Source organism: Phoxinus phoxinus (genome assembly GCF_949152265.1).
Source record: "Phoxinus phoxinus genome assembly, chromosome: 7".
NCBI lineage: Eukaryota > Metazoa > Chordata > Actinopteri > Cypriniformes > Leuciscidae > Phoxinus > Phoxinus phoxinus.
Window position 1 is genome coordinate 17,736,553 of NC_136882.1, and position 70,533 is coordinate 17,807,085.

General features: G+C 38.2%; 6 protein-coding genes across 10 annotated transcripts in view; 5 read left to right on the forward strand and 1 right to left on the reverse strand.

Moving 5' to 3' along the window:
* zc3h15 (zinc finger CCCH-type containing 15) overlaps positions 1-3,296 on the forward strand; it is an 8,365-nt gene extending 5,069 nt beyond the window's left edge. The window contains exons 7-10 of the mRNA XM_079617627.1: positions 99-245; positions 509-628; positions 825-957; positions 2,024-3,296. Coding sequence (XP_079473753.1) covers positions 99-245; positions 509-628; positions 825-957; positions 2,024-2,217 — 594 coding nt within the window. The 3' untranslated portion in view covers positions 2,218-3,296. The remainder of the gene's footprint in view (positions 1-98; positions 246-508; positions 629-824; positions 958-2,023) is intronic.
* Positions 3,297-10,336: 7,040 nt separating this feature from the next.
* itgav (integrin, alpha V) lies at positions 10,337-45,844 on the forward strand. Its single transcript, XM_079617491.1, has 30 exons — positions 10,337-10,856; positions 11,312-11,448; positions 14,544-14,635; positions 15,990-16,104; positions 16,434-16,495; positions 16,871-16,916; positions 18,126-18,248; positions 18,477-18,521; positions 18,852-18,895; positions 18,995-19,051; positions 19,474-19,526; positions 23,508-23,713; positions 23,993-24,184; positions 24,337-24,382; positions 25,220-25,327; positions 25,719-25,774; positions 29,105-29,259; positions 29,791-29,928; positions 31,024-31,091; positions 31,203-31,350; positions 32,387-32,479; positions 32,626-32,705; positions 33,188-33,268; positions 33,516-33,621; positions 39,171-39,329; positions 39,542-39,667; positions 41,968-42,081; positions 42,217-42,324; positions 42,404-42,523; positions 44,246-45,844. The coding sequence occupies exons 1-30, from the start codon at positions 10,690-10,692 to the stop codon at positions 44,342-44,344; spliced, it is 3,144 nt and encodes a 1,047-aa protein (XP_079473617.1). The 5' UTR covers positions 10,337-10,689; the 3' UTR covers positions 44,345-45,844.
* A 271-nt stretch (positions 45,845-46,115) lies between these two features.
* LOC307001251 (alpha-aspartyl dipeptidase) lies at positions 46,116-48,997 on the reverse strand. 2 transcript variants are annotated; one of them, XM_079617493.1, is made up of 9 exons: positions 48,713-48,997; positions 48,483-48,598; positions 48,070-48,158; positions 47,886-47,960; positions 47,442-47,521; positions 47,191-47,364; positions 46,926-46,985; positions 46,339-46,421; positions 46,116-46,236 (listed from the first exon to the last, which is right to left on the reverse strand). In XM_079617493.1, exons 2-9 carry the CDS (start codon positions 48,575-48,577, stop codon positions 46,170-46,172), a joined length of 723 nt encoding a protein of 240 aa, XP_079473619.1. In that variant the 5' UTR covers positions 48,578-48,598; positions 48,713-48,997; the 3' UTR covers positions 46,116-46,169. The 2 variants fall into 2 exon arrangements, with proteins under 2 accessions (XP_079473619.1, XP_079473620.1); XM_079617494.1 differs by having other exon boundaries at positions 48,483-48,580; positions 48,713-48,845.
* Positions 48,998-51,094: 2,097 nt separating this feature from the next.
* umps (uridine monophosphate synthetase) lies at positions 51,095-56,395 on the forward strand. The gene is made up of 6 exons (XM_079617492.1): positions 51,095-51,378; positions 51,557-51,710; positions 52,542-53,213; positions 54,260-54,435; positions 55,373-55,487; positions 55,670-56,395. Exons 1-6 carry the CDS (start codon positions 51,211-51,213, stop codon positions 55,843-55,845), a joined length of 1,461 nt encoding a protein of 486 aa, XP_079473618.1. The 5' UTR covers positions 51,095-51,210; the 3' UTR covers positions 55,846-56,395.
* Positions 56,396-60,396: 4,001 nt separating this feature from the next.
* Positions 60,397-64,254, forward strand: cryba2b (crystallin, beta A2b). Of its 3 annotated transcripts, none has more exons than XM_079617496.1 (6): positions 60,397-60,431; positions 61,023-61,424; positions 61,663-61,847; positions 63,049-63,190; positions 63,334-63,476; positions 64,037-64,254. In XM_079617496.1, the coding sequence occupies exons 3-6, from the start codon at positions 61,687-61,689 to the stop codon at positions 64,182-64,184; spliced, it is 594 nt and encodes a 197-aa protein (XP_079473622.1). In that variant the 5' UTR covers positions 60,397-60,431; positions 61,023-61,424; positions 61,663-61,686; the 3' UTR covers positions 64,185-64,254. The 3 variants fall into 3 exon arrangements, with proteins under 3 accessions (XP_079473622.1, XP_079473621.1, XP_079473623.1); XM_079617495.1 differs by having other exon boundaries at positions 60,402-60,431; positions 61,034-61,424; XM_079617497.1 differs by lacking the exon at positions 60,397-60,431 and having other exon boundaries at positions 61,288-61,420.
* A 2,365-nt stretch (positions 64,255-66,619) lies between these two features.
* On the forward strand, positions 66,620-70,239 carry fev (FEV transcription factor, ETS family member). Of its 2 annotated transcripts, none has more exons than XM_079618870.1 (3): positions 66,620-67,622; positions 68,317-68,388; positions 68,999-70,239. In XM_079618870.1, the coding sequence occupies exons 1-3, from the start codon at positions 67,490-67,492 to the stop codon at positions 69,544-69,546; spliced, it is 753 nt and encodes a 250-aa protein (XP_079474996.1). In that variant the 5' UTR covers positions 66,620-67,489; the 3' UTR covers positions 69,547-70,239. The 2 variants fall into 2 exon arrangements, with proteins under 2 accessions (XP_079474996.1, XP_079474997.1); XM_079618871.1 differs by lacking the exon at positions 66,620-67,622 and adding an exon at positions 67,651-67,871.
* The last annotated feature ends 294 nt before the right edge of the window (positions 70,240-70,533 follow it).

The following is a 70,533-nucleotide window of genomic DNA, read 5'->3' on the forward strand; positions in this document are numbered from 1 at the left end:
GCATCACAGAACATGATTGTGAAGTAACAGTGTCCTTGGATCAGTTAGTGATTTATCAAAAATGTTCATGTTGTAATGATCCGCTTTTATGATTGTAGCGATGTGCCTTGGGAGCAAACGTCACTCGAATTACTCTTGAAACATTCTTAGCCTGGAAGAAAAGGAAAAGGCAAGATAAAATGGCTAAAGCCGAGCAGGACATGGAGAAAAAGAAAGCCGACTTCAAAGCTGGCAGAGCGTTTGGAGTGAGTACAAATCTTGTCACTGATTTTCCTCCTCAGTTTGCCTGATCAGTTAAAACACTGACCTCAACATAGTCAACTGAAAAAAGGGACTTATTCGCATTAAAAGCTGTTTTGGCTCTGAATAAAATTGATGCTATGGTTTGACCAGAGGGTGGCAGTAAAGCTCTCAGATCTTGTTTGCTGCTGTTTTACTGTGTCCTGGTTCTTCAAGACTTGTGTTGTTGTGTGGAATGACACTCATCTTATGGTTTCATGTCCTGCAGGTCAGTGGAAGGGAAGTGTTTGAGTTCAGGCCTGAGCTTGTTGACGATGACGATGAGGAGGCGGATGATACAAAATACGATAAAGAAGATGATGATGATTACTCTGAAGTTTCTTACGAGGTGATGCAACACCACCCCTTTAGCTCATAGACTTTAGCTATATAGACATTTTACATACAAATAATGTACTTAATCATAAATCAGTCATATGATGTTAAATGTTGTCTGTTGCACATGCATGTAATACTCTGATTTATTTAGATTCACACTCTCCTTCTTTAGTTTTTCAGCATTATTAACATGATTGTTTGTCCAGATGGAGGACCCAGACGAAGTTCAGGACCTTGACGTTTCTAGATTTATCCTTAAAGAGGTGGATCACGCGGGTATAACGATGGCATCAGCGGACAGGTTTTCTGCCAAAGCTCTTCCTACAAATGATACAGATGGTGAGATGCTTCTGAATATCATCTTTTCTAGTAAATTCACCTTTATTTCTATAGCTGTAGGAATAAAACAGGAAAATAACGACCAATGATGCAAACTTCACCCTCGTCTTTGTCCTCTTTATTGCCTGCGCACAAATTCACAAGCTTCCATGGCACATCAGCTTATAAATGAAAGCGTTAAATGCTGATTTCACTGTCCTCCATGTTTACATCTGTATGAGCCCGTTTTGCACGCTGTCTTATCGTTCTTTTGCACATTCAGCTCAATTCAGGACTCCTTTTACATTAGAATCTGATATTTGCCACATTTAAAAAAACAAATTTGTGAAAAGCCAAACAAAAAAGTCAGATCTAATGCTTGCAGTGTGAACATAGCCTTAGAGTATCTGACCACCTCATCCTAAATGAGTCTACTGTATTTTCCGGACTATAAGTCGCTCCGTAGTATAAGTCGCATCAGTCAAAAAATGTGTCATGAATAGGGAAAAAAACATATATAAGTCGCATTTATTTAGAAATGTATTTCACAAAATCCAAGAACTGACATTTAATCTGGAAAGGCAAGTCATTCAACTACACAATAGCACACAGATCAACAGGCTGAATTGGTGTCCGGCATGTTAACGTAACACATTAACAGTTATTCAGCTACACAATAGCATAAAGAACATATACCTGGGAGGCTGAATAGGCTAAATTAACATTTGCCAGTGAGTCCAACAAGTTACCGGTAAGCGAGTTCACCAAGCTCCCGCGATCTCATTCCACAACACTGAATCCATTGAATTCTTCCTCTGTGTCGCTTCTGAACAACTCCGCTAACTAGAGCGCCCTCTCGCGGCTGTAGACGGTAATGTTTTCTATTGGTTCATCTCAGTCCGTATGAATTAATTTTGATATATAAGTCGCACCTGACAATTAAAAGTCACAGGACCAGCAAAACTATGAACATACGGTAATAACTCGCACTCAGATCTGGTTATTATCCATAAATGTCATTCTGATTCGGTTCTTCATGTCCACATGCTTCTTTCTGATGTCACTGATCTCTGTTTTGTCTCTAAAGACAATAAATTGAGCGAAGCCTCGGGTGGAGCCATGGAGAACGGAGAACACAGCCAGGACCAGTCGCTGGAGGACGGCGAAACCAATGAGGAGGAGGAGGAGGCAGAGGCTGTGCCAGTAGATGAAAACCTCTTCACTGGAGAGGACCTAGACGAACTGGAGGAGGAGCTCAACACACTGGACCTGGATGAATGAAGACTGGGACTGTTGCATTATTCATGAACTACACATGGCTTGAAGTGAATGACAATATTTTCACTAATAACTACCACCAGTATTGCCATGTCAGAAACCGCTCTGCCTGCAATATGCACCCTCATCACTTGAGATGTCCCGGGACGCTACAGGGGAGATTGGAGTAGGTGTCCTTGTTCTCTCTAAGATTTAACTTTTTGCCCCCTTTTTTTTTTATTTTATTTTTTTTAATGCAGTCTACCCCAAAAGCACAGTCAGGTGAGGGTCTAGTTCTACAGTGGGAACATACTCCAAATATTTATGAGGCTGTTGATTTGATATTTCTGCCTTCTCTTTTGAAAGATTTGATTAAATGATCATCTTTGTAAGGTCATGCGTATGAAATTATCCAGCATAAATCCTCTTAAGACATTCAAGCACTATTGGAATCTGGTTTCCTCTTCTGCTGATTAAATGTTGCTTTAATGAAGACAAAGGATTAGTTGATCGGTATCATTACAGTTTTTAACATGTAACCAACTTGCATGCCTGTATCAGGATCAGAATGTAAATGCTGAATGAGTGTGCTGACGTTCAAGTGTTCAATAATCAGTTGATCAGATTGAGATGTTGAATGTGAAATCTCGGATGCAAATCTGGCATCTGGCCTTACAGAAGGAGATGTGGACAACGACATCATTACTAGTCAAATTTGATGTTTAAAGTGTTTTCAGGAAGTGGGAAAGTAACCGAGATGAGCTTGTGAGATGAACTAGTAATGTGTCTGTCCTTTTGTATTCATTTGTTTTAAACTGCCCTACCACCAACACAACACAAGAAATTGTAAATAAAAGGATATCAGATACAGATTTTGAGTTAAGATGCCTTATTGTAGCTCTTAATTAAACGGATCGTTCCCCCAAAAATAAAAATTCTGTCATTACTCGCCCTCATGGTGTTCCAGAATCCGTAAGACTGTCGTTCATCTTCATAACACAAATGAAGATATTTTTGATGAAATCTGAGAACTTTCTGTCCCTCCATTGAGTTACAAATGACACTTTGACTCATCCAAAAGTAAATAAAGAGATTGTATACCTAATCCATATGAATTGAGCGGTTTAGTCTGATTTTGAGGTTGATTCTGAGGTTGAATTTAGGTTTTTATTCACATATAAACATTCATCAGAAATCATAATCAGATAAAGGTAAACAGAAGCTCAATAATGTTCGCTTTACATGCGAGAACCAATGAGGTTCATTCTGAGCTTCTGCAGGAACCAATGAGGTTTATTCTCGTGTTGCGCAGCATTTTTGAGCTTCTGCAGGAACCAATGAGGTTTGTTCTCGTGCGTCCAGCACAATTAGTTGAGCTTTATTCGCTGATCTAGGTGAATAATAGCTTAAAATAAATCTGATCATCATTATAAAGCAATCGAGTCTCTTCTGAAAAATGTAGATTAAACCGCTCAATTCATATGGATTAGTTTTACAATCTTTTTGAAAGCAACTTTGATGAGTCAAAGTGTCAGTTTCAATGGAGGGACAGAAAGCTCTCAGATTTCATCAAAAGATCTTAATTTGTGTTTCGAAGATGAACGAAAGACTTAGGCCTACTGGTTTGTAATGACATGAGGGTGAGTAATTAATTAAATTAATTTAATTTTGGGCTGAACTCGGTGGGTTTAAGGCAAAGTGACAGATTCAGTTTGCAGATATTCTGGTCTAGATATGGACTGTGTTGTGCTATACCGGATAATGATTACATTACGTAAAATATTAGGCTACATTTTAAAATGTAGCGTTTTCATGCCCATTTTTTATTTATTAATAATTTTGCAGAACATAAAAGTACATACATGAATATGGAAAACATAAGATACATTTACATTTGAATAATAATATAACAGCGAAATAGAATAAACACGTGACATTGTGCAAATAAACAGAAGAAAAGTATCAAAGTTAAATCACCTAAGATTTTATGAGAGATTTATCATGTTATCACAGTCAGTGTGACAGACATTAAAGGAATAGTTCACCCAAAATACCAATTCTGCCATCATTTACTTACCCTCATGTCGTTCAAACCTGTATGAATTTCTTTCCTCTGCAGAAAACAAAACAAGATATTTTGAAGAATGTTTCAGCTGTTTTTGTCCATACAATGAAAGTCAGTGGTTAAAAACTACATTGGACGCCATTGACTTAATATAATTATAATATAAATATAATTGACTTAATAAATATTATTTTTATATATACATTTTTAAATATAATAAATTATTTTTTATAAAATGTATATATACATTTTATATATAAATATAGCCTATATATTTTTTTCCACTTCAATTAACTATAACAGCGGTCTATACACCCACAACACCGCAGCAGGGTTATTAGGCCTATAGTAATGAGCTTCCGGTGTTATTTTAATACTGTATTTAGTTTTAGTTTTTCAACATTTAGGCTAGTTTTTAGTTTTAGTGAGACTTTGCTTTAAAAATGCTAATAATGATTTACAATAATAATGTACATTTTGATTACAAATAAGCGCATTACAGTGTGCTATTTTATTACGATTCAGTTTATAATATCACGATTAGGCCTACTGTGATTTACCTGTTATAATTTATAATTGTTAACCTATATATAAATAATTTTCACTGCTGTAATCTGCAATATTTATGTGATCATAATGGCCAGGCCTTTCTTACTGTTAGTGTTGTTGTTCTGCGATCTTCTGCCAGAAACATCAGGTCGATCGTCTGCTGTCCAGAATCATGTGGTTTGTCTTCGTCTGGCATCTCAGCTGAGACCTGTCCTATGGGTGACCCTACCAGTAGTTGTGAAGTACCAGTGGCGTAGCTCTCAGCATCACTGATGCACACAAGCCTTCACAGCACGTCAAGCTGCAAACCATGTGAGGGACCCTAACCTTCCCTATTCTACAGTAACTGCTGAAAAGCAACCGCATATCAACCAACCACTCTAAACATCCTGACAACCACATCAATGCACGGAAAACCAATAAGAAGAGTCCGGCAACCGCAAAGCAACACGTTAACAACCGCACAGAAAACCATAGTAAAGTCATGTCAAGCAAAGGAAACCATTCAAAACATCCTGACAGCCACGTGGCAAATCAGAACAACCTAGGAACCGCGTATCAATCATCAAAAACTTCCAAACAACCACACAACATTGTGCACAAAACTTACTCTGTAACTAACGTCATATACAGTATTTACATACGTCTGTCCTGCTGTGTGATACTCATGTGACACTGTGATGACTCAGTGTCTGGGCTTCTTTCTTCGGGGTTCCTCAGGCAGGGGCTCTTCACTGATGTCCACGTGGATTCGAGGAGCGAAGCTTCTGCTGGTTGTGGAGAAGCTCTCAGTGATCAGGACACGTCCATCAGGATGATCCGTCTCCACCAGTGAAGGGCAGTTGAGTGTTTCCCACAGTCGCTGCTTGATCTTCAGTCCTAGTTTAAGACTGTAGGGACGCCGCCGACCACTGCGTGTCTTCATCATGGGCTCTGCCACAGAGCGGTAGATGTGCTGGTAAGCCTGTACGCTGTAGCCGTGGATGGAGACAGGCTCATCCTGCTGACACACGTCCACTGAAGAGACTGAGACTGCTGGACAGATGTCGGGAAGGACAGCAGCATTCTTCAAGTAGCGCTCCTCCAAACCTGTGGGTCTTTGAGCTCTGACAGAGATGCAGCTGTAAGTGTGATCTAACCTGACTAACATTGCAGCTTCCAGCTGTGAACACTCACAGGGATCCGGACTGGAAGAGACGTCCTCCACCAAGAATCCCCTCAGGTGTGTGGGAAGAGCCCTGGTTCTTCTTGACCGACGCTGCTCCATGATAATGAATCAAGAAGAACTTCAGAGACTGCACAAATCACTAAGACTTATCAAATTGTAGAGTTGTGAAGAGCTTGTAGCAAGTGTGTTCAGGCTTCAAGGCTTCAGAAACAGTTGTGTTGATTTCAAATATCAACTCAATCTGCTGGACTGACATAGAATGTTGAGGATCATTTAAATGTAAACAACACTTGATATCAGCAGAAGTCAATTAGAGCAGCATGATCTCTATATAGTACATGTACTGTTATGTACTATTACTGTTGAACTATTACTACACTAATAGTAGTATTACTATTACTAATAGTACTATTATACTATTACTGTTGAGATCCTCAACATCTCTTTCTTTAAACTGCTTTGGTGGCTTTTCTTGCTTCCAGACACTGACTATAGGGTAATGTCGTGTTAACTCAACCAGTGGTTCCCGGCTAAAAATGTAGATTTTTATAATTAAAAACAAATCTTGTGAATGACAATTTTCACCTTGGATTTAGAGACAAATTACAGGGGGTAAAAAATGATGTTAGAAAGATTGAAGCATTATTATTATTATTTTACAGAGATTAGTATGCCTATTAGTTAAATCTGTTGACTTTAGCTATTTTTTTTGCATTATATGCCAACAGAAAAAGTTTGCATGACTGTAATGTAAGAAGTATTATCTTGATATCTTAATATCCTTTTAGATTCTGGTTCTTAACAATCTTTTTTTATCTTCATTTTAAAGGCCCTATTTGCTTCGATCCCAAAGATATCGAGATCTTAATGGCTCCATGAGAAAATTGGTAAATTGTGCACATTTACAATGGTCAAAAGCCAAATGTGGGTAACTTTGCATACAGCTGATAATTTTTTATTTTAAAGAGGAATATCTGAACAAAAAATAATGTTGAAACTATAAATGTGTCTCGTTTTCTTCTATCAGCACAATTGCATAGAACACCAGTCCTGTCTGAGTGCCATAAATATTCCTTTTCCAAATTTTCCATGCCTGTAACTCTCAAAGTAAAAACTATCTTAATATAGATTCTCATTCTTAATACATTATTCTTTTGTAATCTTCATTTTTAAGGCTGTATATGTTTCAATCGCATATACAGTATATGGGGATCCCAATGCGACTCCATGTTCAAATTGATGTATTTTACACATTTTCAATGGTCAAAGACCAAATGTGGGTGCAAAAAGCTGATACTTATTGTGTTTGGAGAAGAATGTCTGAAGAACAAATAATACTGAAACTAGAAAGGCATCTTGTTTCCCTCTATGACAATTCCATATAGAAAATAACCATTTTGGGTAAAATAACCATTTTGGGTAAAATTCACTAGTTTCAACATTATTTGTTGTTCAGATATTCCACTTAAAAAGTAAACAGAATCAGCTGTATGCAATGTGACAAAAAAAAAAAAATTGGCCACTGAAAATGTGTACAATTTACATATCTCCACATCTCTGGGATCGAACCATATAGGTTATTTTTTAACCAAAATAAAAGTTTGTTAAAAACCAAAATCTAAAAGGATATTAACATATAGCCTACTTCTTGAGTTACAGTCATGCAAAAAAAAAAAAAAAAAACATCTCAAGAAGTGCTTTTTCTCTATTTTTGCACTTTGATGACTGTTATATAATGCAACAAGGATTGCTAAAGTCAACAGGTTTAACTTTCAGACCTACCAATCTCTTGTGTAAAAATAAAATAATTATGCTGCCATCTGTCTAAAGTAATTTTTACCTCCCTGTAATTTGGCTCTAAATCTCAGGTGAAAAAGACATCAACATTGTCTCTTGAAATAAAGGGACTTGTTCTTAAAAGTAAGCCTATGTGCATTAAAAAGGCAGTTTAGCTCTGAATTAAATTTGTATTTTGACGGTGATGCTGTAGTTTGACCAGAGGGAGGCAGTAAAGCTCTCAGATCTTGTGTTTGCTGCTGTTTTACTGGGTCATGGTTCTTCAAGACTCTTTCATGCCTCTTAGCCTATATACTGTCTATGTTTCATGCTGTTACTGAAGCTGTCGTCTGTTGTGTGGAATGACACTCGTCTCATGGTTTCATGTCCGGCAGGTCAGTGGAAGGGAAGTGTTTGAGTTCAGGCCTGAGCTTGTTAGTGAAGACGATGAGGATGCGGATGATACTTTAATACACTAAATAAGGAGATGTGATGTCAGCGGACAGGTTCACTGCAAGTGCTCCACCCACAAATGACAGATGGTGAGAAACGTGGACACTCTAGTCTCTTTTTTCAAAATTGTGAAGTGTGAACAAATGGTAAGTAAACCCAACACACTGTAAGAAATTGAAAATTGCCTAATTGTGTGAAATTCTCAAGAAATCTAATTTAAATAAAACTGAGACTCAAAAAAACATGTGTAAACATGTCCCTTTCTTAATTCAGTGGTGAGCTTGTCACCTTAAATAAATCGTCTGTTTAATCTGAAATCATATATTTATATAATGTACCAAGCATCAAATGAATGTGTCCATATGTTTAGCAACAGATCATAAACATTCTTAACGTTGCACTACTCCACTAATCGCTTGGCTTGGGCTGTTGAGAGATGGACAACATGGTCAGAGGACTGGCATTTCCTATGATCTGCCTGAGAAAGCATGATCTCCGCCACCTCGTTCACACAAATAAATAATATATTGCAGTGTATGTATAAATCACTTACAGTGCTATTAGGGTTCAACAAAAGAACCCCCAAAATTGTGCCAGTTGAGAAACCACATACAAAGCCCTGTCCTGAAAGCTATAACAAAAGCATTTCAAATATAGACAGACAGGATTTATTGCAGCGGCTGCAGTGAATGACTCCATGGTTTTTATAAGGACATTGACCTGAGGGTGGGCTATACCTTCCCCATCACCTGTGACCTTGTTTGCAGGGAAGACACAATATAAATGCTTTCCCTTTCTTCTGGAGATCGTATTTCTCTCACATAGTTCCAGCTGCTGAACTGAAAAAATTGAGTCTAAGCTTCCTGTCAATGTGAGCCCCCACATCAACAACTATGAACAAACTACAAACTCCACTGAAACTATCTCCAAGTCAATGGTGACCATAACACTCTTTATTCCTTTATGTACAGGAATACTTGATTCTGATTTGCCAATAGTGCCTTCCATTGTGTATGTTGTAGTGTTTTTTGTTTTCTTTGCGGAAGCTTTAAAATAATACACAGGATCAAATTGTTGGTCTTATAATAACTGACTGCTTCCTGTTCAAAATAATTTGAAGGCTTTTAAAGCTACAAAACATTTGCCATACATGGCATTTTGTTTAACATTTAAACATTTGCTTCTGTCCCTCATTCCTGTTATTTTAAGCACCAACACCCCAGAGTACTTTTGGAATTTGAAAATGACAGAAATCATTCAAAAAGTGAAGAATGTTTTTAAGGTTTAGTGTTTAATGTTTTAAGTTATTCAGTATGTTTGTTGGATGCTCACCAGGCAAACACAATTATTCTGCCACTCTACCATGCATCACATGGTCCCGAAAGCCCCTTTGACCACACGCATGACCCGTCAGCTCTAAAACAAAAGTGACTTTGTTCCCCAGAGAGTGAGAATGTCGTTTGTGTTCCAATTTGCAAATGGTGCCTTTTATTTCCTCAGGAAACACAATCTTTTCAAGCCTTTTTCTATGACACTGCATAAAAGACCAGTTGTTCTATATACGTTTGAGTTTACAGTATGTTAAGGGTTTAAAATAATATAGGCCTACAAGCCAGGCAGACATAAAAATTACCCAACGTTTCCTTTTTATGAGGGATCCCATGCATGGGGGATTTACAGACTGCATTCTTGGAGACCTACTTCACTGCATTTAAAGTCATGAATCACTCCATATACGAATAAAATATCCGCAGGCTCTGAATAGTCATTTGTAATGTGCACAGTTATCTGGACTCGGCTTACTGATAAAATACTGACAACTTTTAATCGCATCTGTTATATTCATTGGTACATTAATAGGTTAATTTTTATTATTACATTAGGCCTACGTAAAATTTCACTCTAAATAAATAAACCTATATGTTTGTTTATTGTTGACTGAATTGAATACAGATGTTATACATTTGTATCGTTCTTAACACATGGTGGCGCTGTTTAACTAGTTCTACATAAAGCAAAAGCCTTAATTAAAACAATGAATTACTCATGGCTGGAATCACAAAGATGTTATGGCATTTTTAAAATGTTTACCAGTTCATGCCCATTTAAGTCATGCAGGCGATGCCCGCTGCGCGGAAGTTTCTCGTGACGTCACCGTGACGTTTCAGTGGGTTGGTTTATTTTCACTTCCTGTTTAGTGGGACATCCCGCGGTTCCATCAGAGCTGGACTACATCAGTGTCCCTGTGTCCTACTTTACACTTTTGCTTCTATTACTGGACAGGCTGGCAACGAATGAGCTTTTATTTTAGCGGCCCGCCTGCAATAATGTAACGGACATTTCCGCCGTGACTTGTTAGTGTGAGTGTTGCGTGTTATTATGGAGTGCGGAATCAGTGGCGATCTGTACTGTTGATCAAGACATCCACCCACATAAGTTACAGCTCGACCTCCATCTACTCTCATACTCTACAGAGACGCAAACCATGGGCAAACATCTCATCTGCTGTTGGCTTTGGGCTCTAGTGGCTCTTTTTTACTGCAAACGAGCACTTTCCTTTAATCTGGACATTAGCAAACCCTCAGTTTTCTCTGGACCTCCAGGAAGTTACTTTGGATTTTCTGTGGCTTTCTTCAATCCTGATAACCAACAGTGAGTAGATGAAGTTGTGTGTAAACCTAGTGAACTGGCGATCTACAGACAAACTTGTTTGGTTATCATAGGTGCCCACTGTATTGTTTGTTACATATTTATTTATTTTTGTGAAGAAGATATCAATCTAAAAAATGCATGGATGTAAAAAAACATGCATTTACACATAACAATGCAATTTTTTTATTCTCTCTCTCTCTCTCTCTCTCTCTCTCTCTCTCTCTCTCTCTCTCTCTCTCTCTCTCTCTCTCTCTCTCTCTCTCTATATATATATATATATATATATGTGTGTGTGTTATAGTAATGTATAATATGTATTATAATAATAATACAAATATATATATATATATATATATATATATATATATATATATATATATACACATTTGTAAACTGTGTTGTAGTGTATTTAACAAAACATAATAATTAAAAACACATTTTTCCTCTGATTCCAGATTTAACATACTGGTTGGTGCACCCAGGGCAAACACATCTGATCAGACCCCATCGGTAGTCACTGAGAGGGGCGCTGTCTTCAGCTGTCCTTGGCAAAAAAGCGGCACATGCACACAGATTGAATTTGACAGCACTGGTAAGACGCAGAACTGGTTTTTCAGCCATCATGTAGTGTAATCTTTTCTCCACCATACAGTTATTTAAAGCTTTTTTTGTGTATTGATTCACATTGCATGCTAGTGGAAGAGGTAGGGTTTGTCAGAGTTATTATAGGACCTTCTGAGCAGCCTGTGGCACTTTAATGATTTATTGGGTCATATATCAGCTTTGCTCTAAATATTTTCAATAGGTGGAGGAAAAATAACAGGAGAGGGAGCCTGGGGTCGTTTCAAGGCTCATCTAGGATTGTGCGATTGTTATTACAAAGTGTTTTCAATTCACATGCTTGGCAGTGTTCTGTAACAGACAATGGAGTTTCTTTACTATTCATGTGCTGGCCTACTAACTAGATTGCAAATGTACACAAACAATCTTCACACTAACAGGACTTTATTCAGCCTTCTATGCATACTTGAATATAGACACCGTTTCCTGTGCCAGATCTCATTGGCATTCAGTGGTGGTTATAGACTAGTCTTGCCTGATTTACCCGGCATTGCTTCAAGAGGAACTACCAGACAAACAAAAAGATCTTCAGTTGGATTATCTCAGTGTGTTTAGAGTTCTCACCAACAACTCAACTACTCCTCTAGGCTATGTGTTCTTTTCACTCTTAAAGAAGTTCTCGGGGAAAGAACCATAGTTTGAAATAATGCTGTGCATCTATGGCAGAGTAAGCAGACACGTCTGGAGTATAGTAATATTTAATGATATAGCCTATATTTTGTAATGTATATTAACAATATATACTTTATATTTATGCATTAATTTATTTGTTTTAAATAGCCTACCAAGCCAAATGGAATTAGATTTTTTTTAATAACAATGTAGATTTAGTAAATTTAATTATACAACTTAAATAACAAACCAAATAGATTTAGGGCATTTTTTTAGTAATAATATTTTACAAATATATATTTAAGCTTTAGTAAATGCCAAAATAAGACATGCAGTTAAATAGACTGTGGTTAAATAGACTATAGAATAACAGTCTTAAAGGGACTTTGTTACTGCCAAGCTGTAAGAATCTGTTATTAGTGTCTGAATACTTTTTGGGGCCACCATATTTTCCATTGACCTCCAAGTTTAGTTTTCTCTTGCTTTCTTTGTGCACTTACTGCACTAGTGTAGTGTTTATATTTGTTACTCAATAACTAGGCTAGAAATGAAAGAAGCTTAAACATTCTTCTGTTAAATATCTGCCAAAGCATAACTGTGTCCTGACATGTTTTTACTGTGAATGATGTGTCTGTACAATAGTGTTCTCTGTGCTGGCTGTTTGAGGAGCAGGCACAGTCTAGATTAGAGAGAAATGTCAGAAGTATGAGATGGAAAACACTGTGTGGATGTATAAACATTAATGCTGAACTGTTACACAACTGTGCTTCCACTGGGCCTTTGTACTGTCAACTCCCCGTTTGTGCTGTTTGGAAATAATTAAGTGCTTAATTCTAGTAAAGCCTGGGTGTTGTTGACCAGCTGTATGACTGTGTTGACCATGAGAAACACTGGGAAATTCCCAGCTCAGTAGCACAGACGGATGAGCAGCTGTGGCTTCCTGAGGCTGAGACTGTGGCTAAGATGAACTGTGTGTGTGTGTGTGTGTGTGTGTGTGTGTGGCCTGCTAATAACCCTACATTATGGGGACAAAAATGTCTCCACAAAGGTGGCAATATCTGAAATCCTTGTCCTTGTGGGGACATTTTTGGTCCCCATGAGGATAACAGCTTATAAATCATACTGAGTGATGTTTTATGAAAATGCAGAACGTTTTCTGTGATGAGTAGGTTTAGGGGGACAGAGTATACATTTTGTACAGTATAAAAATAATTTTGTCATATGGAAACTCCCCATAAAACATGAAAAAAAAAAAACGTGTGTGTGTAGGATCGTCCACCTAGGAAAACTTTAGAGCATTTTTGGAAATGTTTACAAATCACATTTGAAAAGCTTTTCATTCATTTTGATTTCTAGGGTGAAATATTATGGAACTAAAGAATAATTTCATGATTAAAATGACACCAAAATATTTGTATAATTAATCTGGTGGCTTTTTTGGGAGTCACACTTGTTATCTTCAGGGTCAAAATTGACCGGACGCATGAAAATGAAACTTCCTCCTCCCCAGTAAAATCAATGTAATATATATATATATATATTTTTTTTTTTTTTTGAGAGGATTTGATTGTACTTATTTATGCAATAATTATGGTCAATGTTTGCCATTGAAAAAAGTAATAATAATTTTTTTAAATATTGTGTTTGTGTGTGTGTGAGAGTGATTGTGTCTGTTTTGCACACTTGATGTGTTAGAGTTTCACCCCTTCATTGCTGACCACTTTTTCTGCATTGTGGCCGCTTTGTAGATTGTACAATTCTCTGAATTTTTTTGTGCTTTTGTCGATTTCCCATTAATTTCCTATGGCCGGTCACTTTTGACTGAAGACCACAAGATAGACTATTTGTATGACCACTTAGCCTGCTGGAATCATGCCCTACATTTATTTTGTGTGTTCACATTCCAAATGCCATAAACGTCACCAAGTGTTGTACCATTCTGATGAAGCTGTGATTAAAAAAAATTAAAAACGAAAAGATTTTCAGTCAAAAGTGACCGAAGAACACCAGTAAATCACTGACCCTTTCTGCTGAAGCTCTGAAAACACCCTTTTATTCACCATGTTCTACAAATATTCCATGCGTTGTGTGTGTTCATGAAGTTGTTTTGCTAATCTGATTATGTCATGAATAGACTCGGCTGTCCATGTTCATGACCTTGGATAGAACTTCAGATGGTTTGGTAATGAAGAGGATGAAAGAGTGCGGCGTTGCATATCAGCTCAACTTTTTGATCCATGAACTCAGATGCTTCTGTCATATCAGTCCTTTTGAAATTAGCTGGACTTAGAGGAACACGCTAGTGGATGAGATTGTAGTGATTGGAAGAGCAGTGTAGTCTACTACAAAGGACATGATGACAGTCTGATAAATCTAATTGACTGACTAACTCATATTTCCTCCTTCATATCTCTTCCTTCCCCATTCCCCCTTCCTCTGTCGTTCCCATCACAGATAACAGGAATAATTCCAATGGACAGCAAATGGAGTTCAAGTCGAATCAATGGTTTGGGGCCACTGTGCGTTCCTCTGGGGACCATATTCTGGTGAGTCAGGGTGCACGTGTAGAAATTTGTTCTGAAATAAGATTGAAAAAAAATATATATATACTGTATATATTTTATAAAATGTCAAAGCGATTAATCGCATCTAACATAAAAGTGTGTATTTATATTGAATAACATCACTTCAAGAAAACCAATGGAAAAAGCCTGAGAAAATATTTACAGATGACTGTACTATATACCAAGGTTATTATAGCTGGGATTTTTTTTATTAGTTTTTATTTTCAAATGTCCTATACATTTCACTGACACATTTCAGTTTAGTTTTAGCTAGTTTCATTAATGGTTTTGTTAGTTTTATTTTTTATTTTATTTTCTTAATTAGTTTTTATTTGTTTCAGTTTTAGTCAATATAGTTTAGCAGAGTTAACAAAACACTTCCAGTTAAAGACATTTAATTTCAGCAGTTTAATGTTTGCAGTTTACAGTTAACTTTGGTGCAAACCTCTTAATAATAAAAATAAAATAATTGTTTGAGATTGAAAAGTAACAATTATTAATTTATATTAAAAATGAAATCTTGTTAAAAATGTGGTGTATAAGAAAAAGAAAAAAATATGCGTATGATTATTCTTGGTTATTTCTATGATTAATCCTTTTTACGAAAATGTTTTTTGACCAATAGGTTTAGTCTTAGTTTCAGTTTTCCCGAAAGTTCCCAGTTTTTAACGAAAATGACCATTTTAAATCGCTTGAAACAGACGCGATAGCTGATTCGAACGAGTGATGTTCCCATAGACAGTATCCACGGCGGCATCCATCTCTGTAATGTACAAAATCTGCGTCACCGTCGCTGCTCTGTCGTCATCGTGTAAAGCCCGCCCCAACGTTTCTGATTGGTGCCGCGATTTCGACGGATTGGAAATGGGTTTCAATGGGCTCTTTGCCAGACCCACTTGCAGAGCAAATATAAATTTGCCGGAAGTGGTCTGGGTTTTCCCAGGCTACCATTTATGTTAAGTATGGTCTGAAAATTTACAGATTTGGAAAGTTGAGTCTAAAACAATATGTAATTTTGAAATTGAAAATGTGTAGGAAGGAACTCTGTTTACATTGACCCTGGGATGTCTTTATTGTTAGAAACATGATTCTATATTAAAGAAAATCTTAGATTAAAACAAGTCAGGTATCAAATTGAAATTAAATATTCTCTATTGTATTGTTGTTGTTTTTTAAGTACTTTGATCTTGACTTCCAATGCTGATATGGCACTAAAAATAAATGTTTAAAATAAGTCTTGCTCTAATATGTAAGCAGATATTTCTCGCACATGGTTTAGAAGAACATAATTCCTACTCATGTACTGATCTGCACATACATTTTTCTCTCTCTTCAGGCATGTGCTCCTCTCTACCAGTGGAGCACGCATGGATTCTCAGAAAGAGAGCCTGTCGGGACATGTTACCTGAAGAAGGGCAATAGCATTGTGGAATATTCGCCCTGCCGCTCTAGTATGTACTTGAACACAGCTATTTACCTCACCTCAGGCTGCTCAAGCCCTTATTGGGTCATATCTAATATCCTTCCTCAGAAATGTCTTGACTTCGATTTATGGAATATCATACTTGTGTTGTGTATCATCTCCTACATGGTTTTAAGACATGTCTGAGTGACATGTTATTCAAAGTCAGTGTGCCAGTTGTCATATGGTCATGACGGTTCCTCTGACTGAAGTTTGTCTTCCTCTTTCTCACCTTTCCTTCATGTTAATACTTCCTCAAAACTATATCTGCTAGTTGTGAAGACATGAATGACTGAGTATTTTTTTCTTCTTCATCAGAATCAAACTCACCTGAGGGACAAGGATTTTGTCAAGCAGGTTTCAGTGCTGATTTTGTGAAGGTATTTGTTTTTCCCCCCATATAAATTTGCTCCCTTATATATTGGTGCTTTTTTTTACATGATAGATAGATAGATAGATAGATAGATAGATAGATAGATAGATAGATAGATAGATAGATAGATAGATAGATAACACAGTTAATATCAATCCCCACTATATCTGATCGTTTACCATTTTTGACCTAACATATTTATTTTTCTGAAATGTTTTATTCAAAAAGGGTGCTGGTGATTTTCTTGCCACAATTTTTTTTACACTTAAATTTGTACATGCCGCTTTTACCCTGCTGTTTATGTTTTTTGTAATTCCATTATTGCTAAACTTATGCCGAATGTACCAAAACATGTTTTTTTTTTTTTTTTTGTCTCCATCAGAAGAACCGTGTTGTTATTGGAGGACCAGGAAGCTTTTATTGGCAAGGTAAACTGGTTTTATTTTATTATCCTTCTCTGAATTTGACACTGAAAGACACTGAAAGGCACTGAAAGGGGAAACAACAATGTGCTCTGTCAGGACTTTTTGGTGACTCAGAGAATGTCTGCTGTGTCTTGCTTCCAAGGGCAAGTTCAGATATAGCATTGACACAAAACAGACCAGTGAATATTTGCGCAGCCTCGACAATACTTGTTAACATTTACAAATGTGTCTCGGGTCCCCGCCTGTGAGAGAAATGCTGCTCAGAAGAGAGGGAGCTGTTTTGAAAACAATAAATAATGCAGAATCATATGCTGTCTACTGCGTCTGTGGTTTCATTGACATTTTTGTGTTGTGCTGTGTGATGTTGAAGCGCTTGTTTACTGAGTCGCAGATCTGTTATGACCTCATAGGGTGGGGTTATTTTAGGAACCGTGCCCAGAAAAGACATTTAAACACATCTTTCATGCATTTCATGACCTGCGGTGATTGTTTTTAAAAGTTCATTTTAAAGGTGTTTTTTTGTTACTGTTTAGTTTTTCTGCTGAGTGTCTCTTTTGTAATGGTATGATAATTATACTCCCTGCTGAGAGTATAATGCTTTCAGAAATGTGAATGTGATGGTGTGATTGGTAAGAACTTAAGCTAACCTTGGTTAGACTTGAAGTAAGTCCTTAAGTGTTAGAAAAGTGATTGAAACTGTAAGCTGAATTGTTAGTTACTTTGTAAGGTACAAAAAAATTCTACATCATAATAACTTTATTAAAAAATAACTTGTGGGTTGTGCAGAATTAAAAAGTAGTTTTAAGCAGTAACTAAATTGTTTTGCTCAGAAAAAATGTAACTTATGTGGAGGACTTTTGGGAAGTGCTTGCTACAACCGAACTACAAGTGTGGACACACCCGGAAAGTAGCATCATGACATGCATTTAGTTATTCCCTAACACTGGAAGTGTGTAAAGATTAAAGACCATTAAAAAGACCAAAAAAATGCACATATAACCATATTAAAAATAATATTGCATGATTTTACTTTTTGTGAATTTTGTTGAATCTTTTTACTTTTAATGTTTACATGTATATGCATATATTGGCACTGCTTCTTTCTGGTTTGCTTAACATCACATGCAGGTTCAAGACAGCTTGCACACTTAATTTCCTATTGGGATAAAAACAACTTTTGCTTCTTGTGTTCCAACTGTTGTTTTTTTCCAGGTCAGCTGATCTCAGATGACGTCACTGAGGTCATCAGAAGAGACAATAAGGAGTTTTTTACACCTTACGGTAACCAGTTATCAACCAAGTCAGCCGGGGCTCAGTATGATGACAGTTATTTGGGTAAGCCTTTTTGCATCTTTTGTTTTAATGTCTTTTCGAAGTTGTAATTATTTTTTTGTGGTGATTTACATTTGCACTGTTACCTGTAAATCAGGAGCTCAATTTAATGTTGGGTTGCACATGTAATGAATGTTTGTGTGCTTTGAGTTGCTGTGATCAGAATGTATATAAAGCAAACAAGCAGAAATGCAGTGAAGATATGTATGTCATCGTGTGATTCTGTCTTAGGTTACTCTGTGGCTGTTGGTGATTTTAATGAGGATGGTGAAGATGGTAAGACATTTCGATATGTTACATTTTTTGGAATATTTTTTTACTTGAGCCTTAGTGAGCATAAGAGATTTTTCAAAAACATTAAAAAAAAATCTTATTGACGGCAAATATTTGAATGGTAGTGCAATTTTAATCAGCCCACAACCATGAGTTGTCTGTCTTGATTGAGCTGGTCTGACCTGCTCGTAATACATTGCATTGGAAACTGAAGCAGTGCATTACGGGAATGGCTTAATGGCCTTTTTTCTATGTAAATGGATCAAGAAGCTTCATTGCTGAATGAAAGCATTGTTGTGTCCAACTCATTTTTAATTCTTCCTGCCTCTCTAGATTATGTCACAGGAGTTCCTAGAGGGGAGAAGGCTCTCGGTTATGTGAGTTTAATACTATTTTTGGTCAGGAATCTGACAAAAACCCATAAAAGTGATGCAACCCTGCTTGAAGCAGCTCTTTGTCTGGTTTTGTCTTGTTAGGTCAACATTTTCAATGGGAAGAACATGGAGTCTATGTATAATTTCACTGGCACACAGGTGAGTGTTACAAAAATATTTACACCTCTTATACGAGCAGTCTTGCCTGTGAGCAGCCTGCAGGTCACATGACATGCCCAATCTTGTGGTCATGGCACAGTTATGTTCAACATTTGTTTACGAGCGGAGAGTTCATGTCCTAAATCTACTCCCACATCTGGAAGCTATTGACAGCAGTGTCGCCAGCACTCAAGAGTGAGAGAAGAAAAGAGCATGAGGTGTGGCATCGACAGGCCCGTGTTTTTGGCTGATTGTGATTGCTGCAGTTGTGATACATCAACAGTTAATCAAGCAAGAGTCAACACATGGTTTAACAGAGATTTATGAGTCCAAGCTCAAAAAATAAATCTATATACTCTAGGCGGCACCACCAAAACCAGCCGTAATAATAATTATTTCCTTTTTTTTTCTATCCACATTAGATGGCTGCTTACTTCGGTTATTCTGTAGCAGCCGTTGACATCAATAATGACAGGTAAGTGATGCTATAAACGGTTTGAAAACTGCTGTTTAATGTTTTCCTCACTGAAGTGAGGTTGAAGATTTCTACACACATAAACAAGCTTCTTTTAAGCTCTTTGACAATCTATTCCTTCAAGAAAGTCCATTCATGGACTAATGGATACTTTAAATAAGTGTTTCTCAACTGGCATATCTTGGCCATGAAAATGTGTTCAAAACTGACTGCTGAGTTTTAGTTTTGAGTCAAAAGCACTCTTAACCTGATCTTAGAGAAATCAAGCTCACATACATTAAAGGGACAGTTCATTAAATTAAAAATGTCCTCATTTACTCACCCTCATGTTGTTCCAAACCTGTATGACTGACTTACTTTTGTGGAACAAACTGTTTTTGTCCATTCAATTAAAGTCTGTGGGGTCTAAAAGACATTAGACCAAAAACCTCTATCCCATTACTGTCCTTTGTCTTGATGCATTAAGTTATAGTATATATATATATATATATATATATATATATATATATATATATATATATATATATATATATATATATATATATATATATATATATATATATATATATATATATATATCAGACATTAGAAAAGAAACTCAGAAAAATAACAACTTTAATAAAATGTGTATTTTATTTTATTTTCACTCCAACAATGCTCTGGAAAACCCACAATATGGTTATTATAGCTTTGATCTATTTATTTTGTTTAGATAGTGTGAAAACTGTGATCGTTTTAGTTTAAGTTTTCTATAGATTTAGTTTTTCTGTACATTTTAGTTTTTAATTTAGTTTAGTAAGACTTTGTTTGAATTATTTTATTTTTTTCATATTTAGTTTTCTTTTTCTTTAGAAACTACATGCATTTTGACATGAAATTAAAGTCATATTTCAGGAATCTTTGATTAACTGTGAAAAATGCATTTTATTTTAATTATAATTAAATCTTAATTTAGTAAGTAATTTAATCAACTGACAGCACTAAATTTAGTTTAAATTGACTTAAACATGTAAGTTTAGATTTTTTTAAATTGTAAAATACAATAGGCCTATAACATCAAGAATAAAATGTTTGTATTGTTACCTTATTCTGTTCGAGTCATTCTTACTTGGAGGATATTGTTGTATATCGTCTGCTGTCCAGAATCATGTGGTTTGTCTTCGTCTGGTATCTCAGCTGAGACCTGTCCTCTATGGGTGACCCTTCCAGTAGTTGTTAAGTACCAGTGGCGTAGCTCTGCTGCCTCACAGCCCGTCAAGCTGCAAACCATGTGAGGGACCCTAACCTTCCCTATCCTACAGTAACTGCTGAAAAGCAACCGCATATCAACCAACCACTAAACATCCTGACAACCACATCAATGCACGAAAAACCAATAAGAAGCGTATGGCAACCGCAAAGCAACACGCTAACAACCGCGCAATACATCCTTAGCAACTACATGTCATGCAAAGGAAACCATCCAAAACATCCTTACAGCCACGTGGCAAAGAAGCAAAAACAATCAGAACAACTTAGGAACCGCGTATCAATCATCAAAAACATCCAAACAACCACACAACATTGTGCACAAAACTTACTCTGTAACTATATACAGTATTTACATACGTCGGTCCTGCTGTGAGATACTGTGTCTGGGCTTCTTTCTTCGGGGTTCCTCAGGCAGGGGCTCTTCACTGATGTCCACGTGGATTCGAGGAGCGAAGCTTCTGCTGGTTGTGGAGAAGCTCTCAGTGATCAGGACGCGTCCATCAGGATTATCCGTCTCCACCAGAAACATCAGGTCGATCTGCTGCTGTCCAGAATCATGTGGTTTGTCTTCGTCTGGCATCTCAGCTGAGACCTGTCCTCTATGGGTGACCCTACCAATAGTTGTGAAGTACCAGTGGCGTAGCTCTCAGCATCACTGATGCACACAAGCCCTCACAGCACGTCAAGCTGCAAACCGTGTGAGGGACCCTAACCTTCCCTATCCTACAGTAACTGCTTAAAAGCAACCGCATATCAACCAACCACTCTAAACATCCTGACAACCACATCAATGCATGAAAAACCAATAAGAAGAGTCCGGCAACCGCAAAGCAACACGTTAACAACCGCACAGAAAACCATAGTAAAACATCCTGACAGCCACGTGCCAAAGCACCAAAAACCAATCAGAACAACCTAGGAACCGCGTATCAATCATAAAAAACATCCAAACAACCACACAACAATGTGCACAAAACTTACTCCGTAAGTTACTTATACAGTATTTACATACGTCTGTCCTGCTGTGTGATACTCATGTGACACTGCGATGACTCAGTGTCTGGGCTTCTTTCTTCGGGGTTCCTCAGGCAGGGGCTCTTCACTGATGTCCACGTGGATTCGAGGAGCGAAGCTTCTGCTGGTTGTGGAGAAGCTCTCAGTGATCAGGACACGTCCATCAGGATACTCCGTCTTCACCAGTGAAGGGCAGTTGAGTGTTTCCCACAGTCGCTGCTTGATCTTCAGTCCTAGTTTAAGACTGTAGGGACGCCGCCGACCACTGCGTGTCCTCATCATGGTCTCCGCCACAGAGCGGTAGATGTGCTGGTAGGCCTGTACGCTGTAGCCGTGGATGGAGACAGGCTCATCCTGCTGACACACGTCCACTGAAGAGACTGAGACTGCTGGACGGATGTCAGGAAGGACAGCAGTGTTCTTCAAGTAGTGCTCCTCCAAACCTGTGGGTCTTTGAGCTCTGGCAGAGATACAGCTGTAAGTGTGATCTAACCTGACTAACATTACAGCTTCCAGCTGTGAACGCTCACAGGGATCCGGACTGGAAGAGACATCCTCCACCAAGAATCCCCTCAGGTGTGTGGGAAGAGCCCTGGTTCTTCTTGACCGACGCTGCTCCATGATAATGAATCAAGAAGAACTTCAGAGACTGCACAAATCACTAAGACTTATCAAATTGTAGAGTTGTGAAGAGCTTGTAGCAAGTGTGTTCAGGCTTCAAGGCTTCAGAAACAGTTGTTGATTTCAAATATCAACTCAATCTGCTGGACTGACATAGAATGTTGAGGATCATTTAAATGTAAACAACACTTGATATCAGCAGAAGTCAATTAGAGCAGCATGATCTCTATATAGTACATGTACTATAATGCTTCTCTAATTTTCATTATCAACTGAGTGTTGATATATTCCTCATCTGTGTCTGTTAGGCCAGCATCACTATTTGGAACTGCTCTGTTAATGGTTCATGAAAGAAACTGTGCTTTTGAATGAATCATTCAAGTGACGAACGTGTTTTCTAGCCCTCATATAATTTCTTTAAGTGTCTTCCCAATGAAGCACACAACTGCTTTGGTGGCTTTTTTCCCCTGCCTCCAAAGACTGACTTTAGTGTAAGCAAATACTCTTACTATTTCTGCTATATCTTTTTAAATAGTAGAAAGGATTATGTCAGTGTTTTGCTACTGAACAAGATTTGGAGTGGCACTGAATGAACAGAGATTCATGAGTTAATTGATTTTTGAATGTCATTTGTGAATAAGAATGTGACTGACTGAATGACAGCAGGCATGTCATTCACTCAGTTCAGCAAGCAAGTCAATCTTGTTTATCAAGGAGAGCGAAATGGCTCATTTAAAGAGTTTTGTGTGCGTTTGTTTTGGACATTTTTGATGTTTTTTTATTTGTGACTTTTTTTTTTTTTTTTTTTTTTTTTTTTTTTTAGAAACCAGTTTAGTACCACTGCTTAAAATTATATTAGTCTACACACTCACTTTTTATGACCCTGTGCCAAATAAACCTACCCTAAATATATGCACAGCAATGTTTTGAGAGGGTTTGTTCATTCTCTGGCAATATCTTTAAAAAAAAAAAGAACTAAAATCTGAACACACACAAATCTGACATATTCAGCGATACTTTTCAACATGAATTTCCCCGCTGGTTGACTAGATGTGATCTTTTCCAATTGGATAAACCTTTTATTTCCCCCTGCAGGAAGATGGATTTGTTGGTGGGGGCTCCTCTGTTCATGGACCGTGGCTCAGACGGGAAACTGAGGGAGGTTGGTCAGGTCTATGTCTACCTAGGAAAAGGTGGCTTCACCTTCAACAGTGTCATCAAACTCACGGGCTCTGAGATCTATGCTCGATATGGAAGCTCAATCTGCAGTGTGGGAGACCTCAATATGGATGGATATAATGGTACTTTTTTGACTCCTCTCATTTTATTCTTTGTATTTGTGTGCTGTACCCTTAGGAGCCCACACTCGCAACATCAGACAAGACAGAACATACACAGTAATTTGTGGTCATGGTCATAAGATGTTATCACTGTCTTCCTTGCTTCGTCATGCAACAGTAATCATGACTCATGAGCTTTTTGAGCAATGGTTGTACTAGCATATATAAAAACAATACTGCCTATGACAGTTACTCAATAACCAGACCGGTTTTATATTTAATCCTTCTGTATTTTCTCAGATGTGGCTATTGCTGCCCCATATGGTGGGCAGTTCCACCGTGGCCTGGTGTACATCCATAACGGGCGTCCCACAGGGCCGAATCCTGTGGCCTCTCAAGTTCTAGAAGGAACATGGGCGTCTGCTTCCATGCCTTCTAGCTTTGGTTACGCCATGCACGGAGGCACAGATGTCGATCAGAATGGATACCCTGGTTAGATTTCAACACTCATTGCTGTTTTTTTACACATTCACTCATCTTCTGCAGTGTTTCACAACTGATAAGATCCCGTCACCTAAATTCAAAGTTACTTCCTCTCGTTTACTCTTCTCATTCTCTTTCTCCCACTCTCTGTCCTTTTGTAGACCTGATTGTGGGGGTGTTTGGAGCTGACAAAGCTGTTCTGTACAGGTACAGTATGCTTATTCTGCACTTTGAAATCACACGTGCGTTTGATAGAATTTTATGATCAGGACGGATAAGCTATTGCAGGTGGTCTCATTTAATTCATCAGCATTTAATTTGGTTTATGTGCGAGTAGTGAAGGCAATTACGGCCTGAATTAAAAGAAAATAACAGTGGAACATTTCCCATCATCTATATTTGTACATGGAAGACCACCAGGCATTGATTGGCACCGTACTACACATAATAAGACATATACTGTATATACATACAGTATGCATAATAAGCCTGTAAAAGGCATTATGTACAGTCAGCTGGTCACTGTTGCAAAATAAGCTCTGAATAATGATAAACAGCAGTCAAAAGGATAGTGGAGTCATACTCTGATGTTTACAATGATGAAACTCCCTTCCCAGTCCACCCAGGCCATTAATGCACTCTAAGCTCCACAAATGGGTGATTCAGTATCCGTCACAGTATTGATGTCACAAACATAAACAGTTATATTACCAACCACATCTTTATATCAATGCTGCTTTATATCGATGTATTTTAAGTTTGAACCCCCCTCATGAATGGTTCTTTGAATTAGGCAGTAATTTATATGTAGGGTGGATTTCCAATCCTAACAGAGGTCTTTTACATGTATACTTCTTAAAGGTACAGCAACAAAAATTGCCTGTTTAATTCACAGGGAGCCATGTAAAGCTTAACTAAAATGATCCTTTAAAACTAAATTGCAATGTTTTAATGAATTTTTTCTGTGATTGTCTGCCATCTTACACTATAAGGAGCCAGTCTAAAATGGCAGACTGATGATACCTGCTTGTTTTGTGTTGTTAGGGCTCGTCCCGTCATCAGTGTGAACACCACACTGGATATCAGCCCACAGATCCTGAACCCTGAAGACAAAAGCTGCACCCTGCCTGGAACAACCACCACAGTTTCCTGGTGGGTCAAGGTTTTTTCATCAAACAATTTCAACCAAACAGCCATCGTAGCCTTTTAGATGCGGAATATTTCATGAATGATTTAGACATAATGGCCAAATAAAAGTGAATTAAAATCATCTTCAAATCGTATTACATCACCTGCCAAATCATAGTAAAAAATATTTTAAATATCCCTAATATATCACTAATCTCAACCTTTTTTAAACACGCAGTTGATGTTTGAGGGTCTGTATGAAAATGTTTTTGTTTAGATGCAGGTGTTTAAAGAAGTTATTTCTTAAATAGAAATTCATAATTCATCATATTTCCAATTTATATGCCTTGACTATTATGCATTGAGAATATCATGAAAACAATGTGCATTAACACATTCTAATTCTTTCCCTTAGCTTCACTGTGAAATACTGCCTGAAGGCAAATGGAAAAGGAGCAGAGTCTTCCCTTCGTAAGTACTTATTTTTTCATATATGCAAATTATTGAAACATACAATATTTAGGGCAATGGAACATATTATTGCAAGTAGCATAAGCACATGGCAGCTGTAAACAGAGTCCTGCTGTTGCGGTGTGTGTTATGAGCCTCGCTGCAGGGGGGAAACTAGAGCTCGAAGTGTCAGGCATCAGTGTGTTTGGAGCCGGACATACGGTACAGAGCCATTAAAAGCCCAGCGTCCGGTGCTCACAAAGCCTTCACATGGATCTCACAGTCTGGGGTGTAATGGCTACCAGACCTGCAGCCCACTGTTCAGAGACCACAGACCATGATTCCAATTCATTATTTCTCTGTGTGCTTTGAAGTTCTCCTATGCTCTGGTTAAGCTAATGGCTGCCGTTATGCAAGTTTAAGGTGCGGATGTGTACGGTGCAAGGCTTGCTATAAATGGATCTGCTGCTTATAGTTGAAAATCACAAACTGTGTGTCAGTTGTTTTGATTTGAGAGTAGGTAAATACACTACTGTTCAAAAGTTTGAGGTCAAAAGAGACAGTAAAGACATTTATAATGTTCAAAACACTTCTAAATATTTATATTTCAACTAAATTATGTACTTTTAGAACTTTCTATTTATCAAACAATCCTGGAAAAAATATATAACTTTCCACAACAATTGCACCACAACCGATTTCAACATTGATAATTATAAGAAATGGTGTAATGGATGCTGAAAATTCAGCTTTGCCATCACTGGAACTTAATGCATTTTAAAATATATTCAAATATGGTTGTCATTCCTCAATTCAATTTGAGTACTCCATTTAAAAAAATCCTTGTTTGCAGTTTACCCACTTCCAATTAACCGGTAAAATGCCGGAAATGACGTATTCCATGAACAAGAATCCATGAACCGCATTATTAGGGCTTGTTCACACAGAACGTGTTTTTGCTTTGAAAAACGCAAGACGCGGGCAGGGAATTGGGAGGGAATGGTCTCGAGACGCGTTTAAAAAAAAAAAGTTTAGCTTCTTTTAACTTGAACATCATGTTTTGAGAACGCCGTGTCATGCACGAGACACTGAAAAAAACACGCAAGATGCAAGCGCAACGATTATATGCGTCAGTCTAGTGCGTGTTTACATAGAAAAACAATGGAAAAGTGGCACTTTGTAATGGATCCCCGTAGACCATTTTCAAAGGCTGCGCTGCATGATATATTAAATCCATTTAAAAAACATAATATAGCAACGCAACGTGCCTGTGATCAAGTACTTGCGTGGAGCGCATCTCAGCAGCGTCCGGTAGCAAACTCCATCTCTGCATATGCTGTGAATTTGGGTTGCTTATAACGTTCATCTGGGAACGCAATGTGTGCCATTTTACTAGATTTGTAACGCAAATCATTTATAAGCCTATGCCAACACAGGCGAATACATCAATACGTTTCCAAATATGCTAATTGTTGTTCATCGTAGTTTCAAGATAAAGTTTATACCCTCACTCTGAGTTTTGATGTCCACATGTTCTTGTTCAAGGAGTTATATTTTAATGAAATGTTGTTTGGCCAATATTAAACAAGAATTGTATCATGCTGTAAAGTGTAACTACAATCACCAGACCATTGGTGCTCTCTGCAGGCATTTGTTAATACATGACATACATAAGTAGATTTTTTTGATGTTATGTATGTTACATGATGTATTTTAACAGTGTTGTTCAATAAAACCATATGGTTACTTGCTTTAGATTTTTTTTTTTTTTACGTATTATTATTATTGTTATTATACATATGTATTTTAAGTCTAGGTCTATTTTTATTGCCACAAAAAAGGATCTGATTAATCGTCAAAATAATCGACCTATTACTCGTTTACCGAAATAATCATTGGTGCCAGCCCAAAAACTATTATTTTCATTTTTATTACCACAAAAACGTATCCGATTATTCATCAAAATAATTGCCCAATTACTCGATTAACAAAATAACCATTGGGGCCTGCCAGCCCAAAAACTTCTCAGATTACTCGATTATTCGCCAAAATAGTCGACCGATTACTCGAGTACCAAATAATCGTTGGTGCCAGCTCAAAAACGTATCCAATTACTTGATTATTCGTCAAAATAATTGACAGATTACTCGTTTACCAAAATAATCATTAGTGGCAGCCCAAAAACAATTATTTGAAGTTGTAATATTTCATGTCATCAAGGCAAAGTTGCAAAAACCACCTACAGTATGTAAACGCCTGTATTTGAAATGAGTATCTGTGATTTTACATGCTTATACACAGGAATTATACACAATTCTGTCCTATTTTGATGACCTCATGACTAGGCCGAGCAAGTTTCTGAAAACTGAATAAGCGTTGTTGACATGCTAGTGTGGGTGATCTGTCCTTAAAGTGGTATGGTTCACCTAAATGAAAATTGTCATCATTTACTCATCCTCATGATGTTCCAAAACTGTATAACTTTATTTATTTTGTGGAACATAAAAGAAGAGATTCTGTGAAATGTCTCAGGGTTTTTCATACAATGCAATCAGTAGGGTCCAATGTTGTTTGGTTTCTACGGTTCTTTAAAATAAGAAATAAGAACGATTTTTTTTTATTTTTGGATTACTCTCTTCAAAGAAGGATGTTTTGAGTTTTAAAAGTATTTTTTCAAAACCAAATGCTCATATGTTGCTTTTAAGTTCAGACATGTTTATGTAAATGTGCTTGTATCTTAAAAGTTCCTAATTAAACTCATTAAGGGTTGATCCAAAAGCCATAACTCTTGTGTCTTTTGAGCAAGACCGTTAACCCCAGGTTATTTCAGGCAAACTGAACCAGAGTTTAAAACAGCTGTATGCTTTCAGAGATTCAAGGCTATCACAGTGTTTAAAGGTTTCATGGTTGACTGCATGTGTTCTAAACAGTTTAATTTGCAGAAAAAAAATAGTTTACTTGTTACCTTTAAATTGCCTCTTTGTTTTAAAAGAGAAGCTCTGTTATGTGAAGAATGTTAATAAAGCCCTTTTCACACAAAGAACGATAACTATAAGATAACTATAACTGTGAGTACATTAGCGTCAACACCAGCGGGCGATAACATTGTTCATTATGAGCACGCTGCAGTTCTGTTGTCTGGTACCTTATATACTTGAGGTATGTAAAGCTGGATGGATTCTGATTGGCTATCATTGGTTTTATTGTTCATCAGCTGGAAAAAAAATGATTCTGAAAGTAATTACAACGCTATTGTTATCATCCTTGGTGTGATTGAGCCTTAACTCCTGCATTGCTTCTGAATTTATTGCTTTTTGTTTATTAGTATCTGTGTTTCCCTTTCATTCACAGTTTTCCAAGTGGATCTGACCCTAGACCGCCTCAAACACAAGGGAGCCACCAAACGGGTGCTGTTCCTCCACAACAAGATGTCTCATTATTCAAAGAACATGACCGTCTCCAACAACCAGGGCCCGGCCTGTGAGGAACTTAAGGCTTATTTAATAGTGAGTGAATCATTCACATTTATGCATTTGACAGATACTATCCGAAGCATCTTGCAGTGCAGGCGAGGTACAGTATACTGTACAGGAAAATCTAAATTTATAGGAAATCAAACCCATAACTTCATGTTCTACCAGTTGAGATACAGGAACACAGAGATTTCCTGTGTGACTCTTTCCTCACTTTTGCTGGTACTGGGCTGTGAAAAGTTTAGCGTAATTTAGCTTTTTTTGGCCAGCTGAAGAAGTGCTGATGCCTTTATGTCATCAAATATGTGTTTGCGCTGCATTTAAAGCTGTGGTGGCAGATAGCCCAGATGTTTGGCACTGGAACATGCCGTTATTTTGTTTTCAGAAAGGAACAATGTGTTACAGAGCTAAAGAAGGATTTGACCTGGAAAGCCAAAGCTCTCTTTTCTGGACATAAAAGAGCATGTTGTAGAGCTTGTAAGCTGGACTGAAATTCCCCAGCCTTGAGCTCATTGATATAGAGGCCCCATTTCTCTCTCTGTCCACTTTTGGCTCTCTCAACAGGATGACTCAGAATTCAGGGATAAGATCACACCCATCTCTGTTTTTATGGAGTACAGCTTGGATTACAAAACAGCAGCAGATAAGACCGGCCTGTTGCCTATCCTTGACCAATCTACACCTACAAATGTCACCAAGCAGGTACAACAGTTTACCATACTAGACTTCTGGTTACAGGGGCACTGCATATACACTATCTTTCAAAAGTTTAAGGTCAGTAAGATTATTTTTAGGTTTTGCAAACAACTCTCTTATGCTCATTGCTCACCAAGGCTGCATTTATTTGATCAAAAATACTATACAGTAATACTGAGAAATATTATTACAATTTAAAATAACGGATTTTTATTTAAATATGTTATTCCTGTGATGGCAAAGCTGAATTTTCAGCTTCATTACTCCAGTCTTCAGTGCGTCACATGATCATTCAGAAATCATTGTTATTGTGTGCTAATTTGTTGCTCAATAAATATTTCTCATTATTATTATCAATGTTGAAAACCGTTAATATCTTTGTGGAAACTAGAAAACATTTTTTTAGGATTATCTGGTGACTGGAATGTTCAAACAGACTGTGTCTATTTGAAATAGAAATATTTTGTAACATAAATTCTTTTATATCTTTAAACCTATTACTTTTGATCAATGTAATGCATCCTTGCTGAATAAAAGTATGAATTTATTTTTGTCTTTTTTTTTATCTTACTGACTTTTTTGAATGGTGTTTGCTGGATGGTTGGTGTGGTGGGGGAGATGCATGTTTCATATACTCCAGAAAGATCTCAGTGTATGTAGGATGACAGTAGAAAAGATGAATGAGGTTCATATACTGTATATGGCTGCCATAGTTGAGTTAATGATTAATGTCTTTCAGACTTTTAACAGCGTTGTTATATTTCTTTTATACTAGATTTTTTTTAACTAAAATTTATTTTATACTAATTAATTGATAGAAGCAATTTGCAAATTGATCTAAATGACCCAAGTCCAAAGAACCATATTGAATCGATTTACGTTATTTTAGTTTTTCTTTTTCTTTTTATCATCAACGACTAAAAAAAACATGTAAATTCATCGGGTATAAAGTGTGGTAACCATGAACTAGACGATATATTGTGTAGCAGCCACTCAAAAGATTAAATCTGCCTCTAACCAAAGACTTGCTTGCTGACTCCTCAAACAATCACCATTAAATAGCATTGGATAAAAATTGCATAATCCCTTGTGATTTTCCAGGCCCACATACTCCTGGATTGTGGCGAAGACAATATTTGCAAGCCAGACTTAAAACTGTCTGTTGTGAGGTGAGTCATTGGTTCATCTGAGCCTTAAATTCCACTGTGCTGTCTGGCGGCGTAGAGCTGGAGATTAACTCTGTGTGCGTCTGTACGTTTGATTGTTGTTTTGTGCTCCAGTGACCAGAAAGAGATCTACATAGGTGACGATAACCCCCTGACCCTAGACGTCATAGCAGAGAATGGAGGAGAGGGGGCTTATGAGGCCGACCTTATCGTCACACTACCATCTCAGGCAGATTTCATTGGGGTCGTGCGTAACGTTGAGGTGAGCAGATCACTTAACTCTTTCCCCGCCATTGATGGAATTTTTCACTGTTATACGGTAGGGGATGCTATTGCGCATCTTCTTAAAGAGTAGATTATCTGATCAAGACACAGACAAAAAGGAGCAGAAACAAGCGATAAAAGCATTGCTTATGCATGTTGTAGTCATTGAAAAAATATCTATATATATTTTTTTTTACTTTGTTTGTTTGATTGAAACCAGAGGCTCTGTTCTTTCTTTTGATGTATTGCATGTTTAGATATTCATATAACAAAATATTCTGGTGTCCATGACATTTTTGTGAAAATTATCAAAAATGCTGATGGGGAAAGAGTTAAAGGAAGATGAGTGCTTTAACAAAAATACAGAAAGCTTTTCCCCATTAAGACCATTTAGTGTAATTTTAACTTCAGGATTATTGATGAATTATTTGATGTGGCATTCAACAGCATGTTGATGAAGCATACTTTTTTTTAATGTAGAAAAAAGTTTGGGGTCAGTGAGATTAATAATTTTATTCAGTAAGGGTGCATTAAATTGATCAAAAGTAACAGTAAAGACATTTGTAATGTTATAAAAGTTGTTTATTTCAAATTAATGGTATTCTTTAGAATTTTTTTGTATTCATAAAACAATCCTGTAAAAAAAAGTGTATCAGTTTCCACAAAAACATTTCCACAAATGTTTTCAACATTGATCATAATAAAAGTTTCACCAAAATCAGCATATTATAATGATTTCTGAAGGACCATGTGACACTGAAGACTGGAGTGATGATGCTGAAAATACAGCTTTGCATCACAAAAATAAATTACATTTTAAAATATATTAAAACAGTAATTTTAAATGTAATAATATTTCTACAATATTACTGTTTTATTATTGTTTTTGTTTTTTAATCAAATGCACCCAGGGTGAGAGATTTCTTTCAAAAACATTTAAAAAAAATTGCCGCCCCCAAACTTTTGTGTGTGTGTGTGTGTATATATATATATATATATAGTTTGAGGTTTCATCTGTTATTTATGTATCTCAGACATTGTCTAGACTGTCCTGTGCATTCAAGAAAGAGAATCAGACCAGAGTGGTGGTGTGTGATCTTGGGAACCCAATGAAAGGAGGAACTAAGGTGACCAACAGACTTTCCGAGCTAAATTATCTGCATATTTATCCGTACCAAATGTTATTTATTTAATTTATATTGTTGCATACTGTAACGCATAAATTAGCGGTTTTATTTCATTTGAAGTTTTTCTGTAAAATTGTGTGCTTTAGATAACAGCAGGCTTGCGCTTCAGCGTGCACCAGCTCTCCGAACAGGACACAGAAGTCAAGTTTGATTTGCAGATAAAGAGGTATTTTAATTAATGCTTGCTATTACAATAGTACAGTTGATAGAGAATATTTGCTTTGTGCAATACTAATTCAAAATCGTCTGTAACCCATCAAGTGCCATTAGAAACAAATGTAAAGCAAAGTTTTTCCAAACATACAAGTATTTCCACTTCATAAATCAATAAAACTTCAAACAGTTCCCACTTCTAATCCTACAGTTTCCTGCTGACTGCCAGTGACTTGTTTAATTACAGGGAACAGCTGTCTTTGTCTCTCTGTGAGAACATCCTGCTTTACTTCCTGTCTCTCACTCTTTCTTCACACCCTCACATCCATCTGAACCTTAATGATATATGCTGCATTTTTATAACTTAAAAGACTAGTCATGGTATTATTTCATGGATTTTTGTCTCTGAATGAATGAAATGTCTGTCAGTATTTGAAACAACAGCACCACCTTCTGCTCGATTGTGAAAGTAAATAATTCGCCTTTTGTTTTCAGCTCAAATCAGTTCAACAAAACCAGCAATCTGGTCTCTGTTGTCACAAAGCTTGCGGTGTTGGCCAGAGTGGAATTAAGAGGGTATGATGCTTTATATCTTATACCTGTTACATTTATGTGGCTCATATTATGTGAACTGTTTTTTTATTATTATTTTAAAATCAACTCAAAATGCCATTCAACACACATTTTACTTTGCAGTTGCAATAAGTTATAAAAATTAGGTCAAAGATTCAAAAGGCAAACTTATTTAAAATGATGTGGAATATGGAAAAAACTGACTTAATAGACTTTCTCATTGTGTATTTATCGACTCTATCCCGTGTAGGGTGTCTGCCCCAGAGCAGGTGTTTTTACCCATCGCTAACTGGCAGCCGAAAGACAGTCCTGTTCTGGAGGATGACATTGGACCTCTTGTACAGCACATCTATGAGGTAAAAAAATGCTGTGACTATCATTGGTCCAATACATTATACATCTTTGCTTCTGTGGTGCATAGTTCCCTTTCGAAGGGAACTCGACAATACGTCATCGACGCTTTGGGGAACGCCTCAGGCGTGACAGGTGTCTGAAATCACAATCAAATCACGGCAATCACATTGACCGGCGACAGCCCGTGAATCATTACGTGAATGATTAACGTGCGACCTGGAAGTATATAAGGGCGCCTTGCAAACATGACAAATCATCTTTTCGTCTTCAGGGACTGTTTTGTCTGTAACCGCTTTTGAAAATCAGGTATTTATGAAATGCACTGAGAAGGCTGAGTGTTTTCAACTGTGCTTTTTCTGTCTGGAGGAAGAGCGCGCACAGGCAGTTCTTGAGGGAACTGCCTGTACAATTGCGAGCGTTTTTCTTTGAGAACGCTCCGATCTCGTCTGACCCTCTCCTTGAGAGAAGAGGGCTCAGCATCTGGGTGAAAAAAAAAAAAAAAAAGGGATCCCAGATGAAGCCCGCCGATCGCCTTGAGAGGGGTATAATCCTCTCAAGCGATGCGGCGGCTGACGAGATTAAGCAGTGAGTGCTTTTCCGGACAAACAGGAGATGGCTGATGAGGGTGGTGATAATCAATCTTCTCAGCCACCCTGCCCCGTGTATGCTGAACTGGTGGTTTTATGGTAACGTTGGGGGAAAATCGCTCACTATGAGAGCGTTTTTTCCTCAGTCATAAAACCACTAGCTCAGGTGAGCCTTTCATTTCTTCCCGATCTCATACTGAGATCGAGAGGACATGGAAGAACCCATACTCTGCCCGTGTCCACCGACATCAGCGGGCTAGTCTCACTGATGTTGAGGTGATAGGAGAGCATGGGTATGTGTCGATGCCGCCCATTGACGAGACGTTTGCAACTATCTCGTGTCTGGACAGGCGTCTACACTGAGAGCTCAAACCCTGCCAGTTGAATGGCAGAGCATACACGCCAGCGGGTCAGGCCGGTGCTACCCTGCACATCATGGTGGTGTTGCAGGTACACCAGGCCAATCTGCTGGGGGATCTCGTCCAGGGGGTGGGGCCCCTGAGGCGGTTACTGAGCTGCGCCACGGAGTGAACCTGGCCGACATCGGGGAGAAGAGAGAAAGAAGAGAAAAAATCTTTCTCCTCGATTCGCCCTCGCCCTCTGAGCTTTTTGGCACCTCCGTGTAGGCGGTGGCTGGAAAGTTCAGAGAGGCGAGGGCGCGCTCAGCTGTATTAGGACAAATACATACCGCTGAGATCCGTATCCACACCCAGACAGACGGGAGGGCCTGGCCCATCATGGTCCGGGGACCTTAGACAGGGCCAGAGAGCCAGTGTCGCCTCTCGGGCGCCTCCTCCGTGGAGGAGTAGATCGCTGTAGAGGTGCAACTCCCGCAAGAAGAGGGATCTGAGGGAGGTGATCCAGCACGATTGCACACAGCATTGGCATGGATCACCTCCCCCTGAGGGCGTGATTATATCTTAGCCCTCTCCTCTCTTCCCCGACTCCCCAGACACTTTCTACATCAGGCCTGAGGCTGGGCTCATGGTTAGAACAATGTTCTGTTGGCCTGCCTCTGCTTGGTTAGGAGAGTGCCTCTTTCAGGCATGTATAGGTGGTAGACCCCATGTTCATAAAGAACTGTCTGGTAAGTCTTCACTTCGCACGCCGCAGGTGAGCTGAGTGGTCTTCTTTAAGAGTAATTTGTGTGCAACTAACACTAAAATTTATCTCTCTACAGACCTCGTTCCCTGTATAGAGCTATGGGGTCATGTAAGGTACATTTTTGGATTATTAGGGCCCTGAAGTCCCCCTTTAGGTGGCTAGAACGACTATCTTAGCCCTCGGGCTGTTAGCCACCTCAGGGTAGAGTAGTTGGTCTCCCTCCCATAGGATTTTCATCTTGGAGTATAGACTGACGCTAGTGCTTCAGATAGATCTTATGTCCGGTCCATGGGACCGTCTGACTTCCTTCCTGAGTACATCGCCCCCTTGAGCTCTGTTTGGGTTTTCAGTGGGCTGAGCGATTCTGCAGCCAGTTGTATGAAATAATAACTATTTTTCTAGTAAGGCTGTGGCTCCTCCGAGCCCTCAGGTAGATCTATGCTTGCAGGCTGGCCCTCACCAGGGCCGCCTCTGTAGCTGGCCTAGGCTGTGCCAGGGATAGTGGAGGCGCTCTGCTTAAGCATTTCTGCCTCTGAGCCTTCACTGTGTGAATATAGGTTCCTAGCATCCCTGTATGACAGCCTCCTCCAATGGGAGTCGTTAGGCCAAGGCCCGCCCCCTTCTCTGCATTCTGGGGCGACAAGTGTAATGCAGCGTGGTGCAGAGGCATGGTTTATAAAGATCCTGGGTTAGGCCTCAAATAGGCCTCCCCGGTACAATGTGTCTTTATTGAGCAGGGTTAGGCCGCCTTTCGCCTCACGAAGAGGCTGGGTCTGTCTGCCCGACCCTGCCGTGCAGAACTAGCATACGGATATGGGCTGCCAGTATAGGCTTTACTCACCTCGCTGAGCTACTGCTCAAGCGTCGGGTTGTAGGTGGTTGGCTCACAAACAAGCCCCACTCCCCTAGGTTGGGCACAGATACTTTTTCTGTCACCCCTAGAGCCACTGGCGGGCCCGCACCCTGGTAAACCTCAGGGTGAGGTGGAGAGTATTCCCCTGTGATACAGGGCAGGTCTGAGTCCTTCACTTTCAGTTCTGTATTATCCTACCTCGCACCACTATGGCTCGGGTTGAGCGGAAAGTTCTAGCCTTCACTTCTTTTTTGGTCGAAGTACGCTCCCCTGAAGCCAGAGCATTGCCATGAGCTGACGCCCATGCTTACAGATGGTAGGCCCCTGGCTCTGGGGCCTCCATTGAGGCAGAGTGGCGTATGTTGTACTCCCCTTGCTCAAAGGGTGCTAGCGCTTTTGCTGAGTACACTGCCATGGGCAATGTGATTAGGTACCAGAATGCTGTAGGCGCTGTGTAAACAGCTTATCTGCCAACGAAGGCTGCGCCATTAGGTAGTAGGCCTCAGCAGGCCTCCTGTATGGGCAGCCCCCAAGTGGGCGCTGTAGGCCAGCTCACTTCAAAAAAAAGTGTTGCTGGCCTTGGTGGTTCGGGCAGTTGACTCACTGATGGGTAGTAGGCCCTAAACAGGCCTCCTCGGAAGTGAGTCCCAACATTGTGGGACTTACTTGTTGGTGTGGTATGATTCCCAACAGTGTACCTTTGGAGCAGATTGACTTGCTGTCAGCTAGTAGGCCCAACCAGGCCTCCCTGATAGGCGAGTCCCCAGTGGGCTGGCCTTAGCAGGCCGCCTTCGAACCGTCACCCAGATTCAGGGCTCATAGCTACCAGTTGTTTAAGATTACTTTCAGGTAGTAGGCCTCCTCAGGCCTCCCTGAAGGTGAATTCCCACTTACGGTGGCTATCAGGTAGTAGGCCTTACCAGGCCTCCCTGTAGGCAAGCCCAAAGGACAGGCAACTGGACAGCTAGCCTGACCTACTATCAGGTAGTAGGCCTCACCGGGCCTCCCTGAAGGCATGTTCTCATGTAATGTGATTATCAGGTGGTAGGCCGCTAACCGGGCCTCCCTGAATGTGAGCTCCCAAGTATTGTGGCTGTCAGGTAGTAGGCCTCACCAGGCCTCCCTGAAGGTAGTTCCCACATACTGTGGTTATCAGGTTACAGGCCTCACCAGGCCTTCCTGGTCATGAGCTCCCACATGCTGGGGTTATCAGGTAGTAGGCCTCACCAGGCCTCCCTGAAGGTGAGTTCCCTCATACTGTGGTTATCAGGTTACAGGCCTCACCAGGCCTTCCTGGTTATGAGTCTCCACATGTCAGGTTACAGGCCTCACCCGGCCTTCCTGAATGTGGGCTCCCACATATTGTGGTTATTAGGTTACAGGCCTCATCCGGCCTTCCTGGTTTTGAGCTCCCACACACTGTGGTCGCTAGGTTACAGGCCTCACCAGGCCTTCCTGGTCATGAGAGCTCCCACATACTGGGGTTATCAGGTTACAGGCCTCACCAGGCCTTCCTGGTTATGAGCTCCCACATACTGTGGTTATCAGGTTACAGGCCTCACCAGGCCTTCCTGGTCATGAGCTCCCACATGCTGGGGTTATCAGGTTACAGGCCTCACCAGGCCTTCCTGAATATGAGCTCCCACATACTGTGGTTATCAGGTAGTAGGCCTCGCCAGGCCTCCCTGTGAGTGGTTCCCCAACGATGCTGGGTTCTGGAAGCTAGTGGCCGCCTGCTATCAGTTCAGCTGGCCTTATTAGGCCGTTGCTAAAGCGAGCTCGTGCCCTGGCTCAACTAAAGTGTTCGTCCTCTGCTACTGGTTCCCTCCCGGAACTTCTCTGCCTACAGCCTGGTTTCCTACCAGTCAGTCCATTGCTCCCCTCACTGAGGGTCTCTATGAGTGTTTGGACTCCTGAGTCTGGTCAGACGGTCGTAGGCCTCTCGTGAGGTCTCCCAGTTAGATCAGCCCCTAGGCCTTCACAGGCCTCCTCAGTGTTTCAAACACAAACACTGGGTAGATCCGTGGATCGAGTAGAGAAACTCCCCTCTCTAGCAAGGGTTTAAAGCACTATGCTGAGTCATACTCTCCGGGATATCCCGTCTCTGAGATCCGGCCTGAGGTTCACTGCCAGCTTCGCAGTCCCTCGGGTTGGATGCTTTACCTAAGGCAAATGTCCAGAGGCTCTGTCTCCGGACAGACAGGAATTTGGCCAGACTGAAGTGTCCGACGTAGTGACACCAGGTCAGGCCGTCCTGGTGGCATTTCGGGTGGTATATTCCCCCGAATAGTGACTGGCTGGGGTTCCCTCGGGTTCCCTAGCCACATTCCCTAGAAGGGACCCCTTCTAATTTGAAGTTGTGGTCCTAGGCCTTTGAGCAGGCCCAGGTAGGCCTTCGGATTACATATTTGGAGTTCCTCCTGTTAGGCTTATAGCTTGGGCTATGACCGTAGGGAATGCTGTCACTGACAGCCCAGTGTGACCTGAGGGTGAGTGGTTCTTGCATTTCATTTGAATTTGCTGGTTCTGACAGTTGTCACTGCCTCCTGGCATGCACTCCCCTCAGCATGGCGGAGTGGGTATTTCGTTCCCCAAAGCGTCGATGACGTATTGTCGAGTTCCCTTCGAAAGGGAACGTCTCAGGTTACAACTGTAACCTTTGTTCCCTGAGAACAGGGAACGAGACAATACGTCTCCCTGCCATGCCTCGGGGCCTGCCTACCAAACAGTCCCTTCAGACGAAGGATGATTTGTCATGTTTGCAAGGCGCCCTTATATACTTCCAGGTCGCACGTTAATCATTCACGTAATGATTCACGGGCTGTCGCCGGTCAATGTGATTGCCGTGATTTGATTGTGATTTCAGACACCTGTCACGCCTGAGGCGTTCCCCAAAGCGTCGATGACGTATTGTCTCGTTCCCTGTTCTCAGGGAACAAAGGTTACAGTTGTAACCTGAGACGTTTACGATTTTGTTCCTTTCTTCTGTAATCACTGATCGTCCCAGCTGAGGAACAGAGGACCCAGTACATTCAGTAAGGCCATTTTGGATGTGCGGTGGCCCTACAGATTCAACAACGGCTCTCTGCTCTACATCACCAAGTTTGAAGTGGACGGAAACATGAATTGCAGCTCAAACAGGGAACTCAACCCTCTTAATGTTACTGTATGTATCCCACAATCGATTCATGAAAAAGTCATTTTTTTATATATGTAATACTGTGGTTAATTAACAGGATCTAAAATTTAAAAGGGATAGTTTACCCAAAAAATAAAATACTGTGTGCAGAGACAAAACTTTGCTTGTTCACAATTGGATTGTACTTAGGATCTTGTATAATGTTCCAGGGATAAAATTATGCTTTTGCTTTTACCTAGAATCCCAGATTAACTGACAAAAATGAGACCTCTGCCAGTGGAGACAGAGCAGAGGGGGGGAACAGACACAACGTCCACCGCAGAGACCTGGAGGACAAACAAGAGGAAGAAAACCTGGAGATTCTGGTATTGTCACACCGTTAACAGTTTCCACTGTCTGTGATGTGTTTACAGCAGTTGTACACTGCATTACTATATCATACTATTGTTCAAAAGTATGCGGTCAGTCATTTTTTTTCTCAGCAAGGATGCATTTAAATGACAGTAAAGACTTTTATAATGTTACAAAGAATTTCTATTTCAAATAAATACTGTTCTTTCTATTCATCAAAGTTAAGTATCCTTAAAGGATTATCACAATATCCACACAAATATTAAGCAGCAGCACAACTGTTTTCAACATTGATGATTAATAAGAAATGTTTCTTGATCAGCAAATCATCATACATAATGATTTCTGAAGGATCATGTGACTCGGAAGACTGGAGTAATGTTGATGAAATTTAATTATCTTGCCATCACAGGATTGAATTACATTTTAAAATGTATTCAAATAAAATAAAGAGATTTTGAATTGTAATAATATTTCACAATATTACGATTTTACTGTATTTTTTTTTAAATCAGGTTTTTTTTTTTTTCTTCAAAAACATTTAAAAAATCTTACCGACCCCAAACTTTTGAATGTTGGTGTTTATTTAAATGGAATTATGTATTATAAATGATTGTTCAACTATTATCATGGTTGTTATACCATCAAACCAATTTTGTTTATAGGAACCATTTCACCCCACTATCAGGCATGAAAACTCCTCACCTTTCGGCGAAATTCGCCGTTTTAAAACCTAAAAGGGTCACCTACGTGATTTGTGCAGATCCGATGAGAAAATATTTTAGAGAGGAGGGGGGGTGTGTTCGAGGTCGAGGCCAGCATTTATCCCCTATAAAGTTACCATAAACTTTACAAAACTATAAGCTTTAAAAAACAATCATCATTCCGAATGCCGAAACATGACAGCCAATACGAGTCAGAGTAACGTTAGGGCAGAAATTTTTTCAAAGTCTTTTACACCGCGAGTCTGAGAACTGGACACACTGCCGAACAAAGAACCGCACGTCGGAAAGCAAGCCTGAGGTAAGTTAGCTTACAATGTTAACTGTCCTGTCAGATACAGACAGCGATGTTGCCAATGTCATTATTTTTTATTTTGACATAGAAGAAGTGGGCGAGATAATATCGCGAGTGGGCGCGGGCGCCGTGAGCGCTGAGCGAGCAGGAACAAGTATTCATTGCGCGGCTCGCGAGCCTCATGCGGCTCGCCAAGCTTTAATTTGTGGCTCGCAGTTGCATGGCGGTAAATAATACGGTGATATGATAATGCATTCACTATAGATATTTTATAAAAACATAACAAGTAGGGCTTTAACATAACCCGTTAAAAACTCAAAGTGTCAGCTCTATTACAAATTATTTCGATCGGATTGAAAGGGGTGGTTTATCGAGAGAACGTGAAAAAACTTGATCGATTGAAAACCGAAACTGAAAGGACGACGTATGACGCGCTGAACAAGCTGTTCTCCTGATTAATAAAGTCTCATATAAATGAATATCCTTTCATTCTATAATTCTCCTTTCACTCAGCATCTGTGAAGTGAAGCAGGACAACGGCTCACCAGTGCTTGTTTCAGATTATCATACAGACGACTGGTTTGGGGCATTTTTGGGATAAATAGTAGTAGTAAATAGTTTTTTTTCTCTGAGACCCGATGAAATACGTAGATCAGCGGCCCATTGGTTCTTTTCTTGATTGACACTGGGCTAGCCCAATCACATCTTTAATGTGAAGTATAGAAATATACTCTTTCAAGTATAGAAATTAGTACAAAACTAATTATGAAAGTTTCCTTTATTTTTCAGTGCATTTGTTTTACAATAGGCTATATGGCTATTACTATCATGGGATTAATATTATAACTATTATTGTAGTAGTAATGTAGACAGACACTGTAACTAAAAGAGTTTTGAAATTTTCTTTGTTTAATTTGCACCAGATTGATGAATTTCACATTAAAAAGCACAAAATTTTCTTACGGGGGAGCATGCCCCCGAACCCCCCTAGAGTGGCAGAGGACCACTCATCACAGTGATCCAAAAATCCTGTGAGAAACACTGGTAGCCTACTACAATGCCAATGCAGATTACAAGGTGTTTTTTTGTTGTTGTTGTTTGTTTTTTGTTTTTTTTTGGGATGGGGGGGGGGGGGGGGTATATATGTATATGCCGCATCCTTCTCACCTTTTTTACCCCTGACCTGTTTTCATGCCTGCACTATACACGTGTACCACTGGGCACTGTCAGATGTGCCATTGAACTATCCGTCTCATAATTTTCCTGTCATTCAAGTCCAATTGTGTGTACCCAACAGGATTGTGTGAATGCAGAGTGTCAGGAGATTAAGTGTTGGGTTGGCCGTCTGGAGAAAGGCCAGACTGCTATTCTATTTATTTACTCCAGACTCACCGTGAGCACGTTTCTCAAGGTAAAAATGTGTCACTTGACTAAAAAGAAATCCTATTCCTTCCCCCACTGCAAAGTCTTTAAGATCTAGAACATCCTGTTTTCACTGCACAAATGCTAATATATTAAAACACGTGGTGGTTTTCTTTCCTTTCAGGCTGAAAGTCAAAACAAATCATACAATGTTCGATCCTCAGCCTCCTTCAGTGTCATAGAGATGCCATATAAAAATATACATTCTGAGTTACCAACCAGCACAACATCGGTAAGTCCCTATCACATTTGTGCACTGAATGTATGGTGTTTGTTACTGACTGCACTGACCCTGTGTCTCTGTCCTGCAGGCGTCTCTGAAGGTGATCTGGAATTCAGAGAACCCTCAGCCTGTCCCAGGATGGGTGGTGGCTCTAGCTGTCCTGGCTGGACTGCTGCTGCTGGCTCTGCTCATCTTTGTCATGTATAAGGTAAACTTCAGTTAACAGGGCTTAGATTAAAGGGTTAGTTCACCCAAAAATGAAAATAATGTCATTAATGACTCACCCTCATGTCGTTCTAAGCCCGTAAGACCTCCGTTCATCTTCGGAACACAGTTTAAGATATTTTAGATTTAGTCCGAGAGCTTTCTGTCCCTCCATTGAAAATGTATATACGGTATACTGTCCATGCCCAGAAAGGTAATAAAAAACATCATCAAAGTAGTCCATGTGACATCAGTGGGTTAGTTAGAAGTTTTTGAAGCATCGAAAATACTTTTTGGTCCAAAAATAACACAAAATAAGACATTTATTCAGCATTGTATTCTCTCCCGGGTCTGTTGTGAATCTGCGTTCAGGACTCCACAGTGACGCTGCTGACGCAAGACGCTGATGACGTGTTATCTGGTGCGCCCGAGCTTCGTTTACAGTCTGAGGGAGACGCACGCTATATTCAAGCTATTCTACATTGTTTGCGTGGATATCATTTTTTTAATGGTGCGTAAATGTGAATGTCGCGGATGAGACACTTTTACAGCGTACGTTTCCCTCAGTCTATAAATTAAGCTCGGGCGCACCAGATAACACGTCATCAGCGTCTTACGCCATCAGTGTAACTGTGAAGGATTGACAACAGACCCGGGAGTGAATACAATGCTGAATAAAGTCTTATTTTGTGTTATTTTTGGACCAAAAAGTATTTTCGATGCTTCAAAAACTTCTAACTAACCCACTGATGTCACATGGACTACTTTGATGATGTTTTTTATTACCTTTCTGGGCATGGACAGTATACCGTATATACATTTTCAATGGAGGGACAGAAAGCTCTCGGACTAAATCTAAAATATCTTAAACTGTGTTCCGAAGATGAACGGAGGTCTTACGGGCTTAGAACGACATGAGGGTGAGTCATTAATGACATTATTTTCATTTTTGGGTGAACTAACCCTTTAAGTTCAATTTAGGACATTTAAGTAGCTTTTATAAATGTGAAGAAAAAACATTACTGGTGTGCATCTTGAGACAAAACAATGTCACTGATATATTCTTTTTAAGATATGTCAGTGCAAGTTGCTTTCGGTTAAAACAGTCCAAACATGCATTTTAGTCTGGGATTAGGTTTAAAAGGTTAGTTCACCCAAAAATGAAAATTAACCTATGATTTACTCACCCTCAAGACATCCTAGGTGTATATGACTTTCTTCTTTCAGACGAATACAATCGGAGTTCTATTAAAAAATGTCCTGCCTCTTCCAAACTTTATAATGGCAGTGAATGGTCGTTTCTGTTTTGAAGTCCATCAAAGTGCATCCATGCATTATAAAAGTGCTCCACGCGTCTTTGGGGGGTTAATAAAGGCCTTCTGAAGTGAAGCGATGCGATTGTGTAAGAAAAATGTCCATATGTAAAACTTAATCGACTAAAATAACTAGCTTCCGGCAGACGGCCGTACGCATCGAATTACGGTGGAAGAGTAACCCCTGACCTGACGCACAACGCGAATTGCAAGTAGGCTAAGTTAAGCTATGGGCCAAATAACTTATTTCTCAAATAAGTTAATAGGCTATATATTTATTAAACTGTCCATCTATATAAAAAAATGTATAGGTCACAGAATTGCAAGTAACAAGTAGCCTATTAAAAAAAATGATAGATAGATAGATAGATAGTTTGCTTTAGATGTCTCAACTTGATTTCTCTCCCCCTCAGCTGGGCTTCTTTAAACGCGTGCGGCCGCCACAGGACGATAGTACAGAGAAAGAGCAGCTTCAGCCTCAGGAGAACGGAGACAGAAACACAGAAGCCTGAGTCTTCCCCTCACCGGTCTCTCACAGTGCCACATCCACAGGAGTGTGCCTGATTCACAGCAACACATCCTTCACAACTCTCTCGTCTTTATCAGCAGCATCACTGTTCATCCAGACAGCCCAGAGGAGTGAGATGACTGTTGTCATTTGAATGGTACTCAACCATGATGTTCTGGTAATAAGACTAAAGCCCCGTGCCAATCCTTTCCCCCTGTGCTCCTATCCTCCTTCTTTAACTGCACTGAGTCTTAAAACAAGATATGATTTTCAGTTGGGTATAGAGATCAACCATTTAAATCGTAACACATTTCAAATTGTTTACAAGTAACAATAATAAAGGTGATGAACTTTAAATAATACAAAATGTGATCATGATTTTTAAATGTTTTATTTTGAGGAAAGACATGACGTAGTTTGGTACATCATTCGGTTGCTGGTTCTGCTGCTTCTGTTGGAGAAACTTTCATGTTACTTTATTTAGTGGTGCTCAGTTTCTGCAGGACTTTGGACTTCTAGTTCTTATGTGGGGGTTGTTTTCCCCAGCTGTTGGGATTTTTGGACTCTGGTTTCTTATTTGGGTGTAAGGTGTATTATTTTGAGAAAATATTCTTATGATTGTCTACTGTAAACGCATAATTTTAGAGCAGGGGTACGTTTCTGCATTTAGAGCATGTGGTCGAAATTTGTGTTATAAAAAGAGAAAATAATCAAAGTCTTTGCACAATAGAGCAATAACCGGTAGCATTTTTGTATTTTGAAAACTACCACTTATGAACAGAGCACCTTTATAATGTATTAATTTCACCTTTAGTTTTAAGATTCAGAAGTATTTTTATAGATTAAACTCTAATCTGTTTTTTAAAGGTACATGTTGATTAGAATAGAAAAAAAATGCATTTAGTGTGATGCATCCCAAGTAATATTAATTGATCAGAATCAATTTTGAATAGAAATTAAAATCAGTTTGATAGTATGGGGGAGGGAAACGAGGCTGGAATCCTTAGGAACAATATTGGCGTTTTGGGAAAAATATTTATATATTAAAAACAGTTATTTAACTGATGTTATTTTGATTTTGTGATTGCGGTTAATAGTTTTAGGTCTGAAAAACACAACCCATAACTGAAAACACCCCTGGATTTCTAAAGTTGCTGTATTATAGTAATGCTGCTGCCCATATGAATTTACCCATATTGGGTTGCCATAAGTATGTCTAAATGAAAAATTTGTGTACTTCAATCAAAATTATGCATTTTAAAATTATACAGAATATATTCTCTTTTGTTTTGTAAAGTTTGTAAAAAAAATTTTTTTTAATAATAATAGGACATAATCATCATAGCAACAAAAATATGTATTTTTAAGAATCCACCATGTTTAAAAACAGATTACTGACTCTTGACTTTATTTTTGACTTTCCTTTTTCTTTTCCCCCCTTGATTTGGTTCAGCAATATGTTGTTAATGCTTCTGTAATTCAAATAAACTCATATACTGATGTAGATGGGTTTTTTGTTTTTGCCTTATTTATGAATCTACCAGGTGTCCATACTTTGTCCTTGACTCGAATGTAGTACCTATTTTATAGTGTCTAAAGTTCATGTTATCGTAACAGGATTTCTGTAACTGGTAACACTTATCTGGTTGATGAATAACCAATAGCAGACTTTAAATTCAAGAATAATCATCTTTAGATGTTTCAACAGTGCTTATATTGTCCTCAAGCACTCAAAGCAAAATAAACAGCTGTAAATAAGTTGAAAGATGAAGAAACATGTTTTAACAGTATTTATTGTAAAATGTTTGCATTGTGCATGATGTCGCATCTCATTGTACATCTGTCAGTAAGAAGCTGAGATCACTTCCAGGTTCATACTCTGTGGTTTGCTTCCCTCTGAGAAAGAAAAACAATCATTTCACTTGCTGTGCCTATTTGGCATTATTATTATTTTTCTGTTATATGTTCCATTTGCATGAGCAGGAGTCTCTACATTACCTGTGGAATAGTCGTGCATTTGTGTTTCCAAGTAAGGTGGCTTTGTTTCCTTCCACTAAAAGCATTGAGCCTTCCCGAAGACCCTGCCATCAACAGCATATGTGTCTTAGTGCTCAACTGATGCTAGACTAATAACGTTTTTAATGACAATAACAACGGTAAGATTTGATATATATATATGAATGAATGAATTTCGTATTTTTATTGTTTTATTCAATTGATCAAAAGTGAAAGATTTCTATTTTAAAAAAGGGTGTTTTGAACTATTCATTGAAGAATCCTGAAAAAAAAAAAAGTATTACGGGTTCCACAAAAATATCAACCGCAAAACTGTTTTGAACATTGAAAATAATAAATATCTCTTGCAAATCAGCATATTAGAAGGATTTCTGAAGGATCATGTGACACTGAAGACCGGAGTAATAAATGCTGAAAATTCAGCTTTGCATCACAGGAATAAATTACATTTTAAAATATATTGACATAGAAAAGGTTTTTTTTTTTCCACAATTATAATGCAGCCTTATATATCGAACTGATCCCAAACTTTTAAACGGTATTGAGTAATGCATGTTAACTTGACATACCAGCACACATGGTGTGTCCGACTCCTCATGGTACTGGATGATTCTCTGTTCACGTGTTTCCTGTAAAATGTACAATCAAATCTATGCTCATGAAGCCTAAAATATTTACCTTAAAAGTTAGGTTTATTATATTTGATAGATTTAACCTTTTATCTCATGGCATCAATTTCCTCACAAAACAGCAATGCATATTTTTTGGATTTTTATAAGAGAAAAAAAAGATAATTGCTAAGATAAATCAAGTCTCTACAGCACCAGTACGTACACCCATGTGTCTGCTGTTGGGATCAGGATCCAGAAAGTGAGGGTTAATGTTGAAGGGCACTAAAGCAATGGCAGCAAAGGTGGGTGGATAGACGATGGGCATGTCATTGGTGGTGTTGATGCTGATGGTGGAGACGTTGGTGCCTGCACTTGATCCCATGTAAGGTATTCCATCCTATGAGATCAAATCCACACCTGTTAGAAGCAATTGTAGTTTATTTCAGATTTGGGTTAAACAAGACACTAATTCACCTGTAAAACTCTCTTCCTAATCTCAGTGACCACATTGTTGTCATAGAGAGCTTTCAGCAGGCGGAACGTGTTGCCGCCACCTAATGGAGACACAAAAACAGACATCAGATTGAGAGCCTGTCTTTCTGAATACATTAGAAGTAAATAATGGCGAAGCATTCACAGAGATGAGTACAAACAATGTATAGTAGAGACCGCTTTGAAAATCTGCAAATTTAAAGCTTTAGGATTTTTACAAATGTATACAAACAAATGTTGATTTCTGGGTCACTGATTAAATGTAAGCAAATTTGTGACATTGTTCATGTGAAGTCCTTTAAAATATAAATATGGTTACAAACCAAAATACTAAAATTCTAGTAAATCTTATTTAAAAAAAAAATATATATATATATATATATATATATATATTAAGTATATATATAAAAAAAAAATCCTTCATACCAATGAATATTCCTTCAGCTTTCCTAACAGCATCCACAGGGTCTGGTGTCTCATGGACACTGTCCACCTCATAGCCTGGAGACAGACAAAAGAATAGTACAGCCGAGATGAACGGCAATGTGGCAGTAACTGTCTTGTGAGATCAATATGTACCGTATGTGTTCAAATCAATAAAGACACAAACCCAATGTCTTGAACTTGTCTCTGGCAGTCTTGGCATAGGCATCTCGATCATGCAGTGCATACGGGACAAACAGGATCCTCTTTACTCCTCTGTTGAACAAATAAGTTATTCATTTTCATAAATGGGTTCAATGTAGGTCAGATTCATTTGATTCCAAAAACACAAACTGTCATATTTTGCTCAATACAAACACGTTTAAAATGCCACAACTGGTGAGTATGATCAAAGAATGGACTTGTACTTTGCATTTATCCAGTAACAAGCCTGCATACAGATATAAAACCAGGAAACAATATAAGAATATTAATATAAAGGTCTTTATGACTGTATTGCAACAATATTCTTAGGACTGTAGTCTGTAGCATTCCGAAGTTTTTATTCCGACATGCCTGGTTAAACTGCAGGCAACTTACTTTCCAAAAAAGTCTTGGATTTGTTGCTCACAGTGTTGAAGATATCCTCCCCCATGGAGTGTGGAGTTAGATACCAGCAGAAGTCTTCTCTTCATGATCTTCCTCAACTGTGCTGCCTAAGGAATGTAGAAGTTGATCAGATGACAGACAGCTCAGCACATGACCAGCGCCTTTTTCTGCTTACACCACATATTATCAGATCATTGTGTTCCTAATCTTCAATACATTACCTTTGGACAGATAGTATCACTCTGCTTATTCCACAGAAGATACACATTCAAAGGAACAAGCCATGATAAGAAACGTCACTGGAATCATGTGATATTAAAGCAAAACATGACTTTCATGAAACAGCAGAGGCAGATCAGAAACTAAAGAAATTGTACTGCACATTTACGAAACCTTTAAAACACATTAAACCTATGTTTTTGTGTTTCGCCTCTTTATTTGTATTTATTTTTTTTGTAGTTACTTCCAGGGATTGTTTTCAAAATAAAAGCCCTAAAGCTGGCCTCGGACAACTAGAGCGCGCGATGTTTATATTAGAATAAATATTTATTTATTTATTTATTTATTTATTTATTTATTTGTTTGTTTGTTTGTTTGTTTGTTTGTTTGTTTGTTTGTTTGTTTGTTTGTTTATTTAATATATTAATCATCTTGCTAAAATTATGGCATATTCATTAAGACAACGCGTTATTGATTTTTACAGATGAAAACGTAATCATTTATTATTATAATAATTGATTTATGTTACTTCTAAAATACGATTGGTCTGAATAAATTAAAGTAAATAACAGATAAACCCTTTAAGTAATTATTGTGTGAAACCGTGAAAGTGTGTTATATCTTAAAAATAATAAACACACACACACACACACACACACACACGCGCGCGCACACACACACACACACACACACACACACACACACACACACACACACACACAGTCCCATACTTGTGTCATTTCCACCATAACAAACATTCTTAGCATTTAAGGAAGTTTTATCAAATTGTACTTTGTGAACAAAATAGATTTACATAATTTACGGTTGTAAAAATGTTTTTGTAAAAAAGCTTGGTTAAGCTGCAATTTTGTCAAATGGTCCAAAACGTGTGTAAATTTATTTGAGCTATTGTGCGTATGGGATTATGTGTAAAACTCGAGCAGTAAGCATTAGCAATAGTCTAAATAAATAAACTATTTTTAATGTATTAAAAGTTACAGTTTTTTTCGATTGCTAAACGACAGTGAGCACAACTGGAGCTACATGTGCAAAACTCTAACTACAGTCTGCACAGCAGCAGTTCATGTGGACCAAACTCTAGTTCGTTTTTCATTGCTTGAACACAGTTTTCAAAACTCTACACACTTATCCCATGACTTTAACCACAACCTGCACAACACTGTGGATTTACAGCACTTTGTTCAAATGCTAACACACTGGTGTCAAAACTGTGAACCACACATTCAAAACAGAATAGATTTCAGCCTTGTGCCTTTCAAACACTGCTGGTGGCAACTTCAGCTGAAACAGGTGAGATTTACATCCTTACAGTAAATGAGAACATTACAGGAATTTATTTTGTTTTGCAATTATAGAATATTTACACAGATATATATTACAGTAAGTTTGACTGTAAAATATATTTTTACTGTATTACTGTATATACTGTAATATACAACATAACCCAAAGGCTGGCCCCAACAGGAGGAAGAGAAAACATATTTTCAGATGCGCAGGAAAATGCTATTGTCGCAGATTTATGGTTTTGTACCTGCCTGCATATTCACCCTTCCTCAACCCAATAGAGGAGTTTTTCTCTGCCTGGAGGTGTAAAGTGTTTGGTCACCACCACCCACATGACCAAATGTCTCTTTTGGAAGCCATGCGTGCCGGATGTGAGGACACGAGTCCAGAGGACTACCAGGGATGGATAAGGCACTCCAGAAGGTTCTTCCCCAGGTGCATGGCAAGAGAGAACATTTGATGTGATGTTGATGAAAACCTGTGGCCTGATGCTAGAGATAAGCAGGATTAGCCCCTCAATTATTTGTTTGAATTACAGTATGTACTTTTAGTTTCTACCTTTTTTTCCTCATTACACTGTAATTCTGTAAATTACTACAGACTATTGTGAAGCAAACTGCTAATTTTCATTTACCTTAAAGAATTGTTATGTTCTAAAAATTTACTGTAAATAAATCATGTGAAAGAATGTCACTCTTTTCTTTGAAGAAAATATTACTTTGTATGAAGTCACTGAAATTGTTCAAACTGTAAAGATGAAAACTTTGTATTTTCTGTATTGGTGTTTGATGCTTGTGTTTTTATTCTCAGTGTGTTCTGAGTGACAGTGTGTGTTATCTCAGTGAGGGTTGTGCATAGTGTTTGGCTGCACTGAGCCTGTTTTGAGCCATGTGTTAAGAGTTGTGTTGCTTGGAGTGAGTTTTGCAGGTGATGTGAACTGTTTAGCTTAGGTGACTGTTGGTAGTGCAGACTGTAGTTAGAGTTTTGCACATGTAGCTCCAGTTGTGCTCACTGTCGTTTAGCAATCGAAAAAAACTGTAAACAAACATCTTTAAATGCTTTTATTTTGTCGACGAGTAATCTCAGACATGCGCAAATTGGTGTATCACGTGTGTGTGGTTGCGTCACTGAAGCGGCATGAGTCTCGCGCGAAAGAATCCCTACCCGCACTTTACTTTACACTGTTTAGCGGAACATGACTGATCAAACTGCAATGGATGACTCAAGTATAAATAGTTTAATCCTGAAACTACACGACATCCAAGCAGTCAAGTTCGGAACTTTTAAGCTTAAAAGTGGACTCACTTCGCCGATCTATTTTGATCTTAGAGTAATAGTGTCTCATCCAGCGTTGATGAACCAGGTAAACACGTGCTCACTTTGAGTAATGATAATATACTGTTATTCCAAAAGTGTGTAATCGTACATCACATCCTGAGCATTTTCCTACCCAAAATTTGTTTTCGAAAACAAGTCCTTCAGATCCTTGTTTAATTGGATGTCATTCGTTGATCATAAAATGATATTTTGTTTGTGATCAGGTGGCAAGCCTTCTTCACAAGCGTGCCGAGGATGCAGGGGTTCAGTTTGACAGTGTGTGTGGTGTCCCTTACACAGCTCTTCCTCTGGCCACAATCATCTGCTCTACCAAGCAATACCCCATGCTTATTCGACGAAAGGAGGCGAAGGACTATGGTATAATAGTGCAAATTTAACTCCACTCCATCTGTAATCCTTTTACTGTGTTTACATTACCCTAAACCGAAAATATTTGGCACACTTTAAAATTGACACTTTAAAATAAATATGTGCCAAATGTGAAATGAATGCTAAATTGATTTTCTGGTTGACAACGTGGAATGTCATGTGAATTATTTGTGCCTTAAGTTTCCAAATAGTTCTTGAGTTGCTATATTAATCATTTAGATGTCGGCCTACACATAGTTTATTTATATATTTCATGGTGCGATTTGCAGTGTGCATCTGTATTATTATAGTTGACTAAAATCATAAAAATATGAAATATAAAAAAAATTCAGCTTGTTGCAAAGGCAGCATTTCTCATTTTCATTAAGTTTAAATTGAGGTACTAAAATAAATAACTGAAATAAACTAATACGAATGACAAAACAAACTAAATAAATAAATAATATAGTAATATATTTTGGATATGCATTGACACATTAAACTGTTACTGCTCATTATTTAATGTATGATGTTCAGAGTTTACATGAAGACAAAATATGTACGTCCTATGGCACATTTTACACGCACTGCAGTCAACACACTTCCACACGGTCCTTTTTGCTTCTGTATGTTATGGTACTTGTTATCTTGACTTTTGCTCTGTCTCTCTATGTTTGTTGTCGATTTGAATGTTGCACCATGAAATGGCATTTCACCCCCTCTGTGTATACTTGTATAATACCGTTCTGACAATAAAGCTCTCTTGAATAGTGCTTTAATTATTTTAATGCTACTAAAATAACACTAATCTGAATTGATTTGTATTTTGAAATTCCCCAGGAACGAAGCGCATCATCGAAGGAACCATCCACCCTGGTGACAGATGCCTAATAGTAGAGGACGTAGTGACCAGTGGCAGCAGTGTTCTAGAAACCGCTGAGGTACTAGAGAAGGAAGGCCTGAAGATCACAGATGCAGTGGTGTTAATGGACCGAGAGCAGGGAGGCAGTGCCAGGCTAGCTGACCGTGGCATCACTCTACATTCAGTCATTTCTATCTCCAGACTTCTGGATGTGTTACTTAAATCTGGCCGAATAGACACGGCCACTTTTCAGAACGTCGAGAGATTTGTTCAAGAAAATAACACTTACATGTCAGCAAAGAAGAGTGGCTGCTCGGCTCCTAAAAAGGGCTGTGATGATCTCGGCTACGGGGCTCGCGCCGGGTTGCCAGACACTCACCCTCTCGCCGCCCGCCTGCTGAAGATCATGGAGGACAAGAAGAGCAATCTGTGCGTGTCTGCGGATGTGACTCGTTCTGAGGAGCTGCTGGAGATCGCTGTGACGTTGGGGCCACTGATTTGCGTGTTGAAGACTCACGTGGACATCCTGCAGGACTTCACCGCAGACGTCGCCAGCAATCTGAAAGAGTTGGCTGTAAAGCACGACTTCCTGGTTTTTGAGGATCGCAAGTTTGCAGACATTGGGAACACAGTCAAGCATCAGTATGATGGTAGGTGTTTGTTTCACATGGTGGTGGATGTGGAGCTCTTGGAATTGACTAGTCTTTAATTTAGCTTGTATAGTCTGCACTAGATATTCATAGACCAAAGTGTTTGTGATTTACTGGACAAGGTTTAAGAAACAAGGTTTATGGGGGTCTGTAAAAGGCCACAAAAAGGTCTTAAATCAGAGCAGAAAGTCATCTTGTTTTAATCATGAAGTCACTTCATTTTGGTCAGTTTCACAGAAAACAAGACTTCATATTTTGTCATTTTGTATCTCCAGTAAATGCATATTGATTTGAGAATCTTTAGACATTTGCACTGGAAAACAAACTGGATGAGATAATTACTGAGGAAGAACGTCACTTTTTTTTGAATTTCAGAAGTTACAGTAAAAGTTATTTTCATATTCTAGTGGTTGGGAGCAGATTCAATGAATTAAAGTAATGGATATCTGTTGGATATTTCCAAACTTTGAAGTCTTTCTAATGCAACTCATTGTGTTTCTCCGTAGACATTTACATTTAGAGAACATTGACATTCTGTTCCCTTCATTTAAATTAGGCTCATATCTGAGGTGTCCCAAGACTGTGGGAACTGTGATTAAGTTGTTGAGGGGGTGAATTAAAATAATAAATATCTTGTCTTTTTTTTTTTTTTTTTTTTTTTTGCTCTACACTGTGCTTGTTTGTATATTTCTGTATTCTTAAAGGGATAATTCACCCAAAAATCAAAGCTCTGTCATCATTTGCTCTCCTTCATGTCATTCCAAACCTGTATGACTTTCTTCTGTGGAACAATCGTCATGCAGAAGTTCACCATGCAGGGACGTTTTAAAAATAATAATAAAAAATTAAAAGTAGACCTTTATTTTTAGCCATATGTTCAGATTCATTTTAGTGTGTTCTGCAGGAAAAATAGTCATACAGATCTAGAATGACATCAGGGTGAGTAAATGACAGAAATGTCATTTTTGAGTGAACAATTTCTATAAATATTATTTAAATTTCTGCACAAATGTTGTTCACATAAAATGTTGTTGTTGTTTTTAAAGGTGGTCTCTATCGGATCTCCTCCTGGGCGCACATCATTAATGCCCACGCATTGCCGGGTCCGGGTGTGCTGCAGGGTCTCGGTGCCGTCGGCAAGCCTCTGGGTCACGGCTGTTTGCTCATTGCTCAGATGAGTTCCCAGGGTTCCCTTGCAACAGGGGATTACACTCGAGCAGTGGTACGTCTTCTACTCTCTGTGAAGAACTAGATGCGAACGCTTCCTTCCAGTAACCCGTGTTTATTATATCGTATCAATAATATTCATTAATTGCTACAATAGCTTAAATTTGTTTCTCCTTTAAATGTTTCAGTATTGTAGGATCAAGGTGGTGTCCTTTTTATTTAGTTTTGTCCTAGCTTAGTCCGTTAAAGTCGACATGAAATGTATGTTCTTTTCTTCCCTATTGTGACGTATATCGAAATGGCTTCTCGAACAAGAAAATAATGTAGGGCGGGACTTGATTTTGTCCATTGGGAATTGATTGAATCATTGTGGTTTGCTATTGTTGCAATGTCATGTGAGTGACACTTTGTTCTGCCCTCTCGCCAGTAAACACAGAGAAGAGATGTTGCTGCAAGAGGGAGGGAAGTTACGCTACACTGTGTAGGATTTACTCCCATCTAGCAGTGAAATTGTATACGACTACCAACTGAATATAGTTGCCCCTCCCATTCCAAGGGCGTTTTAACTCCTACGGTGGCCGTATTATTTCAAATCTGCTGGCAGTCGCGAGTAATCTCCCCCTCTCATTCGTCACGGTGCCACTAAGTGTAAAAACGCAAAAAGTGAAGCTTGAATTTCCAGTTATGTCCCTCTTTGGCTAATGTATTTTCAAGATGGAGGCGCAATATGGCTTCCGCCGTTCGAGCAGTATGTATTATAGTACCCGTATGTATTATAAATGGCAGATTCTACACTTACAAGAATACTTGATTAGTTGATAGAAGTAATTATACATTAATGAGCACATATAATTTGGAAAGAACAAAGTGGTTTTTGCTAAGAATCAACTTAAAAAAATGACAGTGTAGCTTTAAAGGATTACGAGGGAACATGTATTTTTTTAAATAATAGTCGTCAATTTTTATTTCATGGTGACTTCTGTCTCTTTTAGGTCAAGATGGCTGAAGACCATTCTGATTTTGTGTTTGGATTTATAAGTGGATCGAAGATCAGTGACAAGCCTGGTTTGGTTCACATGACTCCAGGAGTGCAAATGCAGAAAGGAGGTACATTCTACTACTGAATACACATTGTTTTGGCATTAGCTTTCCTGTATCTCCAAGTGTTTGGTTAGAGGAAGGTGTTTTTTTTACAGAAGCTCAGAAATATTGTCTAGTATTCTGTTTATATTTGCCTGTTGTTGGCAATCAGATACCTGTTTTTAATGTAGTTATCTTTGATCCTCCAGGGGATGGACTTGGACAGCAGTATTCAAGTCCAGAAGATGTGATCTGCACTAAAGGCTCTGATATCATCATTGTGGGACGAGGTATTCTTGCCAGCCCAGATCGGCTCCGAGCTGCAGAAGAATACAGGACGGCAGGCTGGGAGGCGTATCTGAAAAGACTCTCACAGGCCAGCTAATGAAACCCCTCAGGAAAGAGGAAGACAAATGTGGGGCCTGTTAAATCATGTCTGGTCTTTATAGCTCAATCATTCCATCCACTTTAATACTAACCTGATTCAGATTACTCCCTCCTTGTTTTTGTTCAATTGGTAATAAAATGTTGTTTAAATACTTAGTAATAAACGTTTTGTTTGCCATGCCAAATCTCATTTTTTTATAATTGTAATATTTTAATTCAACATTGAGCAGGGGAGCTTTGAATTTTTGGTAGCTTTTGAATGTAATTTATTCCTGTGATCCAAAGCTGAATTTTCAGCATCATTACTCCAGTCTTCAGTGGCACATGATATTTCTGAAATTATTCTAAAATGCAGATGTATTGTTTAGGGAACATTTCTTATCCATTTTGAAATTGGTTGTGCTGCTGAATAGTTTTGTAAAAAAAAAAAAAAAAAAAAAAAGGAAGTGATTTTGTTTTTTTCTGGATTCTTGGATGAATGGAAAGCATTTATTTGAGATAGAAATATTTTGTAATTGTAATATTACAAATGTTTTTACTCTCACTGCATCCTAGCTGAATAAATTATTAATTAATTTTAAGTATAAAAAGAAAATGTAAGTATATTAATGTAAGTATTTTATTTAGTATTAATACAATTAATTACTGACCTCAAATTGCAATGGCAATGTACCTAAAAATTTTACTAAAAGAAAAATCATTCCGATGTGTGACAATTTTCCACCATTGTTACCAAAGCTAAAAATGACACATTTTGAAAAGATCTCTAATCTTGGCATGTCGTCAAATCCAGTAGGGGGCAGACGCACACCAGCTGTTTTATGCCAGTCAAGTGTTTTGATAGCCGAAATAAGAAAAATGATTGGACAATAATATAATTGGATGACAAGTCGCCCGTATCATTGAAAATATATGGCCGCATTTGCCCATGGACTGTAAAAAAGGTAGGCTATTGTCCTATTTTCATTGATTGGTTGCGGTTTAATGACATTAACAGTAGTGAGACATTCTACCCCATTTAAAATTTGCAAAAGCTTTTATCTCATTTCTATAATATTAATAGCCTACAATTAAGTAGAATATGGTATGTAGCCTATTTATAAAATGCATTTGTCACAAGACTTTACAGTGAATGAACAGCAAAAAAGGCTATGATTAAAATAATTTATTATTAGTTTATTTAGAAGGCTTGTTTTTTTTGTTTTTTTTCTTGCCGTAAAGAGCGGAAAGATACAAAAAAATAACATGAGCTGAGCAATATTCAATAGCATATTTTGCTCGGAAGAGTATTTTATATAGCCTAGTATTTTTTTTTTATTTTTTTTTTTACCATTTAATGCTCCATTTATATTTATGAAATCATCATTAAGCATTCACCTGCAGACGCAGTAGGCCTACCCCTCTCTTTCTTTCTTTTTTTCTTTTTTTTCTTTAAGTTTAAGAGGACATCTTTGTACGTCCTCGCGCCTTGACCTCACGCGCCCATCCGCTCCAGATGTCTCAACGCGTTGTATCTCGACGAAACGCGAGGTGGGTTTGCACAGAGCGACATGATTGACATAATAGAGAGAAGTAATCTACTGTGGACCTCCCATTTGACTCCCTGTGTCAATATTGGATGAGAGGAAAGTGCCGTGTGACAGGTGTCCAGGACAGAGTTCCGCGCGCTCAAGACAGAGAGCAGATCAATGCATTTCCAAGCGTGCACACTATAAAGCTAAAGGCCTCGGCAGGTCTGTGTGCATTAGCAGTCGCTATTATCACGCTTCTGATGTGCCGAATGGACACGGTAAGTTTTGTCAAGTTTTTTTAATAACACTTTAGTTAATTCACATTGAAGTAGTTTAAAATGTCAATATTCATATTTTCATGTCCAATAGGCTATGCCTAATGTTTATATTGTTAATGAAAGTTATTACCTTAGAAAATCATTGCTCACATGATTAATATTGTTCTTCTTTACTGGTTGTCTTTAAGGAAAGACGACAATTCATCATCAGAAACCGAATGAATTAATGGACGTCAGAATGGATGTTATGTGCTTTCTGTACTTGTATCACGTTGAGCCACACGCACAATACCTGCAGATGAAATGGTTTTGTTCGTTCGGCTCGCGTTACGCAGATGCAGACACGCGTCAGTAAAACACCAGAGCAGCGGATCCGGACATTTTCACTGCTGTCACAGTCTGTTCAACGAAACTTAACCGTGTTAAAACAATGAATAAAACGCGTATGTGCTGAGTAACTTATGAATGAATAGCCTAAATAGCTATGTCGATATAATGTTTTATTTTCATGTTATTTATTTGGTATTTAGACAAAAGGAAAACTCTGCTTGTTAAGTATAGCTATAGGCCAATTTTAGGCTACCCGTATAGCTACCACTTGTAATAGCCTGTTAGGCCATCATTTTGGTCATAACATTTATGAATTAAACCTTTATTTTTCGTCTTATAGGCTATATGACCATGTGATTGTATTTTAAGAGCAATATAAATATAATAATCAGTATATTGATAATAAAACATTTCCGTTAAGCTGAATTAAAGAACTATTTTCTAGTCAGATCATTGAGAGAAGCCTCATTGTTGAAGAACCAACGTGAAAATAAATAAGTAAAAAAATTAATATAGGCTATAATTGTCTTTTTTTTCTAAATGGGGGCAGTAATATCATATTGAATCTATTTAAGGTTACCCAATGTACGTTATTCTGAAATGTTACATTATTTTAATAAAACAGAAACAAAATGTAAAACACTTTTGTGAAAGTGCTTTCTCAATTTGTATTTTTATTTTTATTTGATACATTTACCGCTCTACTTATGTTGCAACAGACAATAGAATTGTTTCTGAATTAAGCATATAGGCTATTGCATTATTCCATAAAGTACTTGGCAAACAGATAGCCTACCTGCTGGACAGGAGTTGCCTGTTGGCTATGTGGCAGTTAAAAGGGTTACTGTTGAAAATGCAAATTATGTTTTTTTTCTTGCCCTTGGCTGTAGATTAGATGGAAATGTCTGTCTCTGCCTACCATGGCCATGTTCTGTAGAAGCACCCGTCCTTGTGTGCTCAAACACATAAAGGACATTATCAGAACAGATGTCACCTGCACTAGCTGTCTGGACCTGTCCACATTTGCCCTTAGAAGGATTAGTTTCCATGGCACCCTAAAGAAAACATCATCCAGCACTAACTATTCAAATAGCACCGACCAGTTTCACTGCACCTTCACCTGTATGTAAACTGGCAAAGTAAATGAATGACAATCAGGAAAAACAATATGGTTTGATGGTGCTGTGCACAACACACAACAATAATAAACATTTTAAAAATGTATTTCGTGAAGTTTACCTTCGCATCGAAATAAAATGTGGCCGTATTACAGTTCAATTCGTGCTCAAATGAAATGTAATATGATATGAGCAATGGCACCGTACTCCTGCAGTGACACGGAAGCATCACACTTTCTGATTTGCAACAAATTGATTTGCATGTCAAATCACTCTGACAGTTACACTGGGTTTTGCATGTGGGATGTTTACCTTGACCACACACACACACACACACACACACACACACACACACACACACACACACACACACACACACACACACACACACACTTACAGTGCATCATCATCTGATGATGTCATCAGTTCCTCGTCTCTTATGCTCATTAAAGCTGCATTTAGCCTATTTAAAAAAAATACAGAATCAAAAGTACAGTAAAAACAGTAATATTATAAAATATGACTAAAATATGTGTATTCTGTTTTAATAGGGTTGTCATTTATTCCTGTGATAAAGCTGTATTTTCAGAATCATTACTCCAGTCTTCAGTGTCACATGATTCACTTCAGAAATCATTCTAATGCTGATTTGGTGCTCAATAAATATTTCTTATTATCATCAATGTCGAAGACAGCTGTGCTGCTTAATGTTTTTGTGGAAACAATGATATATGTTTTTTTGCAGCACTTTTTTGATGAATAACACGTTTGATGACGAACAGCAAAATAAATACATTTGAAAAATAAATATTTTGTAATAAATGCCTTCATCATTATCTCTCTCTCTCTCTCTCTCTCTCTCTCTCTCTCTCTCTCTCTCTCATATATATATATATATATATATATATATATATATATATATGTGTGTGTGTGTGTGTGTGTGTGTGTGTGTGTGTGTGTGTGTGTGTGTGTGTGTATATATAAAGAGAGAGGGGGGGGATGCATTAAAGAATGCATTAAATTGATCAAAAGGGTATGCTCAAAAATTATATATAAACACACATATACACTAGTAGCACAGATAAATTCTGACATAAATTTAGATTGTGTGTGTGTGTGTATACAGTCTGTTGCCATAAATGTTGCCTGAATTAATGTCATAATTACAGTATGGATGCAACTTAATGATAATTATTCCTCTTTTTTTGTATCAGGGTTTGTGGGATGTAACTGGCTATCCTGAGAAAATGAGTGTGAGCTCAGATCTGCCAAATCAGGATAACAGGACAACAGCTGTGCGCCCTGCATCTCTACAGCACCTGTTCTTACGCAAACAACGCCTAACAGGTGAGAACAATCACATATGCATCCACCGACACACATTCATGCCTTGGCTTATTAGAATATTTGATAGGGTTTGGTTTCCTACATAATTGTCTGTCTTGTTTATGAATAATAAAACTTAATCATCTAGTGATAAGGGTCATAAAAATACTGAAATCCAGAGCTACTGGTCATGCAATAAAGCATCACACCACAAGATGTCATCAAAAGGGCTGACCAATGGACTAATGTTCAGTTTAAGTATACAAATAATGTCTATTTTTTATTGATATGATCATGTTCTAAATTAAATACTTGCTTGATATGATAAAACTGACTATGCCTATCACATTTCAAAAGTTACTTTTATGATGTAAAGTTGTTTTTTAAAACAGCAGTATGCCCTATTTATCTGAATAGGTGCAATTATTATTAAAAAAGGATGTATATTATTATCCATTGTGAATGGGACAACAGATAATTTGGCAATGGGAATTATACTCTCTCAAATGTAGTGATTGTCCCCCCCATTACATGCATATATTGTTGTTCAAATGACCTCAGAAACAAAAAGAGAAGATTTGTGTTCTGTATTCTGATATGATTAATGTTCAGCATCATTATAGGTCAACAACAGCCAGTTCTGCCCAGGGAGAGCATCCACAAGCAGGCACCAGAGAGTGACCACGGACGGCTCAGCCTAATCTCCAACAATTCTGCTATTATCTGCCCTATCCAACCAAAGTCTCGTGTCAAAGCATGGCCATTGTGAATAGCCAAGGGTCCAGCGTGGGGGCAGAGAGTGGCGTTTTGATGAGTCAGTGGGTCTAAGACCTCCACAATAGGCCGCGCAGGGCTCCACAATAGTGAAGGCTAATGCGGTTTTTCTGTTGGCTGCTGCTGAGTGTGCAGGCCTGATGCGCATTCTGCACTAAATGAGGGGCCCTGTGCTATAAAAACACTGGGCAAGGGCTTGGCCACCACATTGATTATACTGGATCTGTCCCACCTCAGTACGTGAGTATGCCACTGTCTTAGCCCTTCAAAGTGAAACATCGGATTCCTGTACAATGATAAAGAGCACAGACAGAGAGAAAGTGATCTTATTGAGCAAAAAAAGAAAAAGAAATACTGTCGAAACTTTATCCAGGAATCATGTTTCACTTAATCTACCCTGGCGTGTTTCACAGTGGTGCATGAATTCACGCTGTGGTCTTGGTTATGCCCCTGTCCTCTCCTTGTTTTCCCGGTATAGAGAGCGCGGTGATCGACAGCAGCCATGAATCCGCAGGAGCAGTTGGAGCAGAGGGGGAAGTTTAGGATGACTGTGTTCGAGGAGGAGTTCTTCCAGGGAAAGAGCTGTGAATTCTCGTTTGAGTGCCAGAACATTCTGGACAGAGACTTCAGAAAGATTCGCTCCATTAAGGTGGAGAACGGCCCGTAAGTGTGACCTCTGGATGTTTCGATGTGCAAAGGGTGAAGCAGGGAGGATATATGACTGCCATGTTTAATATTGGAGATTTCTTTTTGATTGATTAATACTGTGAGATATTTGTAAAATTAGAAGTAATATACACGACTGTTCAAAAGATTTGTTTTTCTTTTGTTCAGCAAGGATGCATTAAAATGATCAAAATTGGCAGTAAAGACATTTAGAATGTTACAAAAGATTTATATACTAAATAAATGCTGTTTCTATTCTACAGTATATCCTGATATCCTGAAAACACACAAATATTTAACTGCACACCAGTTTTCAACATTGATAATAATAAGATATGTTTCTTGAGGACCAAATCAGCATATATATATATATATATATTCATACAGTAGTGGCCAAAAGTGATGTCCAGCCTTTAGGAAAATGGACATCTTTACCCTTTATTCAAATATTGTTAAAGATTTGTTAAAGATTTTGTAAGCATATTGTATTATTGTGCTTGGAGTGAACTGTTTTATTTGTGATAACACAATGAAACAGGCAAAATTGTGCGACATTAATTTTAGCCAAGCAGTTATACAAAGAAATTATGAACAAGAGAGAACCAACAAAATATGCTTACAATGTATGTTTTGTTCATGCAAGCTTTTCCTATATATATATATACACATCTCAAACTTATAGGGTCATTAAAAACAAAAACAAATATCCCCTCCAGACATCACTTTTGGCCACTATTGTGTGTGTGGTATATATATATATATATATATAGTTGTTGTGGTTTTTTATTACTTAAACATGCCTATATTAGACTATTTGCAACTTTCATAACCTACATTTAGCGTCATACTTGACAGCCAAACATTTTGCCATCTACACAATGTCCCACAAAACCAGCAATGTAATTGTCATAAACAGCATTTCCATCTAACTATAGTCTAAATGCCGTTTTTTAAATATATTTCTATATATCTCTACGAGCTGGAACAATGAGAGAGATAGCAGAGATAGTGTGTGCGGCTGGCAGCTGCCGGCTGTCTGTGATGATGACAGATGAGCTGATAAAAGACCACAGAGCCGCTCATTCAGCCCTCACCATCGTGTTTGCCTTTGCCTTTGTGTCCTGATCAGCAGCGATCATTGCCATGTAAAACCACGTTGCTTCACGGTTTGTGTTGACTATGACATTCTGTCTCTCAGCTGGGTGGGGTACGAGTATCCCGAGTTCCAGGGCCAGCAGTTTATCCTAGAGAAAGGAGACTACCCCTGTTACCAGGCCTGGAGTGGCAACAGCAGTTACAGAACAGAGCACATGCTCTCTTTCAAACCTATTAAATGTGCTGTAAGTCAAATCTGCAAAGACTTTCGCATACGGCTTCCTTCATCATCTCAGCAATCTCTTTGTTAAAATGGCACATTAGGTTTACTTCATAACTAATCATCCTGGCGTGATTTCATTTCCCATACTCGCCCTTTCCCCGACAGAACCACAGTGACAGTAAGATTACCCTCTATGAGTGTGAAGAATTCATGGGACGTAAATTTGAGATGTGTGAGGACTATCCCTCCCTTCAAGCCATGGGTTGGTGCAGCAAGGAAGTTCCCTCAATCAAAGTCAACTCGGGAGCGTAAGTCACCTCATCACTCTTAACAACATCACTCTTAGAAAAATTATAATTCTATATAGAACCCTATTAATACTATATTTAATCATTTCATTTTTTTTATGTTTGTAACAAGATATGTACACACATATACATATATATACATTATATGATCAATAAGTTATGACAACATGTTTTTATACAACATAACTTTTTTTATAAGTTATACAAGATTCAACTCATTTCAAAGTCAGTTTAATGTAATTTTAGTTGAAATGGCTTAAACATCCAAGTTGATTGTACTTCAACTTTTTTTACAGTATATATATATATATATATATATATGTATATACACACACACACACACACACACACACACACACACACACACACACACACACACACACACACACACACGATTATCAGTAAATGTCTTCCAAACGCATTTCTAGCAGAGTGTGTCCTTTGTGGATCTCCTATTTTTTGTTACAAATAGTGTCTCACTTACGTAATGTAGCACCTCCCTGCACACAGTCTTATTAGTGTGCGGTGCAATAAATGAGATTTGCCCTTTTCTCTGGCAGCTGGGTAGGCTATCAGTTTCCTGGTTACCGTGGATATCAGTACATCTTTGAGAGAGACAGACGCCAAGGAGAGTACAGATGCTACAACGAGTTCGGCACCCAGGCACACACCAATCAGATCCAGTCTATGCGCAGAATTCAGCAATAAGACCCCACACCATTATGTACACATCATGTCATGCCCATGTCATTAGGCAATAAAGACATTATTTAAACTATATGGTAAAAGAGTGCTTTTTGCCTTCTTTTTTTTAAATAAAACAACTTCTCTGCTCAAATCATGGATCTGCTAAGTAGTCTTGATGTAAAAAAACAAGCAGGTCTGATGCTTTTTAAAGCTATGTAATTAGAGCAGGCCTCTCACATTTGAAAAGAAATGTCATCATGCAGAAATTTTGGCAGGATTTTTTTTTCTGAGATAGACTACACTTTCAATGGAGGAATAGGCCACTTCGTTACATTTAATAATTAGGATGTTTTACACCAGATGAACACCACCAAGTCTTGCTTAAAGTCCCATATGGGGGATGTGAGACTGCGATATTTCTAATAAACAAGAGCATGAGTACATTCATCTTAGTGTCATGTTATTTTTTCTTTGTGGACCTGTTTTTGGGGGATTTTAGCTATACATTTGCATATACATTTATACAATATATATATATATATAGGCCTGTTCAATCTTCTATAAATTACACTGTAAAAAAAAATATTGTTGGTTTAACTTAAACAAATAAGTTACCTGGTTTTGAGTTCATTGAAATTTGATTTACGTTAATATAGTAAAGGAGATTGGTTTAATCAACAGAAACCAAAAATATGATCTAAACCACATTAATTATCTAAGTTTATTTGACAAAAGAAAAAAGTTGTGATAACAAATCATGAAAACATTTTTTTTAGTGTAGAAATATAAAAAGTGCTGTTAATAAATCTTTAATGTATAAAAATTTAATGACAACATCTTTCTATTTTACCAACTATTTTATTGTACATATTTATTTTCATCATGTAGCCTATAATATAGCACATTAGAATGGAGAATTAATAATAATAAAAAAATTCTGCAAGTTTATATATTGCAGAATTAGCCAAATTCTCCATGGGCTAGGGGTGAAAGTTCACACGTGTTGTCACCGGTTTGGGTTTTGTCTGGAGCTGTCCGAGGTCCTGACCTTTGTGGATCAAATAATTGTCGTACATTCTTGTTTGAATAGGCCTATAAAGTTTGTCGTTGATGAAAACAGCCGAGGTCTAATGCAATGGACGGATCATTTTATTAATGAAAGATTAAAGGAAGTACGGTTTCTTTTTCGTCCAATCAAATCGTTTGTAACACTGGGATCCGGGTGTGATTCCGTCTCGTATGTTTGTTGTGTGTAACCGTTTAGAACTCTAGCAGTATTTGGCTGCACACACCCACTTCCAGAATCAGATGAGAAGTTGCTGTTTGAAAACTTGCTCCCACACCCAGTACAGGATCTCCTAATAAAATGTTAAACTGTACACACCTTTATCAAATACACATTTCCCTGCGAGTTGATTTAAAGTGTAGTACTGGTTAGTGCAGTGGTTATAAGACAGACAAGAGTGCTGAAAGCAGCTGGATCTGGGACAGGCTGCAGTCGGACATAACAGGACGGGGTAAGTGAACTTAATAAGGGAGCAAATCAGGACAGAAACCTGCACTATAAGTTAGTATTTAGAAGGAAATGGCAGATATGAATCACAAATCCAACCTTATAAAACTGCTTATAAAACTGTTTTATTAAGTAAACTTAAAATGATAACATTAGTTAAACAATTTTAAGAAGTCTAAAATATTTATTCAAGTAAAATTCGTATTTTATAGGACTGAATTAACCTGACTACAAGGTTACATCGACAACATAAGGTGAGACCCGGTCACTTTGAGAACACTTTGTTCTTTGCTGTGTAGGCTACTTTCTCAAACTTTGATATAATTGACTTTTCCAAGTTTGCCTGCTATACCGATCCCTGACCTGAAATTATTGTCGAAAACAAAGCGTGCTCTGTTACAACGTAGCCTACCCCCTACCGGGAAGAGTGGTAAGTTAACGTCAAATGAAACGTGGACATTTGATTATGGTGGTAATCGAATTTACTGTTAAATTAACTATTATCCCCCAATCACCACCCCATTTCATTTTAATAATTTTAACTAAAAATGATAAACAAAGTACAAACATTTAAGACATTTTTTTTTTTTTTACATGTATGGATCTAGCTCAAATTAATCTGAGAATCTGTGGATTCAGTTAGGCTACATACAGTGTGTATCGTGCAGGCCAATTACAGCTATCATTAGAAACACAATTTATCTTTCTTCCAGATTTAATGATTTCTCTTTGCATTTTTATATTCTATATCTCTTTGATTAGCATATCGCATTTATCTTTAATTGCATTTAGGTGTTTTGAATTTATTCATCAGAAGGTCCAAGGCCAGCATGAAATATGTCGAATGCATGGACAAACTCAAGCAGTGCTTTGCATCCGAGGCTTGTTTAAGTTGCCTGCGATCTCTTTAATGACTCAGGCAGCTAAAGCAAGTCTGGGACGCCAGAGACAACACGACAAAAACAACTACAAGATGACTCGACTGTTTCATCTGATGCTAACGTGTGTTTGTGTTTGTGTTAATGATGCTATACTCTCACAGTTGAAGCTGCTGGGGATTCTTTATTTTTGTGCAATTAATACAGGTTAAATATACAGAATAAGCAGAGTCCACCAGCACTACTTGACTTATATGCAAATATTAAATGTTTATTTGTTATAAACAAATATGTTTTACCCCTTTCAGGTTTTAATCAAGTTTCAGTTTTTAATGGACAGCATTAATATGTTTGCTCGGCACAAAAAAAAAAAAGTAATAAAGCATTTACCTTCTTTGTCTGTTTTTTTGTCACTTCATTGGTCCACGAGTGTCGTATGGGTACTGTAAATATGGTGAACCTAAACTGCTTTGTTGTCGTCCACATTTATCATAGTATTTTCTTTTTTTATATATATATTTGGTTTTGTAAAAAGGTAGGCTACATGAAATTCAAGGACTGTAATATAATAAAAAATGTGTAAAAATAAAATGTTTACCCTATATGTACTCGAGTTATTTATAAAGAAAAAAAAAGGTTATTTTGGGTGAACACTTGGGTTCTTGACTCAGTTTTTAAAAAAATGTTTGTTTGTTTAATGACAACCAATGCCTTATGTAACATTATAACTGAACCGATCATAAGGCAGGGCACATGGTTTACAATACCATCTTTTGCGCATTAAAGCAACATACGTTTGGGATAAAATGTCCTTGTTTACCATTATGCACTGAGGCATGGTTAAAAGGTAAATATTCTCAACCAACATGGAACAGGCCTTTCTGTTTGCAAAGAGGTAAAAAGGCGGAAAAGAAAGAGGATCTGAACCGGTTTCCATGTCAAACACTTCAATTCTCCATAGAAACTCTGATCTTAACGCAGAAACTTTATTAAACCTTGATGGTGGATTGATAAGGCCGAATTTCTATCGGTTCCTTTTTATTGTGGAGACGGGGAGGGATGGCAGAGGTAAATTGCTCTTTTAATTAAACCAATGCACCGAAGGAAATTGCTGTCTGAATATTGTCTCAGAGATGGGGCTTGTGACAGTTGCCTGGAAACTTCAATCTGTCTCACATTTATTCCAGATCACAGTTTTGAGATAAAGTTTAATAAAAATCTTTGCGCCAATGAAAGCCTACCCTTTCACGTCCACCACGACCACCACAATGCGACAGAACTGCGGAGGAAGCCTTATGTTTAACATGTATCTCTCAGGTATATAGTCTTTTTGTGCGTAAAATGAGAAAAACTGCTGAAATGAGTGAAAAGAATAGGGCGATGCTTGGGGTCTGCGGGTGCACGCCGCGCACCACCGCCGGTGTCTCTGACTTCTCCATCTGGAACGCATGTCCTCTTTTGTCGGAAATCGGATATCCTTTTTCCTGGACGCGTTTCCTGACCTCAGCGCTGAAGTCTGGGCAAATATATCGAGCAGCAACACGACGATACTCATACTATTTAACCTCTTTTATTGCGAATTCGTATTTATAGATGGATGACATTACGTGTTTTTCCTCTAAAATTATCACAAATAGGCCTATACACAAAGCAGGGGAAATATGTTTCATGCATAGGCTATTTTGCTTTTTACTCCTTTTCAAAGTACATATAGAATATGAATTCTAATTGTCAGACGTATTTTTTTAACGTTTTCTTCCAGACCCCACAGAAACTCTTCTGAAGGAAAGCAAAAGCTCTTCTTGGACCCCCATCAACACAGGCGTGCAGAAAGGTGAGTGCTGCGATGAATTGTTGACAGACGAATTGTCTTACTTTTGTGCAAAATAAATCAATAAAAGGTTCTTACATCATTAAAAAAAAGATTGTGTACATTACGCAAAATTGTATACACACTTTTATTATGATTATACCTAAAAAATAAATCATTACAAAAAGTACCCAATTAGGAGGCTATATAAGTTAATATATGGGCTGTCAAGAACAATTTTGTGCTGCCAAAAGAACCGTTCAGAGAACATTTCAGTATTTCTGAATAACATTTAAATAGTCTAAAGTTCCTTTTTACACACAAAGAACCTCCAATAGACAGATTCCATGGACGTTTAAAGGAATTCTTCATAAAATCATGCCAATAAAGAACCTTTATTTTTAAGACTGCAGAACCAAGAAACCAATACACGGAATAATCTATAATAAAATATCAAATGTTTTTTTCATCTCCAAACGACCATAACCAACTCAAGAACTCTATAGCCTACAGTAAACCTGTTTTTAGTAGAGTTTTATTTTCAAGAGTGTTCTCTATTTATTCTATCTTCACAGAATATTGATAAAAAAAGGTCGGTGGCTACATGTAAGCCTACTTTCCTTCCATTTTATAGGAAGTGGACAAATCCAGCTATGGCAGTTTCTCCTGGAGCTGCTGTCTGACAGCGCCAATATGACATGCATCGCCTGGGAGGGGACCAATGGAGAGTTTAAACTCATAGACCCGGACGAGGTGGCCCGACGGTGGGGGGAACGCAAGAGTAAACCGAACATGAACTATGACAAATTGAGCCGCGCTCTGCGCTATTACTACGACAAAAACATCATGACCAAGGTGCACGGAAAGCGCTACGCGTACAAATTTGACTTTAACGGCCTGGCGCAAGTGTGCCAGCCCTCTTCAACTGAACAAGCTATTTATAAGTTCCAGAGCAACTTCGCTCCCATCCAGTTTTCAGGCATTTCCAAACTCAATCTGGTTGCTCCAGGTGTTGGTCCGTCGGGGTTCTCCTACTGGCCCGGATCTCCTCCCACCCTCTACCACAGCCACAACCTGCAACCGCCAGGACCCTTCGGTGCCGTGTCTGCGTCACATTTAAGTTGCGTAAACAATATCAATACTTTAAACAACCTGAATAATATCAATACTCACTATAACTGATTTTTTTTTTTATAGCCGATAGGCTATCCAACGCGCAAACTGATTTCAGTAGCCAACTAGCGCATTCACTCCAGATAAGACCGTATAATAATTTACAATAGTCATTGAATAGGCCTTAAATTCTTTACTCGATTGAAAATTATAATTTCGGCTTAACATTTGGAGGACTGTTAACCACTTTTAAGATAAGAAAACAATTTAGCGCCATCTTATGGATAACAAATAACATGGCTAATTCATTATCAATATCAGCTGTGTGTTGATCAGTTAAAATCGGTTTTTCCTTAGGCTACCTCCCAAACCTTTGAGTTCAACAAAAGAGAAGACAGAATTAACCTAATGTTAGAGAAAAGACTATGGTACGAGAAAAAATGGTAAGAAGCAAAAACGTGTTCGCTCCTACACTTGTACAATCGAGCATAGCCTTCACAGCCCATGTAAAGCGCTTTGATATTTCGTTATTTTATTTACGATAGTGATTGTGCGTTGGTCGAAGCATTGGGTATAGGATGGACGTTGTGGGTCTGAACATGAGGCATACATTTTCAAAAGCGTAGGCTATATATCCTAATAAATAAAGGATAACTGTTTTTTTCGTAAGCTACTGATCACCAGTCTGTGTAGCCTTTCCCCCTTCTTTTTGCGCTGTTGATAATTTGGTTATAATGTATTTTGCTTGTGATAAAACATTAAAATTTTAAAAAAAGAAAAAAGAAAAAAAAGTGTTATAGGGTTATTCTTTGTGTGTGTGTTTCTAACTTGGCTAAAGTAATTTTGGGTGGTATTTGGGAGTAATTTTATTTCATTAATTCTGAAAAAATAATTTTGTATAGGGTAGAAATATTTGCTATAAAGCCTCAATATTTAAATTCTGCCATCATTTACTCACCGTCAAGTTGTTCCTGTATGAATTTATTTGTTATGTGGAACAATGTTGTGTTTTCTATTATCGCTGTGAAGCTGCTTTGGAGGGTGAGTAAATAATGA

Coding starts and splice junctions, on each gene's coding strand:
- itgav (XM_079617491.1), top strand. CDS start 10,690: ATGGGCAAACATCTCATCTGCTGTTGGCTTTGGGCTCTAGTGGCTCTT. Junction 19,052..19,473: donor ATAATTTCACTGGCACACAG/GTGAGTGTTACA, acceptor TATCCACATTAG/ATGGCTGCTTACTTCGGTTA. Junction 33,269..33,515: donor GCCAGAGTGGAATTAAGAGG/GTATGATGCTTT, acceptor TATCCCGTGTAG/GGTGTCTGCCCCAGAGCAGG.
- LOC307001251 (XM_079617493.1), bottom strand. CDS start 48,577: ATGAAGAGAAGACTTCTGCTGGTATCTAACTCCACACTCCATGGGGGA. Junction 47,522..47,885: donor AGCTGAAGGAATATTCATTG/GTATGAAGGATT, acceptor TGTCTCCATTAG/GTGGCGGCAACACGTTCCGC. Junction 47,365..47,441: donor TTAGGAAGAGAGTTTTACAG/GTGAATTAGTGT, acceptor TTGATCTCATAG/GATGGAATACCTTACATGGG.
- umps (XM_079617492.1), top strand. CDS start 51,211: ATGACTGATCAAACTGCAATGGATGACTCAAGTATAAATAGTTTAATC. Junction 51,711..52,541: donor AAAGGAGGCGAAGGACTATG/GTATAATAGTGC, acceptor GAAATTCCCCAG/GAACGAAGCGCATCATCGAA. Junction 54,436..55,372: donor GGGATTACACTCGAGCAGTG/GTACGTCTTCTA, acceptor TGTCTCTTTTAG/GTCAAGATGGCTGAAGACCA.
- cryba2b (XM_079617496.1), top strand. CDS start 61,687: ATGAATCCGCAGGAGCAGTTGGAGCAGAGGGGGAAGTTTAGGATGACT. Junction 61,848..63,048: donor ATTAAGGTGGAGAACGGCCC/GTAAGTGTGACC, acceptor TCTGTCTCTCAG/CTGGGTGGGGTACGAGTATC. Junction 63,477..64,036: donor ATCAAAGTCAACTCGGGAGC/GTAAGTCACCTC, acceptor TTTCTCTGGCAG/CTGGGTAGGCTATCAGTTTC.
- fev (XM_079618870.1), top strand. CDS start 67,490: ATGTCAAACACTTCAATTCTCCATAGAAACTCTGATCTTAACGCAGAA. Junction 67,623..68,316: donor GACGGGGAGGGATGGCAGAG/GTAAATTGCTCT, acceptor GTTTTCTTCCAG/ACCCCACAGAAACTCTTCTG. Junction 68,389..68,998: donor CAACACAGGCGTGCAGAAAG/GTGAGTGCTGCG, acceptor TCCATTTTATAG/GAAGTGGACAAATCCAGCTA.